Source organism: Haliotis cracherodii, unplaced genomic scaffold, assembly GCF_022045235.1.
Source record: "Haliotis cracherodii isolate W230 unplaced genomic scaffold, xgHalCrac1.p SCAF_4, whole genome shotgun sequence".
Taxonomy (NCBI): Eukaryota; Metazoa; Mollusca; class Gastropoda; order Lepetellida; family Haliotidae; genus Haliotis; species Haliotis cracherodii.
The window spans coordinates 23,552,280-23,615,257 of NW_027266297.1; the positions used below are offsets into that span (position 1 = coordinate 23,552,280).

Sequence of the window (62,978 nt, forward strand, 5' to 3'; positions counted from 1 at the left end):
GGTTTGGCAAGTCCTTCAACTGTGTACAAAACACAATCACCAGTTAAGCTAGTCCTGGTCCCTCAAACACACGTGTAAGTTTGAATGACAACTACGAGAGTCACAACTGGACCCTGATCTATGTCAATGTGTGTATGAAGCTAAATGTCGATTCCCGGACTTCTACAAGCTTTGTTCAAAGGCAATATCTTGCAACCCGTTGAGCAAGCGTGGGTCACTCGTTGCACATGCGTGTGCCATGCATGTAACACGGGACCAGGTTTCAGTTGAATTTGACAAATGTATCAAATGAATAGTGAGATAAAACAAAACAGTGAGATGTGAATCTTGAGTTAATGAGGAGTATTTTGTTGGAATTAATAAGAGAAAGTTTTGAGTGGGATTCTAATATGTATAACTAATTCTAAGAGAAGATTGGTAATGAAAATGAACAGCCATGTTGTCTGACTTTGATAGAATTTGAGATCTTCACAATCACCGGGTTAGACCATGTACACAGTATCTCGTTAGGGTTTGTGATGTTAACATTTGCCCAATGACCATAATGAGTATTGCAAGGGATACCAAAAGCAACAGTTTATTATTAGAGGAAATTGGTTGTGGGTAATCCTTTCATGTTGATGGAAGGAAGCCACTCAGCCAGGTGGTGACAATGGTAATGCGCAAGGCTCGGAACCGCGAAAAGATCACTAGAGATAGTGATCATATATATATGTAGACAATTTTGTAATCAGTGTAATCTAGATCTTATTGAAGATGGATATCACTTCCTGTTAATATTCCACACATGTGATAATCTAAGAAGTATATACTTAAAAACACGGCTTTTTGTGAACTGTGTCGAGTAGGTCTAATTCTATGGTTCGTTAAGTTTAGATTTGATGATAATGCGTTTGGATGACGTTTAAGTCCCATGACTGAACGAGGCAGAGACGAGGATCAACTCGTATCTTCCTAATAGTTGTCGCTTATCCCCAGGCGTTTGCGTGTGCTAGAACGAATTCTGTTATTCTTTTATTACCATTTACAAATATGTAATATCCAACAAAAAGAAACTGGTGCTTACCTTTTGTGTTACAATCAAGCATTGAAGGGACTCGGTAGAAGCAGCTCTGGTAAGCCCACTCAGTGCATATTGTATGCGTGGAAAGCCGGAATCAATCAGTTGGTAAACGTGAAGTGCCTCTCAAACGTGCTAATACAGGGTTATTGTATCTATGTAACTCGTGTCCGTCGTAAAGCATCACCTCGGTACATTACAAACTTTCATGTCACAATCATCTCGAAATCCACAGTAAATCACAACGTACAGTGTTTTATGACGAGAGCACTATCATAGTAGTTGTTTATAAAAGCATAAAAAAACAAAGTGTGTGATAGTGAAAATTACATTGTCTGAATCTGTGGGATTTTGTTAATATGGACACTCAAAGTTTTCCAGTACAGATACTATGGACCGTCAATGTTTTCTAGTACAGATACTATGGACCGTCAATGTGTTCTTGTACAGATATTATGGACCGCCAATGTGTTCTTGTACAGATACTATGGACCGCCAATGTTTTCTTCGACGGATACTATGAACCGTCAATGTTTTCTTCGACAGATAATATGAACCGTCAATGTTTTCCAGTACTGATAATATAGACCATGAATGTTTTCTCCGACTTATAATATGGACCGTCAATGTGTTCTTGTACAGATAATATGGACCGTCAATGTTTCCAGTACAGATACTATGGAACGTCAATGTGTTCTTGTGCAAATAGTATGGACTGTCAATGTTTTCTTGTACAGAACATATCACAATACGATTTAAAAAAACAGGGCAAGCACGTGTAGCACGCAAGGCACATCGCTGGCCCTGGACTTTCGCGTGACGTGAATGTCTACCATACGTGCATGGCATCAAGTATGTTACTGATGTTTGTTTGTGTATCTACATCTAGCTTTGATTCACCTCAACTTCCACATCTGAGAAAATCAACGCCCAACCACCTCACTAACATAACAAGAAACTGTATCGGAGGGACAGTACTTTCAAAAGACTAATGAAGCGGAACGATTTCTGTAATAGAGAAAAATCCACGGGAATCTGTTGATCCTCAAGTTGATTTCAGAAATAGATATTATTTGTTACCTAGATGTTATTACAATAAGCGAATATGTCCACAGTTTGTTTAATAGTACAACAAGGGGAGTTTTCTTTTATTGAACACAATATTTGCACTGCCTTGATGTAAATAATTTAGCTTGCTTCCCATGTAACTTAAACATAAGTAAGGATAAGATTTATGGATGAACAACTTCTTTGTTAACATGGGTCCTCCTTCGGCCAAAAGTTTGTTCCCCCTCTAATGAGTGTGTCACGCGTTGCACACGAGTGACGAACGGGGTGCACACCCGTGTTCAACGCGTTGCACACGTGTATCACACGCCTGGCGGACGGGTTCCACACGAGTGACCAACGGGGTGCACACGGGTTGCGTAACGCGTTGCCCATGCGTGTAAGGGGAATGAACTTCTAGGCAGTAGTGTATATCTTAGTATTATGTAGGACTCATTGATCATACACTTTGGTTGTATGCAGTCACACTCTGGAGACTGATTCGTGTTAACAACCGGGGATAAGATGTATGCACTTAAACATTAACTGTAGAAGCCTTTCTAAAGCAGCAGCAAGTGCATGTATTATCATTATTGATTTAATGAAACGTTATGCAACAAAATCTTAACATGGTATTACAGAGAAGGGTTACTCGCCATTACGTTTTACCAAATCCCCCTATCTGAAAGCTCTTGAATGTAGTTCAATAGAATCTGCACCTTGACTTTGTTTACCCCGAGACCATAGTGGGCACCATCAAAACTCATCACACCATCCGTCAGATTGAACGTATCAAACACAGGAATACTCCACGACGTCAGATAGTCGTTGATAACTGAGTTATACTTCAGAACACTTTGGTAATTCTGCTGGGGCATGCTTGGAGTTTTCAGAATTCCTGGAGCATGAGGCCCCGCCCATAACACTCTGGGCCATGCTTGTTTGGATTTGAAAAGATAGTCTAATAAGGGATGTAAATATGAAAACATTATGGGTCTTGGATTATAATTTTCATGTATCCCTATACCAATGACTAGAAGGGATTTACTCATGTTTGCTAAGCTGTGCGTAAGTCGTGGTAAGGAAGCGCCGTATGCTGATGCTATTTGTTCGTTGAAGACCACGTTTACTGTTCCATCGCAGACTGACACCCGTCTGTCCAACCATTGTCTACACACCTTTTCTGTGAACATGTACATTCCCTGGCATTCTTTCTTCAAAACTGAAACCGAAAATGATGTATCATTGGTATAAAACAAGAGATGACATGCACAGCACAGCATATTATTACAAGAAAAATCTAGTTTACTGCAGCTTATTGATTAGAACACTGTAGCCATGGTGCGAGTAAAATGTCTTAAAGGTTAATCCGAATTACGAGCATCAATAACCGCCCGGAAACACGACATGAACACGTCCGGCTAAGCGAGATCTTACTTGATGATAAAATATTTAAAAGGCCCTGGACCAAAAATTTTATGAGGTATTGACAAGTTTTGACCGATCCCATTGTCTTTGGGTGAAAAGTTACACTCGTTGCTCATATTCTCAGATTATTAGCTATATTAGTTTAGTTCGCACATTGCGTCTAGAAAGGCTTCAAACGTCGTGAATTTACGCTAATTTGCATCAAACTGACTATGTCAGTCTACTGATAACAAGTTCACTACACCTGAGGAAGGGTTTTATTATTGAAGTTCGCTGGTCTGTTTCTGAGGCAGGAATTTATATGATGTAAAGGGTTTAATCAAACTATCCAAATGAAAAATGATGGGGTTGGCGTGCTATGCACTTTTGTGCGTTATACGTACCATGACAACTTTATACGTTACAATAGAGGCATATAGGTTTACACATATCCTTTGATGGTAAGTAATCAAGTGACAATGGCGGAACGCCGCTTTGCACAGTATTCCATATATATCATCCCGTATCATTAATGTTGATGAAATCATAGCGATAAACATACCCTCTGATGCTGTCGGAAGTATTGCCCCGTGTTGATAATCATTTCTCAGCAATAATATGAGAGCCGTATAGATGTGACGTATAAAAGAGTCGCCAGTGATATAGAGTAAACTCCCCTTGAGGAGACTACACGCTTCTGCCTGTGTGTATTGCTTTGGTTGGCAGTCCGGGTTAGCAGGTGTCCATGTAGCATACTCTGCATGAATCTGTTGCCGCATGTCATAACAGTCAGGGCAGCGACACTGCTCTTCAGTTGCTCTGACACACATGCCATTAAAACAACATGGCTTATCTCCCCTTGGGTTACACAGCGCACGGAACCAAAGTAGAGGGTGAAACATATATGATGCCAACGAATCAAACGTCACGTTTCCACATCGCCCATCCCGGCGATCAAGCGTCATCGGTATGTTGTGTCCACCACGAGTCTTTAAAAGGAACAGTTCCATTTCTGTTTCTTCTAGATAGGTCAGTTTCCTCTTTTTCCAGGTACCCTTTAACATTGATGATAGAACATTGGGACATTTCCTTCTTGGTTTATGATAGACACTATCTCCAAATAGTATATGTAGGTTTGAAAAGGATGAATCATAGCCAGCTGTGTAATTATGTGTAATATACATGGTACAAAGACACAAGATAATGAGACAAATAAGTATCCTTTTCTTCCTCTTCAAGAAATCAGAACATCGTTGTGCCATGGTTGAAGTAGTGTTGTTGCTGTCATAGTCCTCGACCTTTGTGGTGACACGCATTGTGTGTCGTCGCTATGTTCCAAGGCTTTCTCTTGGAATCATTCTGAAAAGAATAATCGTGTAAATAATATCTCCTATTGATAATCAATAGCGTTGTTGAAGTTGTGGCGCTGCCTTTACCTTTTTATCTTTCAAGAGAGAGAAATCAAACGCGTATTTATGGGTGTCTGCACGAGCCTGTTCTTACTTGCGTCAAAAGCAATATCCTTGAAAAACAAATATACAATTACTGAAATACTTTTTGGTCACAAACAATTCGGTCAATGTGCCAATAGAAACGTTTACTTTAAAAATTTAATAAAACGTTCTGAACACAAAGCTGCTTTTAACTGTATTTGACGTCTTAGATTACGTAGGAAATCCAAAGGTGGATCTGGACATGGACATTTACAACTGTAGTGCAATCAATAATTCCGTGAATGCAGCTGACAATTCAAGGAAGCCAATCCTTGAAACTGTGTCACCTTGATTTGCTGTGCCTTTGACCAATGGGCCAACCACTGCACCTCCCTTCACAGAATTTATACAAAACACACACTATAACTTTTAGTGGATTGTTGCAATTGCAATGGAGCAATACTATTCAATAACCAAAGACATACATAGAAAGTGAGTAACGTTGTCATGATAGTCCTAACTTGTTTCAAAACAGTAAAAAGGAACAATGAACAAAAAAATTCTGCATGTGTGATATTTAACTTAAATTTCCCAACTTTGGCATGTAAATCACATGATCAAGCTGGGGGCACGGGTGGCCCAGTCGTCTAAGGCGCCGCAATTCGCTGTGCAGAGTTGCGTCCCTTGGGCAGGCCTATGATTGTGTGTTCGATGTTTCTAGGTTTGTCAGCACCATACCCGTGCTCGTCGGTTTCACCGAAGTGGTAAACGTCTGAGACCTGAATTACTTCGGGCTTTCCTCCCACATTAAGCTGACACGCCGCGATATAACTGGAATACTGTTAAAAGTGGCGTTAAACCCAACTTACTCCTGATCAAGCGAAACCCACCCCAACAAACGACTGATCTGAAGAACATGAAGACTTATTTCATATCCTTCAAATAAATCGTTATGAAATCCCCCGAGAATGTCAATTTGGTCCTAGTTCTTAAGTAGATTTCCATGTCAGTCAAAACGCACTGAACACGTGTTCAAAGTATGTACGGGAATGATGGTCACATGAACATAGACAAAACACGCATATAGTTGTGTTTGCGTTGGAGGATGAACAAATATTCAGCTCAATAGTAATTGCCACTAATGTCGCATGCAGATGTATACACCCAATTGTAAGACGCTTGTCATGGTTATCGATTTGATATGTATATCACCCTCTTTAGTTTGTTACTGTGGTTACCACTGTTTGATCTTAGGTTTTACCAGCCAATGTGTCACTTCAAACAGGACATAATGAAACTTTCCTTCTAAACTCATAACCACAAGACGTTCAGGTAAAACGCAGTCTCAAATAAGGACAGGATATATCCAATGTAACGCACACACTATGATTCCCATTTTTATATATCGATCGATTTATCGTCTAACGTGAGAAGAAGAACGAGGCAATTTAACTAATTCAAAAGACATGACAACGTACAATGACCACTAAAGAGGATAAATACAACTGAATTGAGGAATACACGCCCCAGGCATTTATAAAACTCCGTCTATTGACTGAAGCGTTTCCCGATGTATTTGCCTTGCAGAACTTCGGGAAGCAATCAATACAATAACAGAGACAGCTAACTAGAGCTATGCTGTTACTTGTGATCCTTGTGTATACCTCGCTGCACGTCTCAGCGACATGGCGGCTGACCTCTTCAGTGCGGGGAGGAAGGGAGGGTCACAATTTGCAGAATTAACTATTTGACCTTTAAAGTCAGAAGGTTTTGGAGTGAGTGAATAAATGAGGTTTTACGCCGTTTTAGCAATATCCCTGCAATATCACTGCGAATCGAACACAATCGAACACGGTCTTCAGGCGAGAGAGCGAACGCCTTAACTGTTATGTTCCCCATCGCCCCGGAAGATTTTAGTTGTAATACCATGCATGATGTTAAATGTTTTGGCGACACGATCGATGAAGCTTACGATGAAAACGTTTATATGGTGGAAGCCCATTTAGTTTATATATTTACATTGATATCATTTCGCGGGGATAGTGTTTGCTGAGTATGTCATGACAATACACGCGATAATGATCGGCCATATTTTACGTGTAAAGAAGCACTAGCAAATGTTTATGCATTTCATTTCATTCAACCACCGTTTCGGCTTTTTGAAATGTAGCATTCGGTTTTCAGTGTTACATAAATTTAGTTTTACATCGGAAAGGCTAGTCAAAATAGACTTAAATGGAATATATTGAGCTTCAACTTCTTTAACGGTGAAAGAGAACCCTGAGGGTTAAATGTCTTTCTATGAATGATGTGTTACCACTGCGAATCGTTCAATATCTTGTTAATTCGCGGCAACGGGTTGTTATCGCATAGGCGGATAAAGAGTAGGGCCAGGGGGTCCCAACCCTTTTGAAAACCAAATGTGGTAGTATGTTGTTGGCAGTAAAATTGACTGAGGGGGGATTCTGATATTTTGGTCCCCTCCCTTTTAAAACTGCCGGATCCGCCCTTGGTTATCGTCACGTTTGTGTAGATACAGGTACGCCATTGTTGTATTGCTTTATTAATGCATGACGTCATAGTGGGGGTAAAGCTTTGGTATCCTGGTTCAAGTATGAACATATATTACTATGAATGAACATTTTAGGAAGCATGAATTTGTCAACACTGTACCTAATAAATCACTTGTGATTCATATGTTTTGTTGTTTTGTAAAAGCGAGCGGCGTGACGTTGATTCATTGAAACAACATGACTTGTGACAAGACGGCATTAGAATAAAAGCAGCAAAACCCTTTTCATACTCTGCTAACAGTCTATCGTACGATTTCGACAGTACCATCAGCATTATAAATCACTATTAAATAGTGATGATACAAGGTATTTGCGAAAAGGTGAGCGTATCCTTCCGTCAGAGACTGGGCGTGAAAAAATACAGGATAATGTCCCATGCCTTCTCCCACACACTTTCCACTTCACATTTAAAGAAAACGCATACCCCTGCCTCAGTTTGTTTGTATAAAATATGATATTTAGCAGTTGTGCAGTTATTTGAGTGAGTTTGGTTTGTAACGCTTTTCGCTTTATCCCCGCCACATCACACCGTATGATACCCAAATATGCGGAGAAACGAATCAGGAACTTCACTACTGAGAGCTAACGCTTTAACTACTGGGCTACCCTACCGTCCCTTGCAAAAGATCATGTCATATAAACTCAAAAGCGCGACACACGTGTCCCAGGTTGGATCGTGAAGAAACTATTCTCTTGTAAGGAGAACAAAGAGACACAATAATAGGATGGTAATACGATATGAGGACCAGGATTTAGGGCTAGAGTCGGGTAATGATAAAAGGTAGGTAGGTGATATGGATTTCCTCCATTAGACCAAGCCTAAAGCGCCATGCCCATCATAACGATTGACCTTGTTAGTCCGTATTATATGTCAAACCATTTCAAGTTTCATTAATCATTACACAGTTGGCTGGAGACTAGACACCTGTCACTCCAGCTGTGACAGCCATGTTATGATGAGGTCACGTGTTGCTGGTGGTGTGTACGTGTATGTCACATATCCTTCTCATTCCATATACATAAACGGCCGGTCCAAAAAAAAAGGTGTAAACTTGAAAATTGGATTTGACAAACAACTTACAAACGTTATCAAAACGTTAGGCTGAATCAGTCACCGAAACACTACAAATGTAAGGTCAAAAACACAAATTTGACAACCGTTTCAAATATATCCCCATCGCAAAGTCGACACAATTTATGGATAACAACTTCTTTATTTACTGGAAAAGTGACGTTTCTGTTTTGATCCTTGTTTGACAACGGCCCATGGTTCTGTACGGAGACGTCGCCTTTACAGTAAATGAAGAAGTTGTTATCCATAAATTGTCTCTACTTTGTCATCCGTCAACTTCGAAGTAATGCCTATCAAACAATATATCCTCACCGAATAACAATTTCTTGTTTTGTTTCAAAGTTTAGCCACCACCAAAAAAAGGGCGTATTTTTTCTTTTGCCCAGCAGTATATATATACATATATATATATATATATATACGCGAATAGACGTCCCGCATTGCTCGCATTGCTAGCCCAGTAATTCATAGGACGACGCCGTTAGATAAAAATACCCACTTCCTTCTTTTTATCTTTTCGTGTTGGTTTTTACTATTTTCAGTCTTAAACTATCGGAAGAGAAAGATAACTTACGTAATAGGATCTCGCTGTTCACGCGTATCAATGTCTTTTATTTGACATTTGTCTTCAAACAACATATTGGGGGTTATCTTGGTGTATTTCATGTATCTATTGTTTGATAAATAAATAATATTTGATTTAGTTTCAAGCGATCATTTCACACAGGCGAGGCATAATCCGTAGTGTATTGAAGCTCGTTGGTTATTTTCTAACTATATTATCATCTAATTTTTATTTGTGAAGCTCATGTTGTAGCAGAACTCATTTTTATCAATACGTGAAAAGAAATAGAACTTCGGATAGTCTATTATGAACTATGTTGACAAGTCCAACTCTGGAAACAACAAACCAAAATGGTCCTTGGTTCCTTGAAATCGCTTATGACTACTGTGATAAAACATCACGGTTCTCCTTGAAATGTCCTTCTCCATGAAACCGCTGACGGATTTCAAAATAACCATGCATTTGACTTATGGGGATTCTATTCCTCCAACCAACTATCAGGAGAAAACAATTCATTTCTTAAAGATAGAATGAAAAAGATGTACTTGCAAGTTTTTCAAAAGCGCAGTATGAAAAATCGTGCAGCGTTATCGCTTTTAAATGTGACAAAAATAAATTACCTTTTAGTTTTTTGATAGAATTACTCTCGCTTGAAATCCTCTTTGGCCATGAACACCTTAGAAAGGCCAGTGTAAATCCATCTTCGCGTCTCCATACAGCACCAAGGTGTGTTGGTTGCCTTAGGCTGGTTATATTCGACAAAATTCCGACCTACTAATATCTACATAGACCCGTCCCATGCACCTTGACTGACGTGTACGGTGTAGACTGTCAGATGTAGACGACGAGTGGCTTATGATGTTGAGGTGCCCCCGGGCGACATCTCCCTGTCCGTAATTAATCATAACTACCACACGGAGTCCTCTACAATGTTCCTATAATGTACACGCATATGCATTTGCATATCCCTTTATTTATCCTAGTTTATTGAGGGAAGATAACAGGGCTCATTAGAACAGCATCACTTCACGTTTTTCACGAAAGAGGGTTCCTTATAATTAGCATCGCTTGGACTGATGTGTGCTTAGGATGAACTCAAGTACGGCAACAACGTTTTATATATATTCGCTGCTATCTGTGACATCGGAACTGACAGACACATTATCATGTTTGTCAATAACATATAGTTTCAAGATATTTGTGCCAGATAATGTTACAGAAGAATTGTAGTGAGAGAAAGACAGACAGATTGGTTTTACACCTATTTGATCAGAATTCAGTTATAACACGGCGTTTGAGTCAGTTCGATGCGTTGGAAGCCCAGAGGCAGGCATTTCGGTGATTCATTCATATACCTCTCACCGTTATTCCTCCTTTTTCGCCCAGTGGAATTTGTTTCGGCGAATAATCGAGACTGGTTATTCTCGGGCCTGCCGGAGTTCTGCTTCGCGTCGACAGCCAACAAGCACTTACCTTTTTTTTGAGGACATTTTAAATTTGACGCATCAGTGGCAAAATGTCCGATGCAATCACCTTTTTTTAGTGTTTGTTCAAGTGAACATTCAAGGCTTTAGGAAAAACGTTATAGGTAGAAATGTAAAGGACATTTCCAAAGATGCCATCGTTGACAAAAATGATGTCCGACCCAATTCCCCATTCCCCAAGCTTATGGCATAGTCGGAAACGTACAATTGACAATTACCAATTTTTGTAAATTCACGATACAGACTACCAACCAGGATTAATAATAAGGGAGAATCTGTCCTATAATCAATGTTAAAAGCACAGCAGAATGGTCTCCTCTTAGATTTGTGGGGCCCTCCGTTTTCCCATATAAAAATGCATACCTTGTATTGTATACCTGATATGATTTAAACAATCATGTATGATCATGTGTGCTTTATGTTTATGTGTTCTGCCCTATTCTTCTGCCCCACGGCGAAGAAATGTTATATGATATCTTTTGAATATGGAAAGGGATTTGTCGCTTGTATTATTGATTCGAACTCAGTAAATCAGTAAAATAGAAAAGAAAACTCTACACAGTGATTAGCAGCACCCGATACCTACCCCTGTCACAGAATGTCTTTACAGATATCAGCCAAGGAACAACTAGCCTAATCTACAACTATTAATGATAACAATTCTATTAATGTATATACGCCCAAAACCATTCTATGTATAGAGGATCAGACACTCGATCGGGCATGGTTGAAAATGTAAACGCAAGCTCCCGATGTCTATGTTTCGTCTTGTATTAATCGATCCAAAAAGCCCGGTCTAATTACCATATCTCATAATAATAGTTTAATATAAATTCATATCACATAGATCAAACATACAATAGTACACATAACTGAAATCCCAGACGAAATCTTCACATCGATATCGTTTTCGAAATGAAAAGCATGGCTGAACGATCTGAAGAATGGATATCGAAAGTGGCATGTATTTTAATATAAATGGCGAACGGCATGGTATGAAACAAATAGCATGTTCATCAAACGTGGCAATTTACATAAAAGATGTACAAAGGTAAGTGCCCAGAATAGTACATTAACTTCTAGAGATAATCATTGGATAAAAAGGTCGCAAAAGGGTAGGTAATGAGCTAACTTCGCGATTATTCCATAAGAAACTGCACTTTTGAAACACAGTATCATCATTTTTTTCGAACGCGGGAATACAATTTTCAATAATCCTATGACCGGATTTTCAGAAATATCTAAGTATGCACTCCAAAGTAGATACCCCAATAAATACTCGATGGTAATATAGGTCACATTAATATACCTTGAATTGACTTTGGTTTGAGCTTTCCGGGTAATTTCCAAGTTTTCAAGGGCTTCATACATACACAAGGTTTTACATTTCTTATAAAAATGGGCATTTGGATATCAAGATTTGATTTGTATAAATGTTCATGTGATCTTTTCTAAAACAACATATGCAAATACGTTTGAAATAACGGCTTCACTTTGTAGACACGTGCATCCCCACACCGAAGCAGTCTGTTCACCTAGCGATGAATGGGTACCCGGAAGGATGAGATGGTAATATGATGGTTAACCTTCTACCGCCTCACAGGCAGCTTTGGTTGTATATTCCTCGGGGAGCTGAGAATCGAGTGCACACTTAGCCACTGACCCGTGTAATAATAATGGCGCGCCATGAGTATTCATTTGAGTGGAATATGGCGCATTACATATGGACGCCATGATTTGCCCGGCCTATATTCGGTTATGTACAAGCCACCATGACGTAGAGGGAACATTGCTGTATGTGACCAAAAGCGACATTCACTCACTCTGAATCTGAAATGAGGCACAAACATGTGGTATCAAAAGCGTGACACAGATGATACGGAACGCAAATGAAATCATCCCTCTTTACAGAATTATGCTTTGGGCGTTTGTGTACATTTCTCGAGAAGATCAACGAGTGACTGAATTTGCATCACAGAGTATAGTCACATGCCTTAGCTTTCCAGGTTCCAAGCGCAGGTCGTGCATTTTACTCGGCACTAGGAATGTTCTCTATTTCTTTATGTGCGTATTATTTGGCATGTATTGTTATCCAAGGTACAAGAATGTTGACAAATTACACCATGAATGCAGCGTTACAGATTGTTGTCTTTATAAACACACATGTACACACACACACACACACTCATACACGCAAGCACGCAGGCACGCACGCGCCAGTATTAATTGCACTTGCCCTTATATTAGAGATATTTTGATAGCAAGAATTTGTATTTTACCCTGATAAGTGTTTACATGATTACATAAATAGTCAGGCAAGCGTCAGTTTTATTTTCAGCTCAAAAGGCGAGGTAGGATAAGGGCCCTCTTCGGATCACAAGTAATATCAATTTACAAAATGTGGATAAGTTTTTTTTATTGCTATCAAAATGATCATGTATGCTATAATGACTGACAACAAGACTTTTCCACTCTTTCACCTGTACGTTGTGGACTTATGGCATGATCAATTACATAAGTATGCCTAAATTGTTTTCTAGATCAAAACAAATGTCTAAAAAATCCATGTATGTGGTGGAGCTATTAATCATTGACTTTCGTAACTTATACAAGTACTCACTTTAATATAGGTCATGCTTCGTCGGCGACTTTGATGTTTCCATTAGGAATGTTGCAATCCATTTTTATACAGAATCAATTTATCGGATCCGACTGATGTTTTCTCCAAGTCACAAGACATGCAAAGGATGGGATCTCACTGTTCTAACTCAGTTGTAATATACGACATGTGTAACGTTATCGAAGCATAAAGTTTAACAATGAAGACATATTGCTTCCCAACCAAAACACAACATGAGACTGGACATCAAGGAATACATGCTGTAACAGCTGAATCGATATGGCAAGGCTCAAATCGATGTTGCGTCAACTCCAATGACAATGACACAATGGCTAGATGAAAATGTCACCAAGAAACAGATTAGCTTTAACATTCACAGGTCTGAACTCGTGATTCTTGGACAGATGAAATGATAATAAAATATACACTACAGAAAACTACGTTTATAACAAACACACTTATAACGAAGTGACGGCTATAACGAACTGTTGGTTTTGGCCCCGGTCATTTGCGATAACCTTTAGTTAAAACGCTTATAACAAACTACGGATTTAACGAACAAAATTATTGGTCCCTTTGAGTTTGTTATAACCGTAGTTTACTGTATGTGCATCCTATAGAAATATGCGAGTCGTGTGCAGAGTATGTTTTATAGGGTGACTGGAAAATCGTTTCTTTTCTAAATTAGAAATATTCCTTTATTTAGAAAGAATTAAGTGAGTGAGTATGGTTTTACGCCGCTTTTAGCAATATTCCAGCAATATCACGGCGGGGGACACCAGAAATGGGCTTCACACATTGTACCCATGTCGGGAATCGAACCCGGGTCTTCGGCGTGACGAACGAACGCTTCAACCACTAGGCTATCCGATCGCCCCTATAAAGAATTAAATGGTTTATCTCAGGTGCAGAATATTAATGATTTAATATCCCCAAACTATGTTGTTTAAGACTGGTCTCTAAACTCTGTTCATGTTTCTTTTACAGACGTTTACTGTAGTTACAGACATGTTTCTTATAATATCTATATAGACGGGGCGTGTTCAGAGGTATCGGTGAAGTTTGCCTGGAAAGTCGTTTTAATCCAGAATGAGTAAATATACGTGAACATGTCATGTTGTAAAGGATTTTAATAGTGTGTCCCAGGTGCCAAGTAGTGCTGCTTTCCATCCTTGAAGTTACTATACCACAAATGTTGTTTTAGTTTGGTATCTATACCATTGCATACATTTTCTATGATAAAATCACTTTTCTAGTGATGAGTGAGTGAGTGAGTGAGTGAGTGAGTGAGTGAGTATGGTTTTACGCCGCTTTTAGCAATATTCCAGCAATATCACGGCGGGGGACACCAGAAATGGGTTTCACACATTGTACCCATGTTGGGAATCGAACCCGGGTCTTCGGCGTGACGAGCAAATGCTTTAACCACTAGGCTACCCGACCGCCCCTCTAGTGATGAAGAACGACAACATCGGATAAGCTGTTAAGTTTTACTGGCCTTGTGGCGGTATGATAAGGAATGAACAATAAAGGTCAGAATAAAGCTAAGGGTACCTTTACCAAAGTGTACAAATGTCGTATAAAGCAGGATAGAACGAAAACATTATTTTTAATTGAAACAATGTTTCGTTATACAGACATGAATAATTAGCTGTGTACTGAAATGAAATATTTTAGGATCAAAAGAGGTATTTCATCTGGGATGTAATTCCAGAAGTCATGCGCACCCTGGGAATGTGTCTGTCAAGGCTCCCCAAAGTTAAACATGATCATCGTATGGATACTTTCTGACTTTACATACCTGGTTTCCTCGGCCTGTCATACTGTCCCCTTGTTGTTACTACACCGTAGCTGCCACAAGTTCACGCAACCTTATTGACGTGATGCTGTTTGAATGCTTGAGGTGACAATTTAGGAGCAATTCCTCTGCTCCTTTCTTCCTGCCATCATACTCTTCCTTGCTGTCACTACGCCAACCCCTTCACAAGTTCACACAAGTTCTTGACGTGATGGTGTTTGAACGCTTGAGTTGACAGTTTGATGAAAATTCATCTGGTTTCGTCGATTTTCCATCAGACTTTTCCCTTGCTGTCACTTCACCGTCCCCTTCACAAGTTCACAGAAGCTCTTTGCGTAATGGTGTTTGAACGTTTGGGTTGACAGTTTGATGACAATTCATCTGGCTTCGTCGAATTTCCATCATACTTTTCCCTTGCAGTAACTTCTCCGTCCCCTTCACAAGTTCACAGGAGCTCTTGACGTGATGGTGTTTGAACGTTTGGGTTGACAGTTTGATGACAATTCATCTGGCTTCGTCGAATTTCCATCATACTTTTCCCTTGCAGTAACTTCTCCGTCCCCTTCACAAGTTCACACAAGCTCTTGCCGTGATGGTGTTTGAACGTTTGGGTTGACAGTTTGATGACAATTCATCTGGTTTCGTCGATTTTCCATCAGACTTTTCCCTTGCTGTCACTTCACCGTCCCCTTCACAAGTTCACACAAGCTCTTGACGTGATGGTGTTTGAACGTTTGGGTTGACTTGCAAGCAATTCATCTGTTTCCCTCTTCCTGCCATAACTGTTCCCTTGCTGTCACTACACCGTCCACTTCTCTTTCTCACTCTACTGACATCATGCTGTTTGAACGCTTAAGTTAATATTTACGTCCAAATGTCATTAGATTGATATTCTTAGATGTTTTGCCCCCTACATCATTAATTTGAAGATGCATTATCAAAAAGGGCCACATCTATGCATCATATATTGTAAAATCACAACGGCAGTACTGAGTCTGCATTGACTTCAATGTATATCTGTCGCCATTGGATACCAAAATGAAAGTTGACGCACGATGCACCTGGTAATGATAAAACAACACACGTGAGACGGACTATTTCTCGAGAATATCACACGGCTATTTCCGCCACGTGGATTGTTCTCGATGTAGTCACGGAACAAGCACAACATGGTAGTGTACATAGCGAACACTCTCACTGGGTTCCCAATATGTTCAGCAACCATTTACAAATAGCGGCTTGTTTTGCTTATAGTGAGACAATATAGTGATCGAGCCTTTCACATTTATTGATGCCTGCTAGTTTCAATTCTTAGCTTACAGATATAGATTTCGTGCTTTGACTGATTTCTTTAGCTGACAAAGTAACACGCTGTGTAATGTGAGATGGGCAATTTATGTTCTCGTCAGAACGCAATACAGAAAGTTGGTTCCCTCCTTCGCTGTCATCATTGACTACCGAAGGGAAAGTTAGCATGTCACGACATCGGATACAGGGATAGTGATATGTACACGTATTTAAAACCGCAATAGCTGCAGGTTGTATTTCACAAAAGCACGCAACTCTATCACGTTTAGAATTGAAATAACAAAACATAAGTGTTATGACAGCATACAGAAATACGAATCGTGTGTTTTAATAAAACTACATACACTGTTAATATGGGAAGTCTTATGTTACGTTTGAAAGCGCAAGTACTTCATAAAATGTTAGAGTATCAAACAGTCTACCCGGTTAAAGCTGCCACTTGGCACTTGGCTCCGGAAACTGATTCGTTGCTTTGGGCCAGTCTAATCTACCTTGATAGATTCGCCATCCACATTTCAGTTTTAACCAAATATATTTGAAGTATTATCATTATTGACTTCATGAAAGCGAGGGGGTTAACGGCTACTGTTTCATTTGTCAGGACACTGTAAAGGAGCTTTACATATCAGTACAAGTGTATACAATGAATATTCACGCCAACGCCAGAGGATAACCAGTCTCGGTTATCTTTCGAAACAGATTCCATTGGCCGTAAAAGGCAAAAGAGAGATGGAAATTATGTGAAAGGATCACTGAAAATCAGTGAAGAAAACGTGTTCGCGAAAAGGGTAAGCGTGTCCTGCTCTACCGGTTGCACGCGCACAATTTGCAAAATACAGTAAACTACGGTTATAAAAAAACTCAAGGGACCACTAATTTTAGTTCGTGATAACCGAAGTTCGTTATAAGCATAGATACAGCATAACTACCACAAATAGTTGGGACAATAAAGTAAGTTCGTTATATCCGTCAGTTCGTTATAAGCGTGTTCGTTATAAACGTAGTTTTCTGTAGAAGGTTCGTGTAAGTGAAGCCGCACATCAATTCTCCTGTAAACAATCAAGTCTTGACCAGAAAATCAAGTGCTGAACCAGATAATGTCGTAATAGAGTATTTACTTATGTTGTTTAAACTAAAATCAATATATTAATTTTGAAATTACGTCCGATTCTTAAAATTCAGATGCCTGCATCTATAGTGAAACGGTTAAGAACAATTCCAAGTTGAACACAGGATACAGTAAGGCATTTGACAAGAAATCAAAAACAATTTGTATCAATTCTTCTCTCCAGCTATATGTACAAAACACTGGGAGACCGTATGTACGAACTATTACTTATAACTATAAGGCCGGTCGCTAGGCAACTACAGGCGGTATTGTCCATTAAGTCAACACAAGCTAGGTTCATGCTGTGTATTTTGATTAGTACTTCAATATGAAAGATTCGCCGAACTATAACATGACGAAACTATGCATAGAACCACAATCCAACAATTCCATAGCAGCCGAGCATGCGCGTGTCTGTTGATGTATGTAAGGAAAATCAATAATTATAAAATGACACTCAAACATGTATGGAGACTGTAGGAGAATGCTTTGATTTTCTCAAGTCTCCTCGTTATTGTTACATACACTTAATACATGACTTACTACTTTCTGACAATGACGTTGTATTGCGTGAGTGGATGTATGGCAAAGTAGAACCATTGAACCATTAATGAAAATGAACTAAAATACCACCTTCCATGGTAGTAAAAATTATTCTCATACAGTGTCCGAATTGTCACAGAGCTCAATGCCTTAGTCGAGGAGCTAATTTTCAAAATGAGCGTAGAATTTTCGTTACGTAGAACACCAAATATTCGGAAACATGCCTTCATATTCTGTTAGTTTGATGTCTCAGGAACGTTTGTCAGACCAACATAATTGTGGAACAGTTTGTTTTCAAATGTCAATACTTGTGATAGGTGACAAAATTTGAACAGTGCGTTTTTTATGAATATCCATTTTGCCATCGATAAACAACATTACTGTGGCTACAATCCGTGGAAGAATCGGCAATCAGGTGACTGCGAGCGGTCAACGTTAGCAGTGAACTTGGTCAACGGCGCTTTAAATACTACATCTGCACGTTTGTTTTCTTTCAGTGCGTGCTGGGAATGTACATGCGTTCCACACGCTGCTAAATATAACCGCTCGCAGACACCTGACTGCCGAATTTAACCCGGATAGTAACTACGTGATGAAAACCCAATGATTATGTTTATTGCAAGCCAAATGGAGTGAGTGAGTTGGGTTTAACGCCGCTTTTAACTGTATTCCAGTTATATCGCGGCGTGTCAGCTTAATGTGGGAGCCGAAGTGATGCAGGTCTCAGACGTTTACCACTTCGGTGAAACCCACGAGCACGGGTATGGTGCTGACAAACCTAGAAACATAATCGGGGCGAACCGGGATTCGAACACACAATCATAGGTTTCTGGCGTGCCCAAGGGACGCAACTCTGCACAGCGAATCGCGGCGCCTTAGACGACTGGGCCACCCGTGCCCCCTCAAGCCAAATGGATATTTCTTGAAAAAGCGCACATTTCAGTGAGCAAGGCCTTTGTCTGGTTGGTTACCAATCACTTAGAACACGGCAAAAACAGCTATACACATGCAGAGAAGAAAATAAAAGATTTCTTTTACATCGTGTTTTACCCCATATGAAGGATTTTTGTAGTATTTCTGAGAAGCTACTCGCAGACCACGCAGTACTCTTGTCTTACTACAGATGTTGAATAGACAAAAGAAAGAAAGTCTTGTTTAGTAGTTCTCTTGTTCTGACGCGTCGCTACACGTGTGGAATGTCATGTTCGCTTCGTCATAGGATATGTCCAAACGTATCGCGAACACCTGGTGTCATCATTGTAATTGTGCAATGACGGGCATGCAGGCTTCATTAATGTGCCGTTTCCATAACGTGTACGTTGATCATCATCATGTGACAGTAAAACGTCTTAGTTAATTAAGGAATATCCGGCTTTGCACAATTAAAAGTCACTTGGGAGATTGCCTTTCTTCCTTGTGAAACAGGTGTTTCAAGAATGTAAATTCAGCTCTTCAGTTGTTACAATCTAGAGTCTTAGGTTTATTACGAAGTATTGCAGTGAACTTGCACGGGTGACATAACCCAGGTGTTAACACGTCTCCACGTGTTCTCTCTGTTAAGCAAGGAATTTACATCTGTGTTGGATAGGGTCACTAGAACTGTTAACCTCACAAGAACATCGACCCGACCCGATAGACTGTCTGTGAACAGTATCACACAGTTAAAGCCTCTCAGTCAACAGCGTGACAAACAGTTAGAGCCTCTCAGTCTACAGTATTGTGACACTGCACAATATATGAAGCATTCTTAAAATCTTTTGTTTCTTTAGCTGTAAATTTCTAAATGACCATTGTGTAGACATCCAGACTATGCAATTAATACAATTACCACAGTGTCACGGTCACGGTCACGTGACATGAACTTTACCTGTCAATTACTTAATTAAATATTGTATCGACATCCAGACTATGTAATTATTCTCGTGTCACGGTCACGTGACACCAGCTCTAAAAACTCATTAGACATCCATGTAGCAGCTGTAAAAAACAAAACAAATGTTCATCTGATGTAATTAACGCAACTATCATCGTGTCACGGCCACGAGACAACTCAAATTCAAATTGTCAAATTCCCCTTTGTAAATTAACTTTCAAATTGTATGTTTTGGACTATTAGGAGAATTCCAATATAAGCATTGGTGTTTCCAGTGCTTTTTAGACTATAAATAGATGTCCGTGATGAAGACCAATACAATTGACATTCTGTATGCACCATGGACATCATGTGACCAGCCAACCAAGAGCCAAAACTGCTCCCGAGGTTCTAGCAATGAATTTTGCAACATTTTGTGTACAAACTGTAAAAAAGAGTGTCATTCATCCTTGGCGCTGACTGTCTGGGATGAGCGAGAGGTACAATGTCAGTACCCGAGGGCCTTGGATGAATAACCGTAGTTCCTCCAACAAGCACAAAGAGTGATCTTCGTTTAACAGCCTTTATTCCCACTTTGTGTTGCCGGTCAACCCACACTATTTGTCACTTAATTATGAGACTTCGGCCGCAAAGCTTCAGTCTCAGTCGAAATGCTGGTGCCTAGGTTTGGTTTCTGGTTCGAAAGATCGAGACAACAAGCCGAGAGCGGAGCACCAGCAGACTTCAGACTTGTTATGATGTAGCTTCTCACCCTTCTGGAATTCGAACTATTTCCTCCCCAATACCATATATGTCTCAGGTCCTTAACATCTCCGTCCCTCTCATCTCCGTTCCACTTTTTATCTACTTCCCATCTGGTTAATCGTTTTTCATTAATGTATAACCCTCGACCTACTACCCTCACCCCTGGTTATTCGTGGCCAAGTATGTTCCCCGTAGTCTTCAGCTATCAGAGTTGCCCGTCTCGTATATATATCAATGTGTTATGTTTACATCTTACTGGTTTCAACTCCTCTTCTTGGCCTTTACATACAATCACGTAGGTGTCTTAATGAATTGTTAATTACTTTAATTAGTTGTTAATTACTGTACCTTTATGCCTATAATACGACCCCCGTTCTGGCGAAGAGTGTGTCCCCACACTCTGAGATGATGCCAGTTCCTGTTATATTATCTGGTATATATTCCCTCTTATTTCTATGACCTATTGATTTAACTACTCCTTAATTATCTAAATATGTATTACACTTTCATGCCTATAATACGACCCCTGTTCTGGCGAAGAGTGTGTCCCCACACTCTAGGATGCTGTGACGCAGGGATCCGGTCCTTGTTCTGAACGTTCAGTAAATATATATGAGATAATTATTCCTATTATTAGTCTTGCAACAAGTGGATTTGGTTGACCGCAACCTAACATACACATTGAGATACATTCCAATACATAAATTGATATAATCCCGGAAATCCGGTTTCATAGTACAATGCCCTTGGACTAACAATTACATACAATTCGATAATACAACACGCTAGTTTGCTAACTAAATAATTTCAGGGGTAACCTACCTGCAATGTTTTCAGACCTGTCGGGGATCATCACTTTATCGATCCCACCAATGACAGTTTGTCAAATGTTACCTTCCATGTATTCTAAATTCCGTAAATAACCTGGACAATTTAACCAGTGTACAATGATTCGTAGTACAAGTACAAGTAGCATGGACAAGTTCAGAAGGGTCACACCCTTTACGTAAAATTACAATGAATCATCCTGTTATGATTTGTACGATTACAAGAGGTTAATCCAATATTTCTTAACAGAACATGAAGGATGGACAATTCGAAAGGGTCACACACTCATGTGATTCTCAATTCCATAAGAAGGATGGACAATTCGAAAGAGTGATACACCAATGTAATTTTTAATAATTCTCAGGCAACAATCTTCACTCAAAGGTATCCCAATGGATATTTGTGTAAGCGAAATTATATTATGTCTATATTCGTGTACGCGAAAAGTTGAGACCCTGAGCCAAGGATCGTTCTCATAGGAGTAGCCAGCCAACATATGACTGTCACAATCGTTGTTGTTTCTGTCTGTTATTATGTATTTTGTTGTTGTTGTTTTTAATTTAGGTGTACCAACACCATGGGCTAAACTTGGATTTGCTCTTGTATGGGTGACTCGTGGGAGTGAGCTTTCACTACTGGTGATATGGCGTGTTGGATTGGCCAAGTTATTTTACCGTGTATCGGGTTCTGTCTGATAAGGGGCCATGACATGTCTTGTGTTATTTAAAGGGTACCTGCCCAATAAGCAACACAACCTGGTCGGCAATAATTTCAGATCTCTCGGTGGCCCCAAGGTGGTATAGGTGGCTATTATACCTGTCGGTTCGTTAGTCAGCTTGTCGGTAATGTAAGTGTGTTATCTACCGGTGTAGTAGTCAATTTGTCTGGTGTCATCATGTTGTGTCGTTATGGTAACATCAATAATTCCTGGCGCCCATGTCCTGTACGACAGAACTGACTATCACCCTTGCAGAAGATGGCTATTCGGTCCGGGCAACCAAATTCCCTTTCGTCTTCAAGTTACGTGGCGGCAAGCACCTCTCGATAACCTGATGGTATGTTAATACGTGTTGCCTACCTCCATTGCGCAAGTGTCCTCCACAAGAACCATCTCGTCAGCATTACTTCCTCGACAAGAAACCATCTCGTCGGCATTACTTCCTCGACAAGAAACCATCTCGTCGGCATTACTTCGTCGACAAGAACCATCTCGTCGGCATTACTTCCTCGACAAGAAACCATCTCGTCGGCATTACTTCCTCGACAAGAAACCATCTCGTCGGCATTACTTCCTCGACAAGAACCATCTCGTCGGCATTACTTCCTCGACAAGAAACCATCTCGTCGGCATTACTTCCTTCACGTATCCAAGGTAATTTTAAACACGCCTTAATGACCGGCGGTAATTGTCTTTAATTACCGGCGTGTGGCCAGTCGCGTACCTCTTCTTCTGAACTACGGTAATCCCCTCGTTCTTTGGTGCTGACTGTCTGGGATGAGCGAGAGGTACAATGTCAGTACCCGAGGGCCTTGGATGAATTACCGTAGTTCTTCCAACAAGCACAAAGCGTGATCTTCATTTAACAGCCTTTATTCCCACTTTGTGTTGCCGGTCAACCCACACTATTTGTCACTTAATTATGAGACTTCGGCCGCAAAGCTTCAGTCTCAGTCGAAATGCTGGTGCCTAGGTTTGGTTTCTGGTTCGAAAGATCGAGACAACAAGCCGAGAGCGGAGCACCAGCAGACTTCAGACTTGTTATGATGTAGCTTCTCACCCTTCTGGAATTCGAACTATTTCCTCCCCAATACCATATATGTCTCAGGTCCTTAACATCTCCGTCCCTCTCATCTCCGTTCCACTTTTTATCTACTTCCCATCTGGTTAATCGTTTTTCATTAATGTATAACCCTCGACCTACTACCCTCACCCCTGGTTATTCGTGGCCAAGATCGAGACAACAAGCCGAGAGCGGAGCACCAGTCCAGATGTAGTCTCCCCAGCCGCGGCCGCTACCTAGCCGGTCTCTAGCCGTCTCTATTCGTCTCTCCAGCCGTAGTCCTTGATTTGGGGCTTTTGCCCCTTTTTAAACCGGTACCTAATTCACAGCTCTACTCATTTTTCCATCTATCATTGGTCAACCACCTTTCCCCCCTACACTAGATCATTCTAACCCACTCTTATCTAATAACCAGCACCTTATTCAGACTTGTTATGATGTAGCTTCTCACCCTTCTGGAATTCGAACTATTTCCCCCCCAATACCATATATGTCTCAGGTCCCTAACATCTCCGTCCCTCTCATCTCCGTTCCACTTTTTATCTACTTCCCATCTGGTTAATCGTTTTTCATTAATGTATAACCCTCGACCTACTACCCTCACCCCTGGTTATTCGTGGCCAAGAATGTTCCCCGTAGTCTTCAGCTATCAGAGTTGCCCGTCCCGTATATATATCAATGTGTTATGTTTACATCTTACTGGTTTCAACTCCTCTTCTTGGCCTTTATATACAATCACGTAGGTGTCTTAATGAATTGTTAATTACTTTAATTAGTTGTTAATTACTGTACTTTTATGTCTATAATAATATAGGAAAGACAGAAAATAATTTATGCCCGACAACAAGGGAGGAGAACTAATCACCCTTGTCCACGACAGCTGTATCTCCAGAAATATCGAAACAAATGCAGGAAACCTCGAAACCAAAGTAGTCTTCTTAAAACTGGCAAATGACAATGAATTACGCAAAAGTGAATAATCCTGGGTGACTTTAATGACAACAGTCCTTTATAGGAAGACAGGAACGATACGTGCAAATACGGCAAATCGTAGAGAAATGGGTTGAAGACGACAATCTCATACTTCATAAACAAGGCAGTCCCACGCGTTATGACCATGTCCGCAACACATGGAGAACAATTGCCACCAACAACCTCGCCTCACATTGCCAAGGAAAGTCCATGATGACACTTGGGGATGCGACCACCTTCCTGTACCCATCTACATAGGTAGACAACCACAATTAGAGGAGCATCCCAGTCCTCTGCCCACATAGGACTATGCAAATGCTGATTGGCCTAAATTCAGGAAAGAATGTACATCTTTCAAATCCTCAGAAATTGCCTCGGATAATCCTGGTCGTCGTGTAAAAAGCCCTTAAAAGGGTAAAAGGGATACTTCAACCGTCGCCCAAGTCCGATAAGGCATGTCACCTCATAGACGATTCTACTAAAAAAGTCATGGCAGACTAAATCTCTAAATGAAAAAACAACAAAATGCTAAAACAGTCTGCAAACAAGGGTATGAGTTAACATAAAAATGGTTAGCAAATCCCCCTAAAATCAAAGAAAATGCATTCTGCTTGACTACTTATCATCTGTCAGAAGCACCAACAATTGCACCAAATAATTCCAACAGGAAAATATGCTTATGCCTAAGATATCAAAACAGTCGGAAAGCAAGCATCTGGTGTACAATATACCATTTACTGTGACAGAGTTTGATGATAGAACGAAGAAAAGGCACTGCCCCTGGTCAACCCCCAACCCTGTTGTCAACTCTCCTACCCAAAGTTCTAAATTCGCTGATGACGAATCAATATGGACGAAACACAGAGATATTTCATAAATAAAAAAAAGGTCAGGCGGAGTAGATCAATGGTGCAAATAAACGGGGGTTTACCTTTCAAATGAAACAAGAGTTTGCCACTAACGTGGCTCTTTCCCCCGCCCCTGTTGCAGAATGAATGACATAATTAAATCTAAACAAACCCTAACTTGTTTTAACCGAGATGGAACTTGTCATGGAAATTGTAAAAAAATTGGTGTGGAACCTAAGTCCATCTTGTTGCCATGGAAACGTAAAAAAATCTAAAAATCTAAAATTTCTAAATAGCAAAGGCACCAGTTGAGAATGTACCTGACAAACCTGTAAAGTTTCATGAAAAAGTATTGAACGGTTTATGAGTTATGCTCCGGAAACGAACCCTACCCTCACATAACCTAAGTCCATCTTGTTGCCATGGAAACGTAAAAAATACAAATTTATAAAATTTCTAAATAGCAAAAGGCACCAGTTCAGCATGTACTTGACAGAACTGCAAAGTCTTATGAAAAAATATTGAACGGTTTATGAGTTATGCTCCGGAAACGAAACTTGACGGACGGACTTACGGACGGAGCCCGTTTCTATATCCCCCGCCAGTTTTGTTGGGCGGGGGATACAAAACTGGGGGAGTTCTATGATGCTATGATACCTCGTCTCTCGATAAAAGGCGACCCATCACATTCGTAATCTTAGATCAACACCTCACTTGGAAAACAAATGTCATAAGGACCTGAACGTATTACGGGCGGTTACAGGAAATACTGAGTTAAGCGCAACCTTGTGGCCGTATGTGACATGACAATGAACAGTTTTCAACGCCTTTGTACAACGACAACATGTGACTATCGGGCTCCAAAATGTCATATTTGTATCTATGATATTGAATTTAATATATCGGCTTTATTAGGTACAATAAATGTACTGCAAATCTACCTGTGCGTTTCCTTTTTTTTGAAGAGTATATATCGCCTTTCGCTAAAGTGAGTATCTCCCTTACCCGAATAGCTCTACTGGTTCCAGAGGGATTCAGGTCAGGCATGTAACGCGCACTCAATCTTTCTTCTCTCTCCACACTGCTATTGCAACTTATTGTTCAACACGATTAAATACCACGCTTCAATGAAGCATGACGTTGTTAAATAAACAACACACGTAAAACAACGGGTTTGATATCAGAAATCTGAATTAGAAATCTCCACAATCACATGTATGGTGCTTTCTGTGTATAGTTGAGCACAGTTTCAAGTAGTTCACTGTATGTAAAGTATGATTCACTCCGTTTCATAAAGCGGTTAACGGTTCTGCATGGTTTATTGTATTGTCAGATGTGTTAACTTCCTGCAGAGCTTATACACCCGTATAAGTTCTTTGCTTCTGGATATATTGGTAATCAACATGTTGGGACTGTAGTTGGCAATTATTTTGCTAAAAAATAATACGGTTGCATGATACATTCACGATGTTTAGGTTGAACATAGTAACATTCTTCTAAACATGCTTAAAATTTAAACCGGAAGTAATCACAACACAAACCCAGTTAACCAAACCGAACCGTACATAAATGTAGTGAGTGAATGAGTTGGGTTTAACGCCGCTTTAAAAAGTATAATTCAACTTATATCACAGCGTGTGAGCTTGATATGGGAGGAAAGCCGAAGTGATGCAGGTCTTGGACGTTCCACACTTTGGTGAAACCCACGAGCACGGGTGTAGGGATGACAACATAATCGGGGCGAACCGGTATTCGAACACACTGTCATAGGTTTCCGGCGTGCCCAAGGGACACAACTCTGCATGGCGAATTGCAGCGCATAAGGCGATTGAGCAAACCGTGCCCCCGTACACAACTGTAACAAACTATCATACAACAAACATGTTTAAGATGAGATACGTATTGCGTAACATTCCATGAAGAAACAGTGGCAATAATACACTGTCACAAACTACAATTATATGCACACTAAGTGCAAAACACACGAGTACATTCAACATACACAATATAAATCATTATGGCACATTATAACAAGTTTATTTTAAAACCAGTGTATTATAATGATATGGAAACAATATGAGAATTGAGCAAAACTATGGTAATGTTGTATATTCAAAGAATTTGTTTATAATTGTAGATATGATAACATATCTTGGATATTGTTTCTGAATAACTATTGTTAAACATTATTAAGAATTGTTCCTTTTAACAGAGTGTATCGAATTCTTTATCATGATTGAGGATTATTTGTGGTTCTCTTTCTTGGTCTGTATTTAATACAAGACAGGACATAATGTTGCTCATCTTCTACGACGTCACATGTTTTACAGAGACGTTGCTCCAATGGGGTTGGTGTTTTGTTCATTTCAATGGATTCATTACATTTATTTGTGTTTACTATTTCAAAAGTTTGTTTTATATATTTAACCTAGCCAATATTTTGACCAGAAAGATTGATATTTGCTGTCAAAGCATGATTAAGAATGACATTTGTTGTGTTATCTATATAGGACTTGTAATCAATTAGTTTATATATTATCGGTAATAATAGTCTGCCTGACAAGGCCAGTTACGTGTTTTCTTGCCTTGGTTATGGGAGGTAGGTAAGTTGGGGGATTTTACGTGCGCTTTCCGACTTGCAAGCGTATGTCGCACACGGGCCCGTGTTTGGTGCGTCGTTTAGCAGATCTAGGAGTGTTGCTAGAGTTAGCTCGGAGTTGAGGTTTCGTGTGGTTTGTAGGTTTGTCCTGTGTTTTTTTGTAGTGTGTACAGTGTATTAGTGCTTGGGATTGCCTTAAAGTCGGGTCGGGCCGGGCCGGGCCGGGCCGGGCGAGCGGGTAATACTAAAAATGGATTGCCAAGGTGTGCCCATCATACAACCAACCTGAATCTAATGCTCACTTGTTACTGGATTGTCAAGACCACGCACCAGCCCGGGCTCGGTTGAAACAAGAATTGGAGTTAGATCCGCTATCTGTCCTAGATCTCCTAAAGGCAAGAGATGCAATAGCGAAGGGCAGACTAACTCTATTTCTGAGAGCTGGACAGTTGCTCGATGGATCGGCCAAGGATAAAAACATGCTGTTCGTATATGGGAAAGGTTGATATTACCATGTGGAGTATTTGCTTGTAGTGTATGGTGTAAACTGTCACCAAAGGAATACGAAATGTTTGAAATTATTCAACGTTATTTTTGTAAAAAGATTCAAGGATTGTCTAGGTGCACCCCTTCCATCGTCTCCAGAGATTGTCCTGGTTTCATTTCTATTCAGCCGTACATTAATCAACGAGCTCTCTTATTCCTTGGAAGACTATGTAATAGTGACATTAACTTTGTATTTAAAAGACATTCTACCACTAGTAAACAAGTATGAACTCAATTCCCCCCAAAACATGCATGGGCGAGTCGAGTTAAAGAACAAATAAGTGAACGTGACCGTAACGTAATTCATGCAGAGCTTCATTCAAGAGAAAACCTAAAATGATACTCTCTTATACGATCACCTAAGGTACACAGACTATGCTTACTAACAATTGAAAGACCGGAACACTTCTATGATTTAGCACATTTATTATGTCTTAGCACCTACAGTATACAATCCGATGAATGTTTATGCGTCATGATAGTATCAAACATGTGTTTATGTTTTGTAAAAAGACTCAACAGCAAAGAAATATTCTTGTTGAGTCTTTTTATTGATTAGCTAGATGTGACAACTTTTTCTAGTATCCGGAACGATGATGATGATGATACCTTTCTGTCCTCTATACTTGGCGGTTTGCCAACAAAAAGCACTATGACTATTCAATACAACTTATGGACGAATAGTATGTGCTCCTCCCGTCTCCATATATATATATAATTGTCCACGGCGTCCAAAGTACAAAAACTGCTCCAAACAACGCCATATTTAGCAGGGGAGGAGGGCGCCTCCGACCTGGAAAATGGCAGCCATGCAAACAAGGATAGGTTGACTGTTTAAAGCTAATATATTGAGTTAGATCACTAGACATACGCTTAGTCTCTGAAAATATAGTATTTGGATGGAAATAAGCAACTACATTTAAAGACATTGGGAGATTCAAAACATGTGCAGCTAGAGCTACATGTATAGCATCACGGTAAGGTGAGTGAGTGAGTGAGTATGGTTTTACGCCGCTTTTAGCAATATTCCAGCAATATCACGGCGGGGGACACCAGAAATGGGCTTCACACATTGTACCCATGTCGGGAATCGAACCCGGGTCTTCGGCGTGACGAGCGAACGCTTTAACCACTAGGCTACCCGACCGCCCCATCACGGTAAGGGATGAGAGGAAGGGGAAATCATATGGTTGGGGGACTGTGAGACAGAATACTAATGCCCTGGACCAATAGATTTGTCATTTGGGTCGCGTGTAGTGCAATAATATTCTGGTAATGTACTCCTAGAAATATACTTTACACAGCAGTTTTGCGCGAACTGCATCGACCTCGAGATAATCACAGACGTCTGGATGGAGTTGGGTACTTGGCTGAAGACAGATAAAGATCTTATTACAGTACGTTATAGGCATGGTTGCTGCGCCTCGACATCTGTTACATGTTACATCTTTGAGAATAGGTGTAAGAGTAACAAGCATCTCACATTATTTGCACACAACGCACACTAGACGTAACTGACAGTGGTAGGTTGAGCGATTGCGACACAATGGGAGCTAGTTAGCTTGCACAACACTGTTTTCTTAGCCAGACCCTTTAGGTGATAAGATTAATAATAATGATAATAATTATTATGATAATAATAATAATGATAAAATAATAATATAGTTTATTAATGTGTCATGTGTACATAATACACCTGGCCATTACTGGCCTAAAAGACACCTAAAATTATACAATCAATAAAATACATAAATAAAACATTATAACTAGTGATATCTTCATATGTATACGTGAACCTTATATTTTCACATGGTAGAAACACATGATCACTTTGTTTCATTACCTGTAACATGAGCATATAAAAACTTTTCAAATATATACCCTTGATATCCGGAATGATACATAAATATCTAAGGCATGTAAACATTTGAAAATTTATAAATGTTTTCCAGCCTTTGGAAATTTACATATTTCAAACCCTAGTCAATTTAGAAAGGAATCGGATTGAATTTTATGCTTGTTTGTGAGGCAACTTAATGGATTAGGTGGTTAGTTGGTTACTAACATGTCATCGTATACTAATTGCGTTGAACAATGCTCAGGATCTCAATCACCGGATTGTCTGATCCAGATTCGTTTATTTACAGACCGCCGGTCATATGGCTGGAATATAGCTGAGTGCAACTTGAAACAAACAAACAAACAAAATTTACGACAATCGAGAAGGATGCACGGTAACAAATATTTCATTCGTTGATACACTTACATCGATGTAGGATACTTTAAGATAACAGTTTATCTGGAGAAATCCTGCTTGAGGCTCCCATTATGCACCACCTTATGTTCTCTATCTACCTTCAGGCGTATGGGACGGTGTCCGTTTCCGTATCATTTGCTTTTTGCCCTGAAGTGTGTATGGTAAAGTTCTTAGGTCTATATTTACACAAAGATTGTATTTATGGTACCGGTAACTCGATATTGTCAAACCATTAAATTGCTGACCCATAATAAGGGTCACAATGTCACCGTAACCCAGCCAGTGAAGATCCGGGTTAGAACTGTACTTTAGCAACCCACGTTTGTCGTCGAGGCGACTGACGGGATCGGGTGGTCAGACTGCTGACTTGGTTGATGCACTTGGTTGCTTTTGAGGTCCTAGACTAACATCTAGTCTCTGAAATGAACATATTTTACAGAAAAAAACAGTTGTTAAATTATAGTAATAAAATATAATAAAAAGGAGCCCAGATACTTTCTTCATTTTCATTGATACTGCAGTAATCTAGACTTGCCAAACATTATAGGCTTGCATGGGCTGTATTTGATATATTTGTTTCATGGTCTGTATGGCAGACTACTGAGGTCACTACGGTGTGTTTTACATGTAATCGAAACACCTTTCTGTTATTGATTGTTGAGACAATATATCATTCATTAAAGACCGATTGTGTATTTATGATGGACGCACTAATGTAACGGCGGTAGATAATGTCAGCTGTTGTGGTGATAACCCAGCAGGGATAATCTGGCTATTTCACATAAATGTGTGGTATCCTGTGACACTGCAACGTGTGTCAGACTGTAATCACGCTGCGAAACTCAATAACAACAGCTCGGTAGAATTGTGTATAAGTTTAGAAAAACGAATGAAAGATCTCGCATTCTGTTACCCTTAACGGGCGTAGAGTGTTGACTGTTGACAGCGCTGTAAAACAACATGAAATCACTGACAAAACCCATCATACTCACTATCCCGCTCACGCCATAATTACGCCCAGTGGAATTTGTTTCGGCAGATAATCGAGATTGATTAATCTCTGCGTCGACGTTATATATTTACATGTGCGTTCTTTTCTAAACGATGCACTCACTGGATCATTCAAGCAGCGCCCTAGTAATTATTGCATTATTCAACTAACTAATTCATTTACTCAGTGTCTCACCAATGCACGCAACTATTCATTGATGCGCCCATACTTAAACTATTTCATGTATTTACTGAGGTATCCATGCACCCACTGACTCATCCATGCACCCACTGACTCATCCATGCACCCACTGACTGATTCGTTCACTCATTGACACATTCATGCACTCACTGACTCATCCATGCACCCATTGGACCATTTATGCACTCTGTGACTCCTTCATGCTCTCACTGACCCATTCATACACTCTCTGACTCATTCATGCACTAACTGACTCATCCATGCACCCATTGGACCATTTATGCACTCTGTGACTCCATGCTCTGACTGACCCATTCATACACTCTCTGACTCATGTATGCACTCTGTGACTCCTTCATGCTCTCACTGACTCATTTATGCACTCTCTGACTCATTCATGCACTTACTGACACATCCATGCTCCCACTGACTCATTCATGCACTTACTGACACATCCATGCTCCCACTGACTCATTCATGCACTTACTGACACATCCATGCTCCCATTGGACCATTCATGCACTCTCTGACTCATTCATGCACTTACTGACACATCCATACTCCCATTGGACCATTCATGCACTCTCTGACCCATTCATGCACTTACTGACTCATCCATGCTCCCATTGGACCATTCATGCACTCTCTGACTCATTCATGCACTCACTGACTCATCCATGCTCCAATTGGACCATTCATGCACTCACTGACTCATTCATGCACTCTCTGACTCATTCATGCACTCTCTGACTCATTCATGCACTCACTGACTCATCCATGCCCCCACTGACTCATTCATGCAGTTACTGACTCATTCATGCACTCTCTGACTCATTCATGCACTCTCTGACTCATTCATGCACTCTCTGACTCATTCATGCACTCACTGACTCATTCATGCAGTTACTGACTCATTCATGCACTCTCTGACTCATTCATGCACTCTCTGACTCATTCATGCACTCACTGACTCATTCATGCAGTTACTGACTCATTCATGCACTCTCTGACTCATTCATGCACTCACTGACTCATTCATGCAGTTACTGACTCATTCATGCACTCTCTGACTCATTCATGCACTCACTGACTCATTCATGCACTCTCTGACTCATGCATGCACTCTCTGACTCATTCATGCACTCACTGACTCATCCAGGCTCCCACTGACTCATTCATGCACTCACTGACTCATTCATGCTCTCACTGACTCATTCATGCACTCACTGACTCATTCATTCATTCACTGACTCATTCATGCACCCACTGACTCATTCATGCACTCACTGGCTCATTCATGCACTCACTGACTCATTCATGCACTCACTGACTCATTCATGCACTCACTGGCTCATTCTATCACTCACTAACTCAGGCTCTGCCATGTTCAATTATGCACGCGCTCTCAGAGTCAGTATCTCTCACTCATATCACTCATATCATGGTTTTCTTCATTTTGGATTTGTGTTCATGTATGATATTGTGTTTGTTGTGTTTGTTTGTATGTGACGCAGTATGTTCTGTGATTTTATAAAACCCATTCATTGTACGTTGGTTTTGTACCGTTGTATAGAAGTATGTCTTCATTTTATTGATCGACCATACATAATGAAGGAAATAAAATCTAATAATTTCCCCAAACGACATCAACGTGAAACAAGCCGATAACGCTGTCCCACTCCACCTGAGACGTATCGATGAAGACTTCCGGCTCACTGTCTGTCACCAGCTAAACTTCACTTGTGTCCCCAGATACGGCGTATATATATATATAGTTGGAGGCGTATGCACTTGATTACTATTGATATGTGAGACTCATTCCATTTGTCAATTAATTTCTTGACATGTGTATTGATGATTGATGTCGTAAGCCATAGAATGTCGATTAGTAAACATAATCTGAAACATAGGTACTTGGTATTCTTTCTGTTGTAGCTCACCTGGCATGGTGTATCTAACATGCGCTCTTTTATGTTTCATCCAATTTCAAAATATGGGGGGGGGGGGGGGCACGGGTGGCCCAGTCATCTAAGGCGCCGCGATTCGCTGTGTAGAGTTGCGTCCCTTGGACACGCCAGAAACCTATGATTGTGGGTTCGAATCCCGGTTCGCCCCGATTATTTTTCTAGGTTTGTCAGCACCATACCCGTGCTCGTGGGTTTCACCGAAGTGGTAAACGTCTGAGACCTGAACCACTTCGGGCTTTCCTCCCACATTAAGCTGACACGCCGTGATATAACTGGAATACTGTTAAAAGCGGCGTTAAGCCCCAACTCACTCACTCACTCACTCAAAATATGGCCATAACAGCAGTCAGAATGGAATGACACTAGTCCCTATTACCTAGTCATTGCTTTATGCATGGTTGTAAAATTGGATATACAGTAAGCATGTGTTACGTGCTATATAACATGTTATATGTAGTCTGTGTCCTGCCATTGCCTATCCTGTTATGATATTGGACGTTCATATAAACTGCCGGGCAAATGAAAATATGCACCCATGTGTGACGGTGGCTGAAATGAAACTGAAATGTAAAATATGTAAAACATATGTAAAATTATTCTGTGTTAATGTATAAATTCAACACATGTCAGAATCAAATGTTGAGATGTGTTTGTATGCATTGTTTCCAACGCGTATTTGGTAGGCAAGGCCCATGACAGCATATTATTTTATTGTGTCAAAAACTGTTCCCTAATTCATTTCCATCAGTATATTTGATCATAGTTGTGTTTTGGAGCTTAATTTGCAGTGTTTTGGCGACTGTTTCCAGCCAAGTAACGTTTTGATAATAAAATCCAATTTTCAAGGGTATACTTTCTTTTCCGGGGAGTTTATTGATACCGCAATTTGGAGATCCCCTCTGAAGTCATTGGGATAAGGAACCTGAACCATATCTTGTGTGTGTGCATAGTGTCGGGCGTGTATTTCTCATACATACTTTAAGAACGATCTCATGAACGACGCAGGGCTATATCAAGGCTATGAGTGAGTGGGTGAGTATGGGTTTACGCCGCTTTTAACAATAACCCAGCAATATCACGGCGGGGGACACCAGAAATGGGCTTCGAACAATGTACCCATGTCGGGAATCGAACCCGGGTCTTCGGCGTGATGAGCGAACGCTTTAACCACTAGGCTACCCGACCCCAGGGCTATGAATGGTAAATGGCTTCATTCGACAAATACCCAGATGCTAATTGAGACTACAGGTCAGTCACACCTCTGGACAGGTATTGATCATACAATTTGTGTTGACAATGGCCCTCTTTGCAAGTGGATGTAAGTGTGGTACGCACCTGCCCATCCTCACAACCTGGCTTGAGTGAAGGGGTGACATCGTATATGGCCGTTGCTGAGGTGGTTCGATTAAACGTTCCTCAGTCGTGGAGTTACTTCACATGAATTATCTGAGTATGTTTGTTCATGTGTTTAGACAATATGTGTGTGCTGTGTTGCATCATAAAGTCTACACCATGGGGGTATTTTTGTATCGATCGCGATGTGACGGGTATCCGTATGTCAGCGAGTTTGGTTTCGCTTTGAGCAGTATTTTAGTTATATCTTATATCTAAGTGTAGTCTTTATGTGAAAGCCCAGAATGAAGTAGGTCGCTAACGTTTACTATTAGGGTGAAACCGAATCTGGGATTCGAACCCACGATCTGCGGATCCTGACACGACTAAGGGACGCAACGTACTAATTATGAATCATATCGTTATAATTGTCAACATGATTAAGAATAACCATGAGGATAAGAAAGATGGTATTCAATATGATTATATTTCCTTTAAATATTGATGACAATGATAATGATAATGATTAGAGTCATGAAACCATGGCTAATGATGGTGTTATAAAATGGTAATGATTAACATAGCCGTGTATGAAGTGAAATACACGCCTTCTTGTGTCCACTGTGCGAGTGAGTGAGTTGGATTTAACGCCGCTTTGAACAGTATTCCAGTTATATCGCGGCTTGTTATCTTACTGTTGGAGGAAAGCCCGAACTGATGCAGGTCTCAGACGTTTACTTCTTTGGTAAAACCGACGAGCACGGGTATGGCGCTGACAAACCTAGAAACATAATCGGGTCGAAACGGGATTCGAATCAATAAACATAGATTTCTGGCGTGTCCAAGGGACGCAACTCTGCTCAGCAATTTGCGGCGGAAAAGACAACTGGGCCACCCGCGCCCCATTCACTGCAGGATAACATATTTCCATATATTGTTGAACTCTGTGTAAGAACCGAGCAATTCGTATGTTTTGGTTGTTGCATCGACATGTTTTACTACTATGGAATTATAGAAGGAACATTGTCGCCTTAAAAAACTAATCAGCAAATGACACAAAAATTGTCGTACTTTTTCTAAAGAGTTTTTTACACATTTTAAAAGCGAAAAGTATGATTCGACATGTTTTGACCTTTAATAATGTGACGTTGTCGCATTCTCGCCTTTTTGTAAATAGCAGAAATATTACCTAAAGGGAGACAACGCGACAATTTGTCAAATTGTCGGATGTTGCAATTTCGCGCTTTGAATAAGTTTTGCTAGGTTTTGTCAGGGCGACAACGCGACAATGTCCCATCTGAGACACCATACTTTACCGACATTGAGAGATTGATTTTAAAGCTTGATATTTTAATGCCTTCATATAACAGTTGATTAATTTGCAAACAATGCAGTAATGTTCCCCTGACTATATGCTGTATGCTTGGCAGCATCGTTCAAAAATGATCGCATACGTATTTTCGAGTGAGTGAGTGAGTTGGGTTTAACGCCGCTTTTAACAGTATTCCAGTTATATCACGGCGTGTCAGCTTAATGTGGGAGGAAAGCTCGAAGTGATGCAGGTCTCGGACGTTTACCACTTCGGTGAAACCCACGAGCACGGGTATGGTGCTGACAAACCTAGAAACATAATCGGGGCGAACCGGGATTTGAACACACAATCATAGGTTTCTGGCGTGCCCAAGGGAATCGCGGCGCCTTAGACGACTGGGCCACCCGTGCCCCCTACGTATTTTCGAAACGGCGGTCATGCGTATCAACGATCACTACCACATAAGATATTACCACATCACGATAGCGTGTCAGATACGTTTAGTATTACCCTGATCAATCGGTGCAATCGATTACTCTCGTGAGACGTTGATTAATAGGTTTTATCGGCAGTGAGGTGGAATGTCCTTGGAAACTCCAGTGCCGGTGGCAGTTCTCGTCTTCGCCGAGGCATCAAGTATATGTCTGTAAATTTGTGAAACATGTTTCAAATATTTTATAAGCATCCCATTAAATACATCGTGTGTACAGAAATAGCGCATGGTTTTAGCAACATGTAACTGAAGGACTTGGCAATTACTTCACGTAACAGGTGTACCTGGTTGTCACCGACAACGAAATGCTCATTAATCATGACGCGTGTACTTACGTCAGCTGTAATTACAGCTGTGGTGATTTTGAGGCTGAATGTGTTTGTGTGTTCGTTGTTTAACGCCATATTCCAGCTATATGACGGCGGTCTGTAAATAATCGAGTCTGGACCAGACAATCCAGTGATTGACATCATGAGCATCGATCCACGTAATTGGGATACGATGACATGCACCAACCAAGTCAGCGAGCATTACCAACCGATCCCTTTAGTTGCCGCTTACGACAAGCATAGTCGCCTTTTACGGCAAGCATGGGTTGCTGAAGACCTATTTTACCCCGGATCTTCACGGTGTTAGGCTGAATGTGACAACCCAAACATCACGGGGTTAGGCTGAATGTGACAACCCAAACAAATAACTGGTTAACTATGAATAGACTATGTACAGGTCTATGTTGTTGAAGGTGCTCTCACAGAGCGCTGAGGCAAACACCCCCGACTTGTTTCCGTATTTAACATTGACATGAGTTCGGAAGGATGTTGACAACGAGAAGAGTTCAAGTAGCAGCCTGGAGTCCCTCTAGACTTCACGTAGCTGAGTAGTAGAAGAGTAGAATTAGATGTTTCCTGTTCAATGATATCTTAATTATTAGTGTGATCTGGTAAATATATTAAAATATGAATAACAAATCAGTTCACTGAAGAACCGTGAAGATCCGGGTTAGAACATGTCTTCAGCAAACCATGCTTTTTGTAAGAGGCGAATGATGGGATCGGATAATCAGGCTCCCAGACTACGTTGACGCATGTCATCGTTCCCAATTGTATGAATCGATGCTCATATCAATCACTTGATTGTCTGGTCCAGACTCGATGATTCATAGATTTATGATAATATATATATATATATATATATATATATATATATATATATTATCATAAATCTATATATATATGTATGTATGTGTGTGTGTGTGTGTGTGTGTGTGTGTGTGTGTGTGTGTGTGTGTGTGTGTGTGTGTGTGTGTGTGTGTTGTCGTTGTTGTTGGTGATGTTTTACTTTGCACTCAGCAGTATTCTAGCTATATGACGGGAGCCTGTTAATAATCGAGTCTGGACCAGACAATCCAGTGATTGATATTGTGGGCAAAGATCTACACCGTCTGGGTACGAAGATGCGCCCTCTACCAAGTCCCCGACCCTGACCACCATGTCCATGAAGACGCCTCTCACGGCCAGCGTAGGTTGCTGGGTTCCGTTCGTCAAGAAACCCTTCCCTCCGGACATCCGATGTTGTGTACATGTATCAGCTGGATGTAGGGAAAGAGGCATGTGCGTGCGTGCGTGCGTGCGTGCGTGCGTGTGTGCGTGTATGTTGCTTAACACCGCGCACAGCAATATTCATCTGTATGACGGCGGCATGTAACTACACAAGTCGGACTATTCGGTCTAATAAGTCGCCTCCTACGACCAGCATAGGTTGCTAGGGATTAATTCTACCCGGAATCCTCACGGAAAACTAACTAGAAGAACTAGTCGTTATACAGTAGTTTGAAACAGGTGCAGTAATGGTTAATACAGAAGCAGTGACGGTAGTAAAGGGAGTTGGCGAAAGAATTAATATACATTTAGCGACGAGCAAGGAAAACGGCGTTTTCTTTATTTGCAAATTTCCTCCAGGAGAACTATGCTCAAACCAGCCACCCATGGCCAACATCTACACACATACAGAAGATTTTGAAGCAGGCCATTGATAACATGGGACAGTGGGAAATGAGAATGTCCCGCCACCGTCCTACGGGTCTGGTGTGTGTGTGTGCGTGTGCGTGTGCGTGCGTGCGTGCGTGCGTGCGTGCGTGCGTGCTTTCTTAACGCCAGCTATGTAATACTCGTTTAGCAACGCAACGGACACAGAAGCAGGCGCAGTGAGAAGTCCACTGTGACTGACAACGCCCATCCGCCAGCAATCTAGAACATCCGCAGCTATAGATATACTTAGATACTAGTATCCATGTCTTACACGATTGTGTCATTGAAGCGAAACGGGTAAAATGTATATTCACGATGACTCAGCATATGTGTGTTATTCACATCTTGGGGCGCCGCAGTTCACTGAGCGAGGAGGATACATGTTTTAATTAGGAGTGCCACAATTTTTCGCGATCGCGGGTCCTAGTTCAAAGTTGCCTTGGTTACGTTTCTAGGTTTGTCAGCACCATACCCGTGTACATGGGGTGAAACGAAGTGGTAAACGTCTAACGCTTTTTTTTTAAACGGCCCCTATGTAGATATTTAATGTATTCGTGACCATACACTCCACCTGTGTGTGTGGTTATATTTATAGCTGCCTCACGACATGTAAAGGCTGTATCTATTTTCTTCTATTGACGCCGCCTTCACATTGAGCTGCGGGGCCGGGTACACTTACACCTGTATCTATCCAGAATTGCTGACTCATGGTGATGTTAGGCAATGAACCGTGTCCCTCTCTATCCAGGACATCGTGTGGCCGTATCACCACGGTTAAGTAGAATTGTTCTCAAACGCAAACTGGTCAATGTTATGTTATTGATATATATCGGACTTTTGAAATATTTATGATCGTATGGACTTTATATCTTCCCATGTGATAAGACTTTTGATAGTGTGCACAACAAACCTCTTCAGGAAACAGTCAGGTAGATTGACGCCGTTTTAATGAGTTTTGTAATTAAAATAAAGCAAAAGTCACATCTATCATTACTTTCCATTTTAAACCTATGTACATCTCGTATCGGTGATTAACATAATCAGACAGTTCACATAACATGTGTTTGGAATTGGATTAATGTTTAAATTTTGTTAATAATTCAAACTTCAAATACTTTAATTTGGTTAGAAAATCTATGGGGGTGAGTCCTTAAACCATGTAGAAAATGGAAAGCGTTCAGAAAACGAGAGGTAATTAAGAACATGTACTACTTTGGTGTATATTTGACGTATCTGTATAAAATACATAGTTACTGTAAGGTAAGTAATTATTGATCGAGTTGAATTGGTGTACGTGCAATGTGCGTGTCAGGAAAAATAACGATCTCTTTCATTATAAATTAAGAATATCACGGCAAGAAAATTATGTATAGATTACCCTTTGCCGAGTTCTTATTCTGGGCTGCGTTAGCGCGCCAATTCTCGTTTGTATCCAGTGGCAGTGCTAGTTATATCAACGGCTGACTCAGAATGACATTGCACGACGTCCGTAACAATGAGACGACTCCATAAAGGTATCTAAACAATTATGACATTTCCAGAGCAGAACATTTGATGTCGAGATTATTTATCTGGGTACTTTATTTATAACAAACACAGGTCATTCCAAATATCAATCTTCCTAATCCTACTTTGGGATATAAAGAAAGCTTAGCTCGTCCATACTACTCCGATCATGGGCCTACAGTGCTAATAACTAGGCTGCAGGTGCACGTTAGTAGAAATAATGTCAAGGCGTGAATTATGGTTTGAAAACAATTGATATGAATATTGTTCCAGATTCGAAAGTGCCCTCCTCTGCTCGGCTCTGTGAGATGTGTCATGCACTGCCCTGGTCTTTCCTCCGGTGTGTCATGCTCTGCCCTGCTCTGCTCTGTCCTGCGATGTGTCATGCTCTGCCATGCTCTGCTCTGTCCTCCGATGTGTCATGCTCTGCCATGCTCTGCTCTGTCCTCCAACGTGTCATGCTCTGCCCGGTTTTGCTCTGTCCTCCGATGTATCATGCTCTGTCCTGCTCTGCTCTGTCCTCCAATGTGTCAAGCTCTGTCCGGCTCTGCTCTGTCCTCCAATGTGTCATGCTCTGCCATGCTCTGCTCTGTCCTCCGATGTGTCATGCTCTGCCCGTTTTGCTCTGTTCTCCAATGTGTCAAGCTCTGTCCGGCTCTGCTGTGTCCTCCGATGTGTCATGCACTGCCCGACTCTGCTCTGTCCTCCGATGTGTCATGCTCTGCCCGGCTCGGCTCTGCTCTCCGGTGTGTCATGCTCTGTCCTGCTCAGCTCTGTCCTCCGATGTGTCATGCTCTGCCCTGCTCTGCTCTGTCCTCCTATGTATCATGCTCTGTCCTGCTCAGCTCTGTCTTCCGATGTGTCATGCACTGCCCGGCTCTGCTCTGCTCTGTCCTCCGACGTGTCATGCTCTGCCCTGCTCTGCTCTGTCCTCCGATGTATCATGCTCTGCCCGGCTCTGCTCTGTCCTCCGATGTGTCATGCTCTGCCCGGCTCTGCTCTGCTCTGTCCTCCAACGTGTCATGCTCTGCCATGCTCTGCTCTGTCCTGCGATGTGTCATGCTCTGCCCGGTTCTGCTCTGTCCTCCAATGTGTCATGCTCTGCCCGGCTCTGCTCTCTCCTCCAATGTGTCATGCTCTGCCCGGCTCTGCTCTCTCCTCCAATGTGTCATGCTCTGCCATGCTAAGCTCTTTCCTCCGATGTATCATGCTCTGCCATGCTCTACTCTGTCCTCCGATGTGTCATGCTCTGCCATGCTAAGCTCTTTCCTCCGATGTATCATGCTCTGCCCTTCTCTGCTCTGTCCTCCGATGTATCATGCTCTGCCCTTCTCTGCTCTGTCCTCCGATGTGTCATGCTCTGCCATGCTAAGCTCTTTCCTCCGATGTATCATGCACTGCACTGCACTGCCCTGGTCTGTCCTCCAATGTATCATGCTCTGCCCGGCTCTGCTCTGTCCTCCGATGTGTCATGCTCTGCCATGCTCTGCTCTGTCCTCCAATGTGTCATGCACTGCACTGCACTGCCCTGCTCTGTCCTCCAATGTGTCATGCTCTGCCCGGCTCGGCTCTGTCCTCTGATGTATCATGCTCTGCCCTTCTCTGCTCTGTCCTCCGATGTGTCATGCTCTGCCATGCTCTGCTCTGTCCTCCGATGTGTCATGCACTGCACTGCCCTGGTCTGTCCTCCGATGTGTCATGCTCTGCTGTGTCCTCCGATGTGTCATGCTCTGCTCGGCTCTGCTGTGTCCTCCGATGTGTCATGCTCTGCTCTGTCCTCCGATGTGTCATGCTCTGCCCTAATCCTATATAAACGACGTAAATGCCTATATTCACTCGTTTCCCGTCCCATCAGCAATTATTTAGAAATTCACATTTTTGTCTCAATGAACACAGAATAATGCCACGACGTCATACCCACACCTGCACTGGTTGTGTTTGTTTGTTTGTTGTTAAACGGCAGACTCAGCAATATTTCAGATATATGAAGGCGATGTGTTAATGAGAACCAGTGATTGACATCCTAAGCATCGATCTACGCAATTGGGAAACGATGACATGCATCAACCAAGTCAGCGACCTTGACCACAAGATCCCGGTTGTCGCTCCTTATGACAAACAATTCTAACCCGAATCTACTGACAATATGAACCATTAACAAATAATAAGTAAATAGTATCTTTCAATATTAATAACTAATGACACGACACGATGACATAACAGTTAATAATTACATATTGACATAACTGGGACGGTGGAGTACACTAGTGTTTAAAAGCCCGGGTGAAACCTATGATAGTGGGTTCGAATCATGGTTCGCCCCGATTATGTTTCTAGGTTTGTCAGCACCATACCCGTGCTCGCGGGTTTCACCGAAGTGATAAACGTCTAAGACCTGCATCACTTCGGGCTTTCCTCCCACATCAAGCTGACACACCGCGATATAACTGGAATACTGTTAAAAGCGGCGTTAAACCCAACTCACTCACTCACACTCACTCTCAAGGTGCACCAGAATGGTCTGTTAGTTCGGGCGACCCATCTACCTTCAATCCCCCCCCCCCCCCCCCCCCCCGACCACCACGGTTCAATCTCCCCTCATTATTAGTACATACACGAAAGACAAGACTTCAAATCTACCCCCTCACTACATTTAGGCTTAACCAGGGACAGTATTATATTTCACATCCTGGTTTAAGCAAATATACATAATTGTCATTCTATATACAGGCATGACTATAAATTTATTTTTAGCTTTACCAGGCTAGCTTACATTTCTAAACTCAAATATTTTTGTAGGAGTGAATTTGTTCATCATCTGAAAAGATGTTACCATTACCATACAATATCCTTTACAAAGTTATCTCTCTAAGTTCAACTACGTACAATATTCTTTCAAAATGTTTCAAAGCTTTGCTTGCTTTTTACTGTGGCAAATCCGTGCCTCGCGCTTTTAATAAAAATCGATTTTCTCTTTGTGGTAATGGTGAGAGATATCGATTATTAACAGCAATGCCGCATGTGAGTGAGTATGGCCACTTTTACAACTCACTGATACAGGTGTGTTGATATTCGACCGGTGAATCGTCCTGTTGTACGTTATCTACAAGCTTAACTAACAAGTTTCTCCATATTAGCCTTAATCTACAAAACATATACCACCTGAAGCATAGCCATCACTGCACTCTGTCCGCACGGAATGACAAACACGGTAGTCACCATGGTAACGCGTCACACAAACCGGCGGCCAGAAGGGGGCGTTGTTCATTCAGCTGTGACTCGCGCGGCAGACGACACTGCATCTGCCGAACTGTTTGACAAGAAGGTGAGAGGCGATCTGTTTCAGTGACCCAGCAGTGGTAGGATTACCCCAGCGCACCACAGCATGCATAAAGACGTGACATGCGCACGGAACGGAGTTTCATTCATGTTTGAATTGTGAAACATTGTCTGTATGCTTCAACGTCCGTCGTTAGATCGCAGAGAAGGGTTGACAAGCACTGGATCACGGTCCCAGGAGAAATAGCGTGGCCGTCGCCTGTCCCAGATTCGTCAGCACACACTGACTGGTAAAGTAAGTTTACTTGTGGATTTAAGTTCTGACGTGTCTGTTGCAATGCGGAAGTCATGGTTAACCATATGCTATCAGGTAGACGAATATCCACTCTTCCTCGTTCACATGCATGACCAGATTTTCTGCATCAATATCGGCCATGTGTTCATATAACCGGTTTATTGTTTAAAGAGTTTGACTAGATACTCCCTTGACTAAGCATCTGTAATCGACGTCTGGTGTAACTCGAGTATGTACACGACTTGTCGTATTATGAATATGGTTAGCGAGTCTGTTGTAAATGCATGATATTGCAGAAACTCAATTGCATGATGTATGTGACCTACTTATTTTAGACATTGTATATATAAGCGTCGCGCAAGCTGACACATGATTACATATTAAACTCATACGAGTAATATTGTCAACTGGGTAAAGATAGACACTTGCTATATATGCTCCGAGAGGCGGTGGGGAAGCCTAGTGGTTAAAGCGTTCTCTAGCTCGTTACGTCAAAGACTCGGGGTCGATTCCCCACACGGGTACAATGTGATAAAAGCAGTCACACTCACACCTATGTTCTAATGTCAGGTACCCATGTGCGTGGGTATAAGTATAACACCTGGGCGCCATATATGAAGCTGAAACATTGCATATTTATGATTATTGTTATCATTGACTGCTGGTTTGATAACCTTTGTAATATTTTAGTTACAGCAGAGTGGTGTTTCAAAAACTTCAACCAAACTTTCTTGGGCAGGCAATTTGTACGAACCATGTTTTCCATTAAGGTCACATCAACTAGACCTATTTGGAACTTATACGATGGATATGTAGGCTGCCTACACTGACTTACTTTAAATATACCCCATTACGTTCACTAAGCTTCATGCGTGATAGATTACAATCGTACTTACTCGAAACACCGACCCATTCATTTCTCGTTTTATGTTAAAAGTTATCTGCATAAATATGAGGTATTATCAAGTAGGCCCTAACGTTTTATTGATTTCACTTCACGGAGATCACATCAACTTGTTTTAGGAATGCTTCGTTTGCGGTTATCTATCAATGATTGAGCCACAGGTACTAGTACATAATATAAATGAAACTATTTCTGTTAACTGTTTTCGTTCCTCATAAAATTGTTTTTTTCTATAATATGGAAGTATTAATAACATCAACTCTTTTTATAAACTATTCATAGGACATTCATTATAATAATGTGGAGGCGGGGAAGGAAAGTGGTTAATGCTGTGGCACGTTACCTGGAAGATCCAGGATGGATTCCACACATGGATTCCAAGGGTGAAGTCTATTTATGGTGTCCCTGCCATTTTGGCACGAAAAATGTCGGTTCCGATATGTTTGTCCTATGCTAATGTAGCCGGTGCCAATATTTATGTACTATGATGATAAAACGGGGCCAATATGTATGTCCTATTGTAATTATAGCCGGTCACTATCTTCATGTACAATGATACATATAGCCGGTCCCAATATTCATGTACCATTATAAATATACCCGGTCACAATATTCATGTACTATTATAAATATACCCGGTCACAATATTCATGTACTATTATAAATATACCCGGTCACAATATTCATGTACTATTATAAATACACCCGGTCACAATATTCATGTACTATTATAAATATAACCGGTCACAATATTCATGTACTATTATAAATATAGCCAGTAACAATATTCGTGTACTATTATAAATATAGCCGGTCACAATATTCATGTACTATTATTAATATACCCGGTCACATTATTCATGTTCTGTTATAAATATACCCGGTCACAATATTCATGTACTATTATAAATATACCCGGTCACAATATTCATGTACTATTATAAATATACCCGGTCACAATATTCATGTACTATTATAAATATACCCGGTCACAATATTCATGTACTATTATAAATATAGCCGGTCACAATATTTATGTACTATTATAAATATAGCCAGTCACAATATTCGTGTACTATTATAAATATAGCCGGTCACAATATTCATGTACTATTATTAATATACCCGGTCACATTATTCATGTTCTGTTATAAATATAGCCGGTCACAATATTCATGTACTATGATACACATAGCCGGTCCCAATATTTATGTACTATTATAAATATACCCGGTCCCATTATTCATGTACTATTATAAATATAGCCGGTCCCAATATTTATGTACGATGATAAATATAGCCGGTCCCAATATTTATGTTCTATTATAAATATAGCCGGTCCCATTATTCATGTACTATTATAAATAGAGCCGGTCCCAATATTTATGTACGATGATAAATATAGCCGGTCCCAATATTTATGTACTATGATACATTTAGCCGGTCCCAACATTTATGTCCTATGATACATATAGCCGGTCCCAATATTTATGTACTATGATACATTTAGCCGGTCCCAACATTTATGTCCTATGATACATATAGCCGGTCCCAATATTTATGTCCTATAATAAGTATATCCGGTTCCAATATTTAAGTTCTATAATTGATATAGCCGGTCACAATATTCGTGTACTAGTGTAAATATAGCCGGTCCCAATATTCATGTACTATGATACCTATAGCCGGTCCCAGTGTTCACTACTATGATACATATAGCCGGTCACAATATTATCGGGGACTCAAGCCGAATAGGAACCATGCATATTAACAGGGATTCCCTATATAGATTTGTTTCTGTCAAGAAGACATGAATATATATTTTACGACCTCGGAACAAGAGTGTTGTAGACACGTCTCAGTCAAACGTATTTTAATTCACAAAACCAACGATGCAACAAAGACGGTAATAACAAAGTAAGATTCACGAACAAACAGAAAACCACACACCGGCAGTAAACAACGACACCGTATTAACGCTGAATATCGGGAGAACTTGAGCCCATAACTAAAAGGGACCGTGTAATCAGTAACATGATAAATAACACATGTATTCTCGCTGTTCAACTATACTATTTCACGTCAGTTGAGGAAGTTGCAGCGTTGCTTTTAATATCAATGACAAACCAGGGTGATTGACACTTAAGCCTGATAAAGCATTTTCTAAAAGGATCAAATAGGTGATATGCAATTTTCGGCTGTTGAATAAATAGTTGCTATTGCAATGTGTGTCAGCTGTTCGCATCTGTTACAAACTGACAGTAACCTCACTAGCAGCTACTTTACAGGCCAAAACCGTTGGCATCAGTCTCTCAGGCTGTGTATCTGTAGGCAGTTTACTTGCCTGAATCATATAGGTCTCGTAGCGTTGCCATCCAAGATCACATCACTGTATTTCGTAATGTGATACTGCTCCAGTCAAACCCCACCTCACTCTTATAGCGTCTTATTTAGTCAACACCTACCTACTTGGTAGAGGTCGTTCAGGGCGGACTTTCCATGATTATAATATCAAAAAGAGTATTTGAAAAAGGACTATGCAGCTCACGTAACCATTCCGTGTGTGTTTCTTCGTCCTCCACATTCGCGGTATCGGAGATGTAATCGTGACCTATTGTACTGACTCTATGGGGGGGGGGGGAGGGCAACTGGCCTTATTTCCTTTTTTTCATTTTTGCAAGTGTTGGAGTTTTGACATGATCGAATCTTAAGTGTTGCTGAAATCAGCACATCTAAGTATGAGCAAGTCCGTGACTCAAGATGAAGCTTTTACCACATGAAAATGTTTACACTGTTTTTATCTAAATCTCGTAAGAAAGTCAGCTTTGGTCAAGGACGAGCGTAGTCTGGCTCTTGTTCAAATATTTAAAAACGCCCAATGAAAACATCTGAAACCATCCAGACAGATAGACAGACAGATTGTTTATTTGAGTCTCACCTCACAGAGATATTTACATAAATACATATAAAAGGACATCCATTTCTACACATTTCAGTGTTATCTTTACCGTAAGTGTACTCCAGATTCCCAAAACATGCTATTGTTCAAATGAAAAAAAATAGTTTTTATTCATATGAATGAATCTGATTACACTTTTACAACGATATATATGAGGTTTTCCTCATTTCTTCAATGATGCAAATCCCGCGCCACTTGGAATAAGTAGGTCACAGCAACCGAGTGCGAAATGGTCCTAACGGTGGAACACTGTGGATGTCTGGCTACATATATTGGTCACAGTATACCTTGACGGTACAAGATGTAACCACTTTAGCATAATTTAGCACTGTTCTACTCGCAGCCTTTATTCTGTTTATTCTGTTTCTCCAACCCATTACTGTTAACTCCTCCAATTCACGCTTCAAACCTCCTCGTAACTCCTAAACCCACGTGCACATTCCATATATACGCCCATGTGTGTTTGCTTGTGGTTTAACGCCGCACTCAACAATGTTCCACTTATATGACGGCGGTCTCTAAATAATCGAGTATAGACCCGACAATCCAGTGATTGGCATTATGTGCATCAAATTAAGCAATTGGGATACGATGATGTATATCAACCAAGTCACTGAGCCTGACCACCCGATCACGTTTGTCGCCTCTTATGACAAGTATGGGTTGCTGAAGACCAATTCTAACCGGATCTACGCCTAATACCCGTGTTCGATTCTCGACATGGGTACAATGTGTGAAGCCCATTTCTAGTGTCCCCCGCCGTGATCTTGCTCACTCACTCACTCACTAACCACGATCTTCACGGAAAATATACGTTAATGCCTTAGATAGCTACTAATTGTACTGCAACCGGTTCTTAATTGCCTAACTAGCTAAGTGCATAGCCCATTTGAATGGGTATTTTTGTAACGCGTCACCGACTACAACTTAATGCATAGATCCGTTTGGAGAATGCTGAGCAATGACTAACTGAAAGTGTAGGTGCACTTTTCACTTGATCAACCTCATCATGACATGGTGAAATACACAGTGACTTATATTATAAGACGGTTATGCCTGTGTCACTGAGCAGGCTATCACGACATGTGACGTTATTGCATGCTCTGTACATAAAGGTTGTTGTCCAAAACGAGTGGTGCCACTGCAGGTCTTTAGTATCCCCCCGTGGGGAATAAGACCCCAGCAACCTAATAGTAATAATGCTGTTCGTAAAAGGGAACTAAATGTATCAGATGGTCATGCATGAGTGGTTGATTGCCTGTTAATGTATCACGGCGGTATGGATCGTTGCTCATATTAACACTATGGGGATTGTCTGGTCTGGACAAACAAACAAAATCATACCCTTTTATTCAGTTGTAGTAGTAGTAGTCGTCGTGGTCGATGTAGATGGTCAACTGGTTTACTTGCTCATGAACGTCCATTACACCTTGCAGGCTGTCTGGTGGGCCGGATTACGGTGTAACCCTCTTTCCACTCACTCATTCACTCACTCATTCACTCTCCCACTCACCCACCCACCCCACCCACACACTCACTCACTCGCTCACTCACTCACTAACTCACCCAACTCCCACCCACCCACTCACTCACTCACTCACTCACTCACCCACCCACTCACTCATTCCGACGAAGGTTTAAGGAATCCACGCTGGAGACGTCGAACATCTCACCACCCGTTCACACTCAACACATATGACACATATGACAGTAGATATGTTCACGCATGGCTTGAGTTGCTTTTGGTAAATTATATGAACAGTGAATCATTCGTTCTCAAAATCGTCTCGGAAAGTGTTTCAGCTCTATTAAATCAGCGTGTCCTAGGAGCTTGAATCTAAACATGAAATACACAGCTGAATTAATTGAAAGCTTGAATAATTTCACAAAGCGCGACCGTCCCAGAGTTATTAATAATGTACAGGTTGAAAAAGAGCCTCGACTGCACATGTGACAATGCATAGACGTATTTGTGAATGCAAACCTAGGCAATGGTGATTCCAGGGTTGGATGTGCTTTTTTATCCTTGCAATTGATAGTCACAAGGGCAGAGAAGGAAAAGGACAGGTTAATTTCACGGGATGAGAAATGTGTCAGTCGTCACGCGACAATTGACGCTGATACAGCCGCTAGCACTCACCTGTCTGCCGACCCGTACACGGATTGTAACCACGTGATCAAAATTCAATGATGATTTTATCGCTTATAAAATGGATATTTCTTGAAAAGTGCACTGTACAAATTTTGCCATTACAGTTAGTAATATTTGTTATCGCCGGAATTGCTTGTTTTCACTTTATGAGAATTCGAACACATGCAGACATCGTCGTTGAGTAATAATCGCGATGTTTCGTGATTCTGTTTCAAGTAGTGAGGACTATAGATTATAGTTTCATGATTTTATGAATCACTGCTATGACATTAGCCTATATCATTGAAAAAAATCTTCAGGACGTTTGTGATGATATCAGTCAAAGCCAAAGCAAATAAATCAATCTTAAACTGCTACACATTTCACACCGACCTAGCATAGGTGCAAGATCTCAACGGGGGTTTATAAACGTACTCCCGCGTGTTCCGTATACATGAGAACGCTCCGTTCAACATAGTGAACGGCTCTACAACTCTGGAAAGTATTTTGAGTATATGTTAGAGTATGGGAGCTAAAATCGTTTCCTTTAACGAGGCCAGGGCTCTGATCTTCACAATGCGACCTTAGCCTTATGCTTGTTGTGACTCATTGCGTTAACATTGACCTGGGAGAGTCGTAGTACAATGGTCTCACTTGCACAATCCGACCTCAGCCTTATGCCTGTACATGTAACCCTTAACGTTAGCATAGACCTATAGCACAATGGTCTCACTTGCACAATGCGACCTCAGCCTTATGCCTGTTGTAACCCCGTATGTTATCATCGACCTGGGAGAGTCATGACACAAACGAATCTAACGTAGTGCATGTCGTAAATATACAAGTTGGACATGTTTGTCTTTGCCATATGGATATCTATCACGAATATGCTGGCACGTGAATGTCCTGTAGTTTTTACCATAGTCCGCCTGAACATGTGAAATTAGATAAAAGTGACAAGACCATTTCCATTATCAAAAGAAATATCTTCTAAAAGCAGAGTCGTGTGCAGGAGCACGTACACCCCCAGCCAACAGAAGGCCGGAACGAACGTTGTTGCCTTTATGACTGAGAAATGGAAATACTATTGCAGGTAATCCATGTTGTTCTTTGTTGCCCCCCAATTGCATTGTGCCTTCATTCTTCATGGTTAGAAAATACAGGATTGTATCAAGGGGAATGAGAAAGTCGCGATGAATAAGAAATCTACGATGCCATTATAGATTGGTTTGATCATTGGGTCGATTTTCACCTTCACGAACGAATACTGACAATCGGTCATCATGCGGTGAACTCCTGTTTTTGTGTCCTTTTCACACTTACCAGAGATGACTTCAGTTTGCTGTGGTCGTTCGTGCCAACCAACCCCTTTTCGAATCTACTCAGCCGTAACGCCATTATGGCATTGATCTGTCCTGTGTTTGTGGCTCTATGGACACATGACTTGCAGTATTTCACTACCCTCGTAGATTAATATTGTGCATAGTCATGCCAAGTCATACATGTTAATTACCTCCTCCTTCATCTATTGCTAGTCAAGTTTAAGTTTAAGTATAAACCTATTTTAGCCGTGGTTGCCAGTCACGTATTTCTGCTCTATCCGTTACTATTTGCAGTAAGCTAAGGTTGCAATTATTAAGCTTTATAAACACAATGTTCAATATCTGGTAACCTGTGACGGCCTGTATGTCAGCACAGTTGCAAAGGAAATTTCAAATCGAATCCAGTTACCTTAGGTAGTTTTGAGTTCCAAAGACGTAAACATATGCTGAAGTGCAATATACATTAGTAAAGCAATACTACATCCAACTGACCCCCGTATGGATTCTGGGCTAGAATGGTGGGCTAGAATGGATCTCAAGTGACGATCGGGTGAGGGTCAGTGACAAACCCCCCCCCCCTCTCGATGACACAATGTTTTCAGGTTAATATCTTTGAATAATTAATATCTTATCTTATATGATTAATTGAACATTAGATGTTTCCTGTTCAATGATATCTTAATTATTAGTGTGATCTGGTAAATATATTATAATATGAATAACAAATCAGTTCACTGAAGACCCGTGAAGATCCGGGTTAGAACATGTCTTCAGCAAACCATGCTTTTTGTAAGAGGCGAATGATGGGATCGGATAATCAGGCTCGCTGACTACGTTGACGCATGTCATCGTTCCCAATTGTATGAATCGATGCTCATATCAATCACTTGATTGTCTGGTCCAGACTCGATGATTCATAGATTTATGATAATATATATATATATATATATATGTGTGTGTGTGTGTGTGTGTGTGTGTGTGTGTGTGTGTGTGTGTGTGTGTGATTATTACTGAGTGCGGTTTTAAACAACAACCCAACAGTTCACTTAATGAGAGAAAGGTTTATTTGACATTATGAGCCCAATGACCTCAATATATTAAGCGTTACTTAAGCAAGATTTTGGCAAATATGGTGATAGAATATGTAAACAACCGAGGACAAGGAAATATCAAGTAATAATGCTTGTAAAAATATTCTTCAGTAATATACTCCACCATTCAAAATAACTATTAATCTTTAAAATTTCAAAAATATTCCGATTCTAATTTGATACTTTGACTTGGATTGATATCAGTCTCAATCATCCTGACAAATGCTCGCATCAAGAGGGTCCTTTCGTGTCGCCAGAATAATAATTATCGAGGTCAGTTCTATTCGTTTTAGGACAAGCAAATCCAATTTATCAACAACAATTTGACAACTGGGTGCGTTAATCTGATTCCATCAACTGTCTTTTACGTCATATTGACTTCTTTGAAATTGAATAAAAACAATTGCCAAAAGAGCCATTTTGGGACGATCACGTTATATTTTAATGTTTTGGACCATCTCATAGCGCCACCTTAGCGCTACAACTATCGTTAGTCTATGCATAAGTATGGGAGTTACGATCGTCTAAGCCCTATGATCGCTTTGTGGAACAACGCCCAGGACCCTGTAATTGATTGCAAATCAATGTACAAACACCATGGAGTGTATGGAAAGTGAAAGCTTTATTCAAATGATTTAGTTGTTCGATCTAACCGATGCTTCCCAATTCTTCCTACAGCGATTTGTTTACCTACCCTGAGACTTTTGTCTTGGCGTACCATGAAAAATACCTTCCCGCAATCTACAGTGTTAAAGATCTATTCTGGGCGCGGGAAGTTGTATCTCATGAATCTTCTTCAGGGTAAGGTAGATCGCATCTTCCCGAGGCAAGAGAGTTAACTGACAATTAAGTCCAGTGGAAACTGGACTTTTAAAGTCAGTTAACTCTCTTGCCCCGGGAAGATTTGTGTATGTATAATTATATATTATAGCATTCCTATTTCAGATTTGTACTGACCTAATCTGTTAATAATTGTACACACATGTAGCTATGTTGCAGTTGCACCGTAAGATGAAATGTAAGTAAACCATAAACGATCTCAATGGTATAGTCTTTTTGACAGTTTTCGATACGTTTCTGGTGTCACTACAAGGGGGAAACCACCAAACAGTTGGGACCGCTTTTGAGGTTGTCAAAAAGCTTCGACGTGAACTGTTACTTTGTGTCGGTGTGAATAGACAATTTAATTATCTCTGATATACAAATACTTATTATGTTTTTTCACTTGTGTGAATGATGTCGATTTCAGTGCACTTCTTTCGAGAATACCTGGTTATTTTATACGGGTCGCACAGCATGTTTGTTTGTGACATTATAACATCTGAATTCAATATTGTGCAGCACATATCGTAATTTTCTTTGCACGTGGGTACAATTACAGTTTGAATCTAACATGATGTTTTACTACATGCTTAAAAACAGAAAATGGAAATGTCGGTTGCGTTGTGTAAACGACGAATAAACGCAAACCGCAATACAAAAGTGGCGCTCGGCGATGCGTTGACAATGCTGAAAAACTCCATACATAACTTAAGTACAGAAACCCGACGATATAACTGGTTCGATTGTTGGTATTGATAGACCGGTATCCAGTCTATGTCATAACGTGACAGATGTGTTATCTCGTATACACATTAACATTCTGGGATTAGTGGCCAGATATCAGATGGCTCCATGATCTGTATCACACCAGGCTGGGAGCGCATCAATTTGACATGATTGCAACCATGGCGCTGAAAGGACCTTGTTAGCGCCTGTTCTCAAGTCCGATCTCCGTCATGTTCAATATGATTCCCACACCGAAGAAACGAATGGGTTATGGTGGGATTGTAGTCTGGTTTAGCCTACTACGTTGAATTATAGATTTTATCGAGTGTTTCTTGACACCGTACACCTGTTAGGAACCGCCTGAAACCATGGAATATTTATTTGTCTCATGGTGTGCGTGTTGTATCGAATACCTTATTTTATTACCTACTATTTTCTGCTGTATCACGGTACATGCCAAGTCACGCCATTACACGACGGCCATCAATTCGCTCTTACAGTGAAAGCGATTTACTCGAATAGTACAAAAAATGCAGAATGTTTATTGTTCTTCGACCGTATCCGTGGTCTAACGGGTAGAGCGCCTGCCCGGAGAGCAGAAGATCGGGGGTTCGATCCCGACCGCGTCATGCTAAAAGACGTCAACAGAGGGTACTTGTTGTTACCCTGCCTGGCGCTCAGCATTAAGGTGCTCAAAGAAGGACTGGTCGGTCACAGTATACTGTTTCTTAGTGCACTGCGGCTTGGTATCTCAGTGGGCTAGCATTATAAACTCGGCATTAGTCCGGACTAGTACACGCAGCCACATACAACCACACACGTGCATGCATGGCGCTCTGTAAGTGCAACAATCTTGAACGCGACGTTAAAACCCATTTCACCTGGCCTATTAAGTCTTCAAACATAGTAGCTTGTTTCTATCAAAATTATATATTTTCAAAATTAAAACGTTTGTCTAAGGTATTCTGTACACCGCGCGATACGTGACTCTACCTAGATGTAGTCAAAGGTAAATAATCCACAAGGAAATGGTTCGGTTTCGAAATAGAAATAATAATTTTAATATGACTGTTGTAAGTTTGTGTTTGGACATATATGGACAATGAAGTTAAGTACCACATTTTAGACATTTAGGTTTCAATTCGATACATGGTCATTTCGATGTCTGAATTGTTGTGACTGCCTTCTAAGAATAGATAAATTACACTGTGAGCAATAGTGTTAATTGCACTTTTGTCTGCATATTGATTATGTTTTTCTTCCTTCTGATTTCAGCCACCGCAATGAAGGCGCAGAGAGCACAACAACAGCACGAAAGAGACGTGCTGACTGAAACCACGAAAGAGTCAGGACATGTTTTCACAGTAGCACTCATCAGAGGAGTTATCGTCCTTGCCGCTGCAGCATGCGTATACTACTACGACCATATGCAGAAATGGACCAACTCGGCGTGGTACTGGCTGTTACAGTGTAGTATTTTCAATTCAGTCTACTTCGAGAGCTGGCTAGCCACATTTTGTTATGCAGTTCTTATACCCATATATCCCTACGCTCTTCATTACATGAAGTCCCTGCAGAAATACAAAGTCCACCCATCAGTGACGTATGAGCATCAGTCCATTGCAGGCATCCTACGTGACGCTGTTATCTACATGGTTCCTCTAATGCTCCTGGATACGTTCATCGTCAAGAAATACCATGCCGTGGATCCCGAGATCTGGGTCGAGAAGCGGAAGTTGTGGATCCAGACGACAAGAGCACTTCCGCTTGAGCCGCCCTCTTTCTCAGTGCTTGTGTTTGATCTTATCGCCAGTGTGTTGTTGTATGACGCGATGTTCTTCTTCCTGCATTTCGCTTTTCACAAGAATTTCTGGTTGTATAAGACCTTCCACGCCCTTCATCACGACCATGACGTTATGCACGCTCACGTCACCAACCAGCTGACGGTAGGGGAGAGACTCGCGCTCATACTATCGGCCAACTTTTCTCTCAAGGTATTTAACAGTCATCCTGTGACCAGGGCGTTGTTCGTTCCTGTGTTCATATGGTTACTTATAGATAATCATACCGGGTATGACCTCCCGTGGGGCCTCCACAAAATAGTGCCCTTTGGGATCATGGGAGGTCCCAGGAAACATTATGCTCATCACCTGGAAGGCAAGAGACATTACCAGCCTTTCTTGACATACCTTGACAAACTTTTAGAAATGAACAAGAAAAGCAAGTTGCTATGATGATTAAGTGCCAATTCGATATCACATCGTCACCCTGCTACCAGTTAGGAATGTGTTATAGTCGCACCAGGATCGGCTTATCTTGGGCTCGAATCCAGGATTCGCATTGATTTAGATCCTTAGTTTGTCACTATACCCGTGCTGGTGGGTGTCATCAAACTGGTAAACGTCTACGACCTGCGACGTTTTGAGCTTTCATCTCCCATTCTGCTGACATACCGTGATACAACTGAAATACTGCTCAATGCTGCGTCAGACCTACTCACTCACTACGTTGAACAAATTTACCATTTGTGCGTAAAGAAAGAAGTCATCGACTCTTGCTGACAACGGGTAAAATGAAAAAATAATTATGTAATACCAATTTGAAAGAAGACATTAACTTTAATGTCTTGAATGCACATTCATCTGTTTACTGGACATATACTAGACATTATTCCCGAGAGTCCGAAGCATGATATTGTAAACAGAAATTCATTTACGGTGTCTAGTTAAATTCATAATCAACATGTTCCTTTACGATTCAAGGAAAATATTGTTTTATATGTTATCCACTTTACATGTACTATAGTGTATACGAAGTCTCAATGCCTTTGATTGAGTGGCGGTGGGGTAGCCTAGTGGTTAAGCCTTCGCTCAACACGCCAAAGACTGTGTTCGATTCCCAACATGGGTACTATGCGTGCCCCGCTGTGATATTGCTGAAATGTTGCTACGTACAACGTAAGACCATACTCTCTCACTCCTTTAAATTGGATTGAAGTATAGGTAATACCTGTTGGCCAAGATATGTTTTTGTTTGTTTGTTGTTTAAAGCAGCACTCAGCAATATTCCAGCTATATCACGGTGGTCTGCAATAATCGAGTTTGGATCCGACAATCCAGTCCAGTCATCATGAACATCGATCTATGCAACTGGGATAAGATGACATGCATCAACCAAGTCACCGAGCCTGACCACCCGATCTCGTTTGTGGCCTCTGCCAAGGTATGCGATATTCATGACACGCGTACCTCGTAAATCAAACGTTAAGTGCACTTGATTGTACCCAACTCATAGACTGTATATCTGATATCAATAAACGGGCAGCTGAAACATTTCACATTCCTCCTGCACGAATGTCAAGTAATATGCCATTCAATAAAATTTTCTACGGACCCCTGTTCGACCACAGTGTTTCCGTAGACAATGTTACAGCGTACAACCAGAGCTTGGCGGTAGGAATTTTTATTTTTTTTATATTATTCAAGAATTATTTCAATTATCTTTAATTTCAGTCTAGAGGAGTCTACAGTGGGTTGTGTAGAGTTATGTCCCTGAGTTGTTCCAGGATCCACTGATCTTTGACTCGAATACCGGATTCTACCCAATTACAACTGTTGGTTCGTGATCACTTCCGCTTTCACTGGCGTAAGGCAACAGAAACATACGTATTATGCAAATTGTATGAGTGTCGGTTGCTACCGGTAGGGCAGGACGTGCTTACCCTTGTCGCGAACTCCTGATTTTCAGCGATCCCTTCACAACTATCTTGCCTTTTACGCCCACTGGATTTTTTCCGATACAAATACAACTGAAATACGGTGACGTTGACCGAAACTTACTCACCGTTTAACACAGGCTTCATTATGTTCCACCTAGACCAAGACGGCCTGTAAATAATCGAGTGCAGGCTGACTAGACCAGCTTTTGATATTATGAACAAAGTTCTACGCCGTCGGGGTCACATTAGCTTGACCACCGAACCAATTTACTCGCACCTTACGACAAGCAATAACTACGGATACCTTTCAGGGCCATTTCTTTTCTTTGTTTTATTGGATTTTCAAATTGAAATTTCAAGATACTTATAAGTTGACATTTCAAGATAATGATCTTGACAATTCCAGATACCAAGTTGAACTTTCAAGATTTTAACTTGAAATTTCAAAGTATGGATCTTAATGTTTCAACTTAGTATCTTGAAATTTCAAGAAAGAAAGAAAAAACAAGTATCCCTTAAAGGCTTCCGTAAATAAGTGCTGGAGACCTATTTAAAGTAGCAAGTCATAAAATATTTTTATAAGCCTGTGTATAGTGGTTTATATAGAATCAATTGGGACTTTCATGGCGACCAGTTAGAGAGTATTTTTACCTCATGTATAACCATTTTTGCGTACCTTTTTTAGGTGAACAATGGACGTGTAAGTTTGGTTATGTTGAGGATGAATATCACTTCCTACTAATTTTGCTCTGCATATAAACGGTTCTGCACAAACTATATACAATAAACTTATAGTCTCCATCCCAATATGAATAGAAAACAAAACTCGTGAATAGTTCTGGTATCTGACTCGCTTTCGCTTCCAGAACTATTTATGAGTGTCTTAAAATTGGTAGAAGACGGGAGCGAGTTTAGTTATTTATAAATTACTTTCCGTGTTTAACTTTTTTTAGAATTGTACTGTCGTGTGTGAATAGGCAGACGCGACCCACAGCATAATCCAATTGAGTTTAACTGTTATTCTGTTACAGAATTATACTTCAAACAGGTCAAAAGTTGATACTTATTAATTTTATACCATACAACGGCCCACCTCTAGAATTCAGGGTTGCTGGGGTCATCAAGTGTGCATAAGCTCCTCTCAGTGATCTCTCATCTCTACACGCAATGTAGCTGAATAAGCTCAGGGATGTTGAGAGTTTTCAATATTTGTTCTTGAAACTTGTTCGCGCAGTACATAAGTCACGTGCTTAAGTATTACACAATGTGTAATCATCTACAAGTTTATTAAAAAGTGATCTCTTCATGGGCAAGTAATAAATGTTATATCTTAATGGCTACTGATGCGGTACATGTAATCAAACTCTAGCTATGTATCTAGCATGTTATTCTCCAATGTAAAACAATTCTAAGGGTGTAATGTCATGAATCCTCTGTCTTCATAACTCCTTTTTATAAATATTTGTATGTATTCTGTGCGTAGTGTAATCAAATGCCTTTGGTCTTCCGAAATAAAGAGACATTTTTTGCCTCTGCATGTGTTTATGACGGGTACCTTGGGGCAGGGTACGCTCAACCTTTCACGAACACCTGGCACCGTCCACTATTTGATAATAATTCATAAACACTTGAGGTTGGACCAGTCGTCTAAGGTGCCGCGATTCGCTGTGCAGAGTTGCGTCCCTTGGGAGCGCCAGAAACCTATGATTGTGGGTTCGAATCCCGGTTGGACCCGATTATGTTTTTAGGTTTGTCAGCACCATACACGTGCTCGTGGGTTTCACCGAAGTGGTAAACGTCCGAGACCTGCATCACTTCGGGCTTTCCTCCAACATTAAGCTGACACGCCGTGATATAACTGAATACAGTTAAAAGCTGCGTTAAACCCAACTCACTCACTCACTCACTAATGATATTGTCAGAATCTGCTTTTAACAGATATTTCTTATGATTATGGAAATGTGTTTTTTTTTCTTTCGTTTTTATTACTACCGTCGATTATACCAACTAGATACATTTCATAAAGACCTGCTTATAGGATATATAACGTTTGCCATTTTGTTCTGTCAAAAGTTAGAACGATCATTTTCAGTAAAACATTAATGAAAAGATATAACTGATTGTAGTTTTAGAATACGTTTCCTATGGTGAACAAACAACGTGCTGTTATATCCCAAAGACATTTCGCAAGGCATTTGCTGCTTATTTTGTACTGTAGCATATACTGTTTTAGGGAAATACGAAGTGATAATTAAAAAGCTACAGGCAGCAATGCATATATTAAACTACTTAACATTTGCTTAGGACCACACTTTTGATTAAAATCAACTCTTTTTGTCCTCAGCAAATGTTGAGCAGTATACTTGAATTGTTATTACCTAAATGAATCGTATTTGAACAACCGTGCATTAAGTCAAAGATGATGAAACATTTAAACATCAAATTCCAGCGCACCGTGTATCATATGCCAAACAAGCCAGTGGGAAATGAGCCAGGAATTAATATCCCATCCTACCCCAGAACATATGAAATATGTGGTATTGAACCGCAGATAACAGTGTTGATGCCGAGGCCTTTTTATTAACTGCCGGACAAAGACAGTACACACCATGTTTGATTGCTGCTAAAACTGGAACAAACAGGAAATGGATTTTCCACGGTGATGTATTTGATATGGGTATCACAGCTGTGCTTAGGCCTTGCAGTGTTTCGGCGACTGTTTTCAGCCTAGTAATGTTTTGAGGGCGTTTGTAATTTTTGATCAAATCCAATTTTCTAGTGGATACTTTTCTTTGGCCGACAGTTTTATATGCGGCCGTTTGTAGACCTTTTCTTTATGGATAGGTATTTGAATAAATTTTCGACTCTGAATATTGCCAGCATAGTGTTGAGATAACGAATAGCTGAATGGCGATACGCAGCTGTTTCAACAGATGCATTTGGCCTTGTATTGAATGTACATGTATAATATTTTATCAGTATCGTGTTCTGATCGCCCAGTAGAAGATCCAGCGAATGCAGTATTACTGTATTGTACAATGAGTGCTGACTGGCTTTGTGCTTGTTTATGAAGGCACGTTCTGATACCAATAACCATAAAAATGTATGTTGCTGCAAACTTTACTATTATAACTTTACTTGCCAGTGAAATAACACTTGTTTGACTGTGAGTGTTGATGTTGATACAGTTTTTAATAAATTATCAATTTATTAGACATCTGTCATCATTCGGTGTCTCATCACAACATGGAACACGGAGAACAAGTACACACACACGCACGCACGTACACACACACACACGTCGCTATAGAAGTGCAATAATCCTACCTCATATGGGACACGGGTGGCCGTCATCTGAGGTGTCGCTTAAGCGTTCCAAAATCCAAGTTTCTCTAAGACCTCCAATATCAAGCTGACACACCATGAAATAACTGAAATACTGTTTGAAGCGACGTTAAATCAAACTCACTGACTCATTCATTATGATATGACGCCGTGCTTGATAACTCAACACGAGAATGAGGTCAGCGCTAAAACTGACACAGTATGCTACTCGTGAATGCATGAAATGATAACAGTAATTTGTGGAAATCTCGCGAAAATGTAGACATGATCGACCAAATATGTAAGGAAGGATCGTAATGCAGTCTTTGGTAGACTAACTCCCGGTGAGATGTAGATGCAGTCTGGAATTGACACTACGTAACCCCGTACCCATAATCACCCTGGTTTTACTGATTCCAAACAATGTTCATGCAACTGTCAATGAACTGTGTTGGTTCTCCCCATTTCCTGGACGGAGACGCTGATACGTCTCATTTTACGGAGCTTCAATCATTTAGTAAGATTGCCAACGTCGGTGGTCGATGGAGTTTGTTGAAGACAACAATAACCATTTCCATCAGCAACCTACCTATGTGTTACAAAAGTACTGTCAGAACTATGCTGGAAATGTTTTTGGCACCTTCAGACTAAACAGGCAGTGTCACAGTGCCTTACTTAACAATCTCAACTTTAGCTTGCGCTATTTTAGTTACAATGTATTACAGTTTGAATGCCTGAAAGTGACTTTAAGTAAAATATACATTTGGGAAAAGAACAGCACTACCCTTCTTTATTTCCATATTTTGTAATCTTTAATTTTGGTAAGATACCATCGACCCTTGCTGAACAGAGAGTACGACGAGAAGACAAGAACGATTTAGACATCGCTCTACTGAGTTCTACTGAGCAAGTTAATACCAGACTACGAACATTGTACCCTTCAGATCGATGATGGTGAATCATTCAAATGATCTTGTCCACAAAACAGACGTATCGTCGCGTTTTCCTGCCAAACACAAATACCAGGATAGGACCCGAAACATAACTGTACTCATTTTGTCCGAATCGATGGAGAATGCATGGTCTGCGAAAACGAATATTGAGATACGGCCTGAGGGATAACACCAACTAAAACCCATCTCGTGACGTCATTTAACAACAGGAAATATGCATTTATCATTTCAGTTTTGAAATTAACAATGTTTGATCACAATCGAAAATCTCATTTCACTGCCAAATATAGAACAAAGCAGACTATTCCCGTCGAGCATGTCATCGGGGGAGAAAAAAACGACCTCATTCTTCATAGTATTTAAATACATGTATGTTTCCTATATGTCACATGAGTCAGATCCGTATATATCAGAAATGGGTAGCACCACAATAACTAGACAAAAGCGGTCTCATATTATTCCACAATGAAACCATCAGTCCTGGTCCTTATTTTCATACAGATCTTTGGCTATTATTTGAAGAATACTCACCTGAGACTTTATTGTGTTTCTTGTTTGACGCCAGACTCAATATTCCAGCTATATGACCAGACAATCCAGTGACTGACACCACCACAATCGATATACGCAATGACAACCCGATCCCGTTTGTCGCCTCTTACAAATAATGGTTGCTGAAAAACCAATTCTAACCCTGACTCTCACTTCTCAGGGGACCCGATACTGTAAGTGCATCTATTCGTAATAAACAATGTGAACGACCCCGTTTGATTGATGTAGAACAATGAGCACTTTAATGAATAGGCGTCATGCAGCTTTAAGATTACGTTTCCATGGTAACGGAAGTCTTTGTTTTTTTAATGAGAGTCTGACGTCATAAAAAATCGATCAACTTTATGCTGGTATTGATTAGAAAAAACTCTGTCTTCAAAGAAAGCACGCATAAACCACTCGGTGTTTATTTTTAAAATAAACTAGCTCTTTCATTCACCGAGTCCTGTCTCTGTAGTCATGCTGTATATTTACTTATAACGAACTACGGTTATAACGAACTAAAATTAGTAGTCCCTTTGAGTTCGTTATAACCGTAGTTGAAACATCATTGTCATTATATTTCACTACTGTTGCCATAGAAAAGGGAGCACCGTACAAATACATG

At 40.7% G+C, this 62,978-nt stretch overlaps 4 protein-coding genes across 5 annotated transcripts in view; 2 read left to right on the plus strand and 2 right to left on the minus strand.

Annotated features, from left to right (window-relative positions):
* LOC139480309 (uncharacterized) overlaps positions 1-3,169 on the minus strand; it is a 13,340-nt gene extending 10,171 nt beyond the window's left edge. Inside the window, exon 1 of the mRNA XM_071263363.1 lies at positions 3,156-3,169. The gene's annotated coding sequence lies outside the window, so the exon portion shown is untranslated. The remainder of the gene's footprint in view (positions 1-3,155) is intronic.
* LOC139480310 (uncharacterized) lies at positions 2,765-4,830 on the minus strand. Its single transcript, XM_071263364.1, has 2 exons — positions 4,077-4,830; positions 2,765-3,329 (listed from the first exon to the last, which is right to left on the minus strand). Exons 1-2 carry the CDS (start codon positions 4,828-4,830, stop codon positions 2,773-2,775), a joined length of 1,311 nt encoding a protein of 436 aa, XP_071119465.1. The 3' UTR covers positions 2,765-2,772.
* A 33,420-nt stretch (positions 4,831-38,250) lies between these two features.
* On the plus strand, positions 38,251-41,876 carry LOC139479333 (keratin-associated protein 10-11-like). The gene is made up of 2 exons (XM_071262192.1): positions 38,251-38,280; positions 40,569-41,876. Exons 1-2 carry the CDS (start codon positions 38,251-38,253, stop codon positions 41,874-41,876), a joined length of 1,338 nt encoding a protein of 445 aa, XP_071118293.1.
* A 1,729-nt stretch (positions 41,877-43,605) lies between these two features.
* Positions 43,606-60,719, plus strand: LOC139479724 (cholesterol 25-hydroxylase-like). 2 transcript variants are annotated; one of them, XM_071262577.1, is made up of 2 exons: positions 43,606-43,869; positions 55,100-60,719. In XM_071262577.1, exon 2 carries the CDS (start codon positions 55,108-55,110, stop codon positions 56,056-56,058), a length of 951 nt encoding a protein of 316 aa, XP_071118678.1. In that variant the 5' UTR covers positions 43,606-43,869; positions 55,100-55,107; the 3' UTR covers positions 56,059-60,719. The 2 variants fall into 2 exon arrangements, with proteins under 2 accessions (XP_071118678.1, XP_071118679.1); XM_071262578.1 differs by having other exon boundaries at positions 43,606-43,864.
* The last annotated feature ends 2,259 nt before the right edge of the window (positions 60,720-62,978 follow it).

Bases quoted from the DNA above. Each gene is read 5' to 3' on its own strand.
- LOC139480310 (XM_071263364.1), bottom strand. From the start codon at position 4,830: ATGCGTGTCACCACAAAGGTCGAGGACTATGACAGCAACAACACTACT. The intron at 3,330-4,076 runs GTATGTTTATCG...TTTCGGTTTCAG, and splicing joins ACTTCCGACAGCATCAGAGG to TTTTGAAGAAAGAATGCCAG.
- LOC139479333 (XM_071262192.1), top strand. From the start codon at position 38,251: ATGTCCATGAAGACGCCTCTCACGGCCAGC. The intron at 38,281-40,568 runs GTAGGTTGCTGG...ATATTGTTCCAG, and splicing joins AGACGCCTCTCACGGCCAGC to ATTCGAAAGTGCCCTCCTCT.
- LOC139479724 (XM_071262577.1), top strand. From the start codon at position 55,108: ATGAAGGCGCAGAGAGCACAACAACAGCACGAAAGAGACGTGCTGACT.